Consider the following 72,089-nt stretch of genomic DNA (forward strand, 5'->3'; position numbering starts at 1 on the left):
TTTAGCCACAAATCAGCAAGTGCTACCCAGGTGCTGAACAAAAAATGATCCGGCTCTAACTGTCACCCCCAGTCATTCTCTTGACAAGAAAGGAAGTATCAAGAGACATGTGGTGACTTAGTGTAGTTTTTACCTTCAATCAAGAGTTTGTTATTTTAAACGGTACCAGCGTTGTACTGTTTTTCTCTCAGGCAGAAATTGGAAGAAGAATCTGCCTGGAGGTTAATGATCTTAGCGGTTTGTAACTAAGGTCCATTGCTGTTCTCACACATAACTGAAGAGTATGGAAAGAAAACTTCAGTTGGGGGGACGGTTTGCAGATCACCTGCTTTATAGTATGTTCAGTATATTTTTTTCTAGAGAGATGATAAGGTCTAAAAAATGCTGACAGTGCCTGGTATATTTGAGGTAAGCCTGATACATTGATTTAACAACGACTGGGATCATGCTTACAAGATAAGGGTAATATTCATGTTAACTCTCATATTACTTAGTGTAAAAACATTTGCATAACTTACAGGAAAAACGTTTTTTCTCTGAGGGTGATAAATCTTTCTTTGGGGCCTAGTTTTCCACATGGCTTGTTAGATTACTCCTAGGAGTACTTTTTTAAGGCCCTCTGACATTGAGTGGATGGTGGGAGGGGCCTATTTTCGCGCACTTTATGCGCAGTTGATATTCAGACTGAGACATCCAGCTTCCCTAAAGGAGTCCTCTGGCATCTAGGACCACTATAGAGGGGTTTTTTTCCTGCAAAAAATATGTTTAAGGGCAGGTAGGAACCACAGCAGAGCTGTGGCAGTGTGTTTGACTCTTTTTTAACGGTTTTACAGTTTTTCTAATCCGGTTTGGGGCCTAAGGGGTTAATCATCCATTTGCAAGTGGGTGCAATGCTGCTTTAGTCTCTTATACACACTGTAAAAATTTCGTAGAGTTTACTACTTTTTAACACTGTTTTGCAGTTTATGTGGTAGATTTTTTCTCTTAAAGGCACAGTACCGTTTTTGTTTAATTGCTTTTTCACATTTATTAAAGTGTTTTCCAAGCTTGCTGGTCTCATTACTAGTCTGTTAAACATGTCTGACATAGAGGAAACTCCTTGTTCATTATGTTTAGAAGCCATGGTGGAACCCCCTCTTAGAATGTGTACCAAATGCACTGGCCTTTCTATAAGTTATAAAGACCATATTATGGCTTTTAAAGATTTATCACTAGAGGTTTCTCAGACTGACAAAAGGGAGGTTAAACCACCTAGCTCTCCCAATGTGTCAGAACCTATATCTCCCGCGCAAGTGACGCCAAGTACATCTGACGCGTCCAATGCGTTTACCTTACAAGACATGGCGGCAGTTATGAATCATACCCTCACAGAGGTATTGTTCAAACTGCCAGGGTTACAAGGAAAGCGAGACAGCTCTGGGGCTAGAACAAATACTGAGCTTTCTGACGCTTTAGTAGCTATGTTTGATATACCCTCACAATGTACAGAAGCCGAAGCAGGAGAGCTTCTATCTGTGGGTGACATTTCTGATTCAGGGAAGGCATTACTTCAGTCTGACTCTGAAATGACAGCATTTAAATTTAAGCTTGAACACCTCCGCTTGTTGCTCAGGGAGGTTTTAGCGACTTTGGATGACTGTGACACCATTGTAGTCCCAGAGAAATTGTGTAAAATGGACAAATACTTTGCAGTACCTGTTTACACTGATGTTTTTCCAATCCCTAAGAGGTTTTCAGAAATTATTACGAAGGAATGGGATAAACCAGGTGTACCGTTCTCTCCCCCTCCTGCTTTTAAAAAGATGTTTCCCATAGATGCCGCTACACGGGACTCGTGGCAGACGGTCCCTAAGGTGGAGGGAGCAGTCTCTACCCTAGCTAAGCGTACAACTATCCCCGTCGAGGACAGTTGTGCTTTCCTAGATCCAATGGATAAAAAATTAGAGGGTTTCCTTAAGAAAATCTTTATACAACAAGGTTTTATTCTCCAGCCTCTTGCATGCATTGCCCCAGTCACTGCTGCAGCGGCTTTCTGGTTTGAGTCTCTTGAAGAGGCTCTACAGGTGGAGACCCCATTGGATGATATCCTAGACAGGCTTAAAGCTCTTAAGTTAGCCAGTTCATTTATTTCTGACGCCGTTTTTCATTTAACAAAGCTAACGGCTAAGAATTCAGGTTTTGCCATTCAGGCGCGTAGGGCGCTATGCCTTAAATCCTGGTCAGCTGACGTTACTTCAAAGTCTAAGCTTCTCAACATCCCCTTCAAAGGGCAGACCCTATTCGGGCCTGGACTGAAGGAGATCATTTCTGATATTACTGGAGGAAAAGGCCACGCCCTTCCCCAGGATAGGTCCAACAAATTAAGGACCGAACAGACTAATTTTTGTTCCCTTCGAAACTTCAAGAGTGGCGCAGCTTCAACTTCCTCTTCTGCAAAACAAGAAGGAAATTTTGCCCAGTCCAAGCCAGTCTGGAGACCTAACCAGGCATGGAACAAGGGAAAGCAGGCCAAAAAACCTGCTGCTGCCTCTAAGACAGCATGAAGGAGTAGCCCCCGATCCGGGACCGGATCTAGTTGGGGGCAGACTTTCTCTCTTTGCCCAGGCTTGGGCAAGAGACGTCCAGGATCCCTGGGCTCTGGAGATTGTTTCCCAGGGATTTCAAAGCCTCATCTCCAAAGGGGAGATTTCATCTTTCACAATTATCTGCAAACCAGATAAAGAGAGAGGCATTCTTACGTTGTGTTCAAGACCTTCTGGTTATGGGAGTGATCCACCCAGTTCCAAAGGAGGAACAGGGGCAAGGATTCTATTCAAATCTGTTTATAGTTCCCAAAAAAGAGGGAACTTTCAGACCAATCTTGGATCTCAAGATCCTAAACAAATTTCTCAGGGTCCCATCCTTCAAGATGGAGACTATTCGAACCATCCTACCTATGATCCAGGAGGGTCAATATATGACTACCGTGGACTTAAAGGATGCTTATCTCCACATTCCGATACACAGAGATCATCATCGGTTTCTCAGGTTTGCCTTCCTAGACATGCATACCAGTTTGTGGCTCTTCCCTTCGGGTTAGCCACGGCGCCAAGAATCTTTACAAAGGTTCTAGGGTCCCTACCGGCGGTTCTAAGGCCACGAGGCATAGCGGTGGCTCCTTACCTAGACAACATTCTGATACAGGCGTCGAATTTTCAAATCGCCAAGTCACATACGGACATTGTTCTGGCATTCCTGAGGTCTCATGGGTGGAAGGTGAACGAAGGAAAGAGTTCTCTCTCCCCTCTCACAAGAGTTTCCTTCCTAGGAACTCTGATAGATTCAGTAGAAATGAAGATTTTTCTGAAAGAGGTCAGGTTGTCAAAGCTTCTAACTTCCTGCCGGGCTCTTTATTCCACTTCTCAGCCGTCAGTGGCTCAGTGTATGGAAGTAATCGGCCTAATGGTAGCGGCAATGGACATAGTTCCGTTTGCCCGCCTACATCTCAGACCACTGCAACTTTGCATGCTCAATCAGTGGAATGGGGATTACACACATTTGTCCCCTCTGCTAAATCTGGATCAAGAGACCAGGGATTCTCTTCTCTGGTGGCTATCTCGGGTCCTTCTGTCCAGGGGAATGAGTTTCCGCAGGCCAGAATGGACTATAGTGACGACAGATGCCAGCCTTCTGGGCTGGGGCGCAGTCTGGAACTCCCTGAAGGCTCAGGGTTCGTGGACTCATGAGGATGCCCTCCTTCCGATAAACATTCTGGAACTAAGAGCGATATTCAATGCTCTTCAGGCTTGGCCTCAGCTAGCCTCGGTCAGGTTCATCAGATTTCAGTCAGACAACATCACGATTGTAGCCTATATCAACCATCAGGGGGGTACAAGGAGCCCCCTGGCAATGTTGGAGGTTTCAAAGATAATTCTAGGGCAGAGGTTCACTCTTGCCATCTCTCAGCTATCTATATCCCAGGGGTAGAGAACTGGGAGGCGGATTTCCTAAGTCGACAGACTTATCATCCGGGGGAGTGGGAGCTCCATCCGGAGGTATTTGCCCAGTTGATTCAACTATGGGGCAAACCAGAACTGGATCTCATGGCGTCTCGTCAGAACGCCAAGCTTCCTTGTTACAGGTCCAGGTCCAGGGATCCCAAGGCAGCGATGATAGATGCTCTAGCAGCGCCCTGGTCCTTCAGCCTGGCTTATCTGTTTCCACCGTTTCCTCTGCTCCCTCGTCTGATTGCCAAGATCAAGCAGGAGAGAGATTCGGTGATTTTCATAGCTCCTGCGTGGCCACGCAGGATGTGGTAAGCAGATCTGGTGGACATGTCATCCTTTCTACCATGGACTCTGCCGCTAAGGCAGGAACTTCTACTTCAACGTCCTTTCAAACATCCAAATCTAATTTCTCTGCGTCTGACTGCTTGGAGATTGAACGCTTGATTCTATCAAAGCATGGTTTTTCCGAGTCGGTCATTGATACTTTAATTCAGGCTCGAAAGCCTGTCACCAGGAAAATCTATAATAAGATATGGTGTAAATATCTTCATTGGTGTGAATCCAAGGGTTACTCATGGAGTAAGGTCAGGATTCCCAGAATCTTATCCTTTCTCCAAGAGGGATTGGAGAAAGGATTGTCTGCTAGTTCCTTAAAGGGACAGATTTCTGCTCTGTCTATTCTTTTGCACAAACGTCTGTCTGAGGTTCCAGACGTTCAGGCATTTTGTCAGGCTTTAGTTAGAATCAAGCCTGTGTTTAAACCTGTTGCTCCGCCATGGAGTTTAAATTTAGTTCTTAAAGTTCTTCTTTGAACCTTTGCATTCCATAGACATTAAACTTTTATCTTGGAAAGTTTTGTTCTTAGTAGCTATCTCCTCGGCTCAAAGAGTTTCGGAGTTATCTGCTTTACAGTGTGATTCCCCTTATCTGATTTTCCAAGCAGATAAGGCAGTTTTGCGTACCAAACCTGGGTTTCTTCCTAAGGTAGTATCTAATAAGAACATCAATCAGGAGATTGTTGTTCCTTCATTATGTCCTAATCCTTTCTCAAAGAAGGAACGTCTTTTACACAATCTTGATGTGGTTTGTGCTTTAAAGTTTTATTTAGAAGCTACGAAGGATTTTCGTCAAACATCTGCTTTGTTTGTTGTCTACTCTGGACAGAGGAGAGGCCAAAAGGCTTCGGAAACTTCTCTTTCTTTTTGGCTGAGAAGCATAATCCGCTTAGTTTATGAGACTGCTGGCCAGCAGCCTCCTGAAAGAATTACTGCTCATTCCACTAGAGCGGTGGCTTCCACATGGGCTTTTAAAAATGAGGCCTCTGTTGAACAGATTTGTAAGGCGGCGACTTGGTCTTCGCTTCATACTTTTTCTAAATTCTACAAATTCAATACTTTTGCTTCTTCGTAGGCTATTTTTGGGAGAAAGGTCTTACAATCAGTGGTGCCTTCCGTTTAAGTTCCTGCCTTGTCCCTCCCTTCATCCGTGTCCTAAAGCTTTGGTATTGGTATCCCACAAGTAATGGATGAACCCGTGGACTGGATACACCTTTACAAGAGAAAAAAAAAATTATGCTTACCTGATAAATTTATTTCTCTTGTGGTGTATCCAGTCCACGGCCCGCCCTGTCATTTTAAGGCAGGTGTTTTTTATTTTTAAACTACAGTCACCACTGCACCCTATAGTTTCTCCTTTTTTCTTGCTTGTCTTCGGTCGAATGACGGGGGTGGCAGTTAGGGGAGGAGCTATATAGACAGCTCTGCTGTGGGTGTCCTCTTGCAACTTCCTGTTGGGAAGGAGAATACCCCACAAGTAATGGATGAACCCATGGACTGGATACACCACAAGAGAAATAAATTTATCAGGTAAGCATAAATTTTGTTTTATTATTATCTGTCTAAATCATTTAATATACATTTTACAGACACGGCCAGAGCACTGAGAGATATCAGGTATTGATGTAACTGGAGTGAATAAGGGAACCTTCTTCCTGAGCACAGACATTGGAGCCTGTTATCAGCATGAACTCACATGTGTTAGGTGAGTAAAATAGATATTATGCTGACTTTAACCCCTTAAGGACCACAGCACTTTTCCATTTTCTGATCGTTTGGGACAAGGGCTATTTTTACATTTCTGCAGTGTCTGTATAATTTTCCTCTTACTCATTTACTGTACCCACACATATTATATACCATTTTTCTCGCAATTAAATGGACTTTCGAAAGATACCATTATTTTCATCATATCACATAATTTACACATCTACAACCACCAGAAAACAACCATACTAAATAGTTTCTAAATTTTGTCCTGAGTTTAGAAATACCCAATGTTTATATGTTCTTTGCTTTTTTTGCAAGTTATAGGGCAATAAGTACAAGTAGCAATTCCAACAAAATGGACAGAACTCACTGTATGTGAGTGTGTCTGGCAAGTATGCTTCTATGCACTGTAATTGTCATTATTCGTTCTGATATAGTGTAGGAAAGAAAAATAAAAGATAACTTTTATTCATTTATCTTAAAAGGCAGCAACTATTACTGTTATTATTGCTGCCCACTTTGACATTAAAAACACATCTCCTGTATATAATAATACGATTTGAAACCTATTACTTGAAACAGTGGGTATCTGCAGGATCTATTGTAACTTGGTTCAATATATTTCTATCACTTTTGACTGTGGATCACTTAGCCTTTTTATTGGCTTGTATATACTTATGTCTGGGGCAATACTCTCTTTTCTTTTGAGAGGGAATGCCTCTTTAAATTACAAATACAATCTTGTGCCTAATAGATTCCTTGCTAAGCTATTATCAGCTTTATTTAACTGTTGTCTAATTAATAGCAGGATACATAAATAAAATAGCCAGAGATTTACTTTAAATTTACCCTTCAGTCTTAGCACTAAATCATGCTTCTCACAGTGTTGTACTTTAAATATGCATTAACTTTGCACCTAGAGACGTATATTTATATTTATACACCGCTACTATTACCGAAAAAGCATCTCAACATTTGAATTGTTACCATTAAGTTACTCTGTTACCACCATAATTGATATATTTCCCTTTGCATTTAAATATATGTAGACTTAATAGTCCTATTATCGCTGAGAATATACCACCGGTTGAATTGTATATACGTTACTTAGGTATTACTTGTAACTTAAAAGTTGCCTGTAACCTAATATCTGGTTTGCTATCACTGTTAACAGGATGGGTTAATTATCAATGAGTTCCGTTCACTCGTACATGCTACCCATTCAAATGCTAGGGTAGATTAAGTCAATCTATAAACAAAAGGTTGTAGCTCAATAGTTATTAAATATTAACGTCTGCATTATATTTGTCTTTATCGGTACTTTAGCACTTCTGCTTAGAGGTTGCTATTAGTTCAAAACTACCAGTTATTATATTGTTAAAGTTTAGGTTCAATATATGTTTAAATACATTAAGGAGAGCAAGTTTAAAAACAAAGGAGCCCCTGATGCCGCGTTTCTCTTACGCTTCCTCAGAGGGGATACGCGGGCCGGCAAAATACGTCCTTTTATTGGGTTGCATGTTCACACCTTCTTTGCTGTGATTGGGCTTTTGAGTCTCTTCTGATTGGTTCATTAAGGTGTCAATCCACTACATATTCTGCGTTGTATGACAGGTTAGTTTTCTGTTGACATAACGTAGTATTATACGATCTGAGTTTGATTGTGTCAAAAACAGTTTCACTATAACTTCTTATGGTCTTACAAATGTGGCGGAATGATCAGTCTGTGTGTCACTGAGGGGCAAAATCCCCTTAGGTTCAGAAAACATATAGTCAAGACAAGGACCTATTTACTACATATTACTCAACACTTATTTACTACATATTACTCAACACTTTACATATGCTTTATTTTCTCTATGACTTTATTATCACTGTTTTTTCATATACCATAACGTCTCTATTAATTACGTATAGGAAGTGATTACATTGTGGTTGCTTGTTTGCTATGATCTCCGTGTATTAGGGAGTGTATGGTTAGTGGTGTACATTATTATTTTCTCTTGTTAAGTGTAGTCAGTCCACGGGTCATCCATTACTTATGGGATTATATCTCTTCCCCAACAGGAAGTTGCAAGAGGATCACCCAAGCAGAGCTGCTATATAGCTCCTCCCCTCACATGTCATACCCAGTCATTCTCTTGCAACCTAACTAAAGATAGGTCGTTGTGAGAGGTCTGTGGTGTTTTTAAATAATCATCCATTTGCTGGTGGGTGCAATCCTTTGCTAACTTAATACATTTACTGTGAAAATTTGGTTGCTATAACTAATTTGGTTCATTGTTATTTCAACTGTGACAGCTTTTTGTGCCTTTTAAAGGCACAGTAGCGTTTTTTATATTGCTTGTAAATTTATTTGAAAAGTATTTTCCAAGCTTGCTAGCCTCATTGCTAGGCTGTTTAAACATGTCTGACACAGATGAATCTGTTTGTTCACTATGTATGAAGGCCAATGTGGAGCCCCATAGAAAGTTATGTACTAAATGCATTGATGTAACTTTAAATAAAACTTATTGGGGCATGATTTTTACCACATGGCTAACTTTTGTTTCTGCATAGAAACAGTTAACTGAGCTTCCCCACTGTTGTAATATGAGTGGGAGGGGCCTATTTTAGCGCTTTTTTGCGCAGTAAAAATTCAGTCACAATCTTTCTACTTCATCCTCCATGATCCAGGACGTCTCTAGAGAGCTCAGGGGTCTTCAAAATTCATTTTGAGGGAGGTAATCAGTCACAGCAGACCTGTGACAGTGTGTTTGACTGTGATAAAAACTATTCAAACCATCCTACCCATGATCCAAGAGGGTCAGTACATGACCACTGTGGACTTAAAGGATGCCTACCTTCACATACCGATTCACAAGGATCATTATCGGTACCTAAGATTTGCCTTCCTAGACAGGCATTACCAGTTTGTAGCTCTTCCCTTCGGGTTAGCTACGGCTCCAAGAATCTTTACAAAGGTTCTGGGCTCACTTCTGGCGGTACTAAGACCGCGGGGCATAGCGGTGGCTCCGTACCTAGACGACATTCTGATACAAGCGTCAAGTTTTCAAACTGCCAAGTCTCATACAGAGATAGTTCTGGCATTTCTGAGGTCGCATGGGTGGAAGGTGAACGTGGAAAAGAGTTCTCTATTACCACTCACAAGGGTTCCCTTCCTAGGGACTCTTATAGATTCTGTAGAGATGAAAATTTACCTGACGGAGGCCAGGTTATCAAAACTTCTAAATGCTTGCCGTGCCCTTCATTCCATTCCACACCCGTCAGTAGCTCAGTGCATGGAAGTAATCGGCTTAATGATAGCGGCAATGGACAAAGTACCATTTGCGCGCCTGCATCTCAGACCGCTGCAATTGTGCATGCTAAGTCAGTGGAATGGGGATTACTCAGATTTGTCCCCTCTACTAAATCTGGATCAAGAGACCAGAGATTCTCTTCTATGGTGGCTTTCTCGGCCCCATCTGTCCAAGGGGATGACCTTTCGCAGGCCAGATTGGACGATTGTAACAACAGACGCCAGCCTTCTAGGTTGGGGCGCAGTCTGGAATTCCCTGAAGGCTCAGGGATCATGGACTCAGGAGGAGAAACTCCTCCCAATAAATATTCTGGAGTTAAGAGCAATATTCAATGCTCTTCTAGCTTGGCCTCAGTTAGCAACTCTGAGGTTTATCAGATTTCAGTCGGACAACATCACGACTGTGGCTTACATCAATCATCAAGGGGGAACCAGGAGTTCCCTAGCGATGTTGGAAGTCTCAAAGATAATTCGCTGGGCAGAGTCGCACTTTTGCCACCTGTCAGCGATCTACATCCCAGGCGTGGAGAACTGAGAGGCGGATTTTCTAAGTCACCAGACTTTTCATCCGGGGGAGTGGGAACTTCATCCGGAGGTCTTCGCTCAACTGATTCATCGTTGGGGCAAACCAGATCTGGATCTCATGGCGTCTCGCCAGAACGCCAAGCTTCCTTGTTACGGATCCAGGTCCAGGGACCCGGGAGCGGTGCTGATAGATGCTCTGACAGCCCCTTGGGTCTTCAACATGGCTTATGTGTTTCCACCATTTCCGATGCTTCCTCGACTGATTGCCAAGATCAAACAGGAGAGAGCATTGGTGATTCTGATAGCGCCTGCGTGGCCACGCAGGACCTGGTATGCAGACCTAGTGGACATGTCGTCCTGTCCACCATGGTCTCTGCCTCTGAGGCAGGACCTTCTAAATCAGGGTCCTTTCAACCATCCAAATCTAATTTCTCTGAGGCTGACTGCATGGAGATTGAACGCTTGATTTTATCAAAGCGTGGCTTCTCGGAGTCGGTTATTGATACCTTAATACAGGCTAGAAAACCTGTTACCAGAAGAATTTACCATAAGATATGGCGTAAATATTTATATTGGTGCGAATCCAAGAGTTACTCATGGAGTAAGGTTAGGATTCCTAGGATATTGTCTTTTCTACAAGAGGGTTTAGAAAAGGGCTTATCCGCTAGTTCGTTAAAGGGACAGATTTCTGCTCTGTCTATTCTTCTACACAAGCGTCTGGCAGAAATTCCAGACGTTCAGGCTTTTTGTCAGGCTTTGGCTAGGATTAAGCCTGTGTTTAAGACTGTTGCTCCGCCGTGGAGCTTAAACTTAGTTCTTAACGTTCTGCAAGGCGTTCCATTTGAACCCCTTCATTCCATTGATATCAAGCTGTTATCTTGGAAAGTTCTGTTTTTGATGGCTATTTCCTCGGCTCGAAGAGTCTCTAAGTTATCTGCCTTACATTGTGATTCTCCTTATCTGATTTTTCATTCAGACAAGGTAGTTCTGCGTACTAAACCTGGGTTCTTACCTAAGGTAGTTTCTAACAGGAATATCAATCAAGAGATTGTTGTTCCATCATTGTGTCCTAACTCTTCTTCAAAGAAGGAACGACTTTTGCATAATCTGGACGTAGTCCGTGCCCTGAAGTTCTATTTGCAGGCAACTAAAGATTTTCGTCAAACTTCTTCCCTGTTTGTCGTTTACTCTGGACAGAGGAGAGGTCAAAAGGCTTCGGCTACCTCTCTCTCCTTTTGGCTTCGTAGCATAATACGTTTAGCCTATGAGACTGCTGGACAGCAGCCTCCTGAAAGAATTACAGCTCATTCTACTAGAGCTGTGGCTTCCACCTGGGCCTTTAAAAATGAGGCTTCTGTTGAACAGATTTGCAAGGCTGCGACTTGGTCTTCACTTCACACTTTTTCAAAATTTTACAAATTTGACACTTTTGCTTCTTCGGAGGCTATTTTTGGGAGAAAGGTACTTCAGGCAGTGGTTCCCTCCGTTTAAAGTTCCTGCCTTGTCCCTCCCTTAATCCGTGTACTTTAGCTTTGGTATTGGTATCCCATAAGTAATGGATGACCCGTGGACTGACTACACTTAACAAGAGAAAACATAATTTATGCTTACCTGATAAATTTATTTCTCTTGTAGTGTAGTCAGTCCACGGCCCGCCCTGTCTTTTAAGGCAGATCTAAATTTTAATTAAACTCCAGTCACCACTGCACCCTATGGTTTCTCCTTTCTCGTCTTGTTTCGGTCGAATGACTGGATATGACATGTGAGGGGAGGAGCTATATAGCAGCTCTGCTTGGGTGATCCTCTTGCAACTTCCTGTTGGGGAAGAGATATAATCCCATAAGTAATGGATGACCCGTGGACTGACTACACTACAAGAGAAATAAATTTATCAGGTAAGCATAAATTATGTTTTTTTGATCAGTGACATTATTGATCCAAGTGGGGATATTAAAAATAAGGTACGTGTTGGAATAAATGTGACTATTGGTGTGACTTAAAATACAAATAAAGAGTGATATCATGTGAAATATTTATTATTTTGGTTATTTGTCTAATTTGAGGATTAAATGTTGTAATTAATTTTGGTTTGTTATTCATTTTTTTCGGTTGTGGTTGTAACAGGGTTTGGCGTTCTATTTTAATATTTTGTGTTATAAAATGGCAATCACACAAGTTATTAAAATAGAACTCCAAACCCTGTTACAACCACGACTGAAAAAAATGGATAACAAACCAAAATTAATTACAACATTTAATCCTCAAATCAGACAAATCACTAAAATACTAAATGATAACTGGCACATATTATCGATCCCCTACCAGCGAGTCAGATTGGAGACAAGGTATCAATAGGATATAGAAGACCAAAAAATGTAAAAGACACCGTGGTGAACAGTCACTATATCCATAAACCAAGATCAAGTCAATCCACAGGCATGTTTCAATGTGGAACATGCAGTACATGCCCAAAAGTATAGAAAATCAAAGAAATCCACAACAAATATGGAAAAAACATCTACTTCTAGCCCATTTTTCCTGTACAACAATAGGAGTAGACTATGCCCTGCAGTGTCCATGCAAATTGTTGACGTCACAACAAGTAAGAACAAGAATCATGGAACACAGCAGAAACATCCTAAATGCCAAGAAAGACTTGGAAAAAAGTAAAACAATAACAAGTGTTGCTAAACATTTCTTCCACAAACATGATAGCAATGACCAACTGCTTAAGTTTACAGTCTTACAACAAGTCAACCTAGGTATCAGAGGAGGCGACATAGAACAAACCCTATTGAGAATGGAATGTAAATGGGTGCATCTATTAAACAGTGTTAGGCCAAATGGTCTAAATGACTATAACAATTACAATGTGTACTTGTAATTTACCCTTAAGAGGAAAGTGTCATTACAACTGGCTATAGCTAGCCTGTATCAGTGGCACTACCATTATGGTGGACCCACTTCTGTAACATGATGATAAAGATATGGGTACAATAAACAGCCCACCACTATAGCTAGCATAAGTCACTCGAGTCATGAGAGTTAGAAAAACCCTCAATCACCCTCAAATCTCTTATAAACCGCATTTGATTGAGACACTAACTCAGAATATAATCCATCCAAGTTCAAATAGCAGGATATGTTGTACAAGATATTCAAGTTGCCATTTCTCCTACATTGGTGTGTCCGGTCCACGGCTTCATCCTTACTTGTGGGATATTCTCATTCCCTACAGGAAATGGCAAAGAGAGCACACAGCAAAGCTGTCCATATAGCCCCCCCTCTGGCTCCGCCCCCCAGTCATTCTCTTTGCCGCTCTGAACAAGTAGCATCTCCACGGGGATGGTAAAGAGTATGTGGTGTTAGTTGTAGTTTTATTTCTTCTATCAAGAGTTTGTTATTTTAAAATAGTGCCGGTTTGTACTATTTACTCTACAACAGAAAGTGATGAAGATTTCTGTTAAAAGAGGAGTATGATTTTAGCACCAGTAACTAAAATCCATTGCTGTTCCCACGCAGGACTGTTGAAACCAGAGAACTTCAGTTGGGGGGAACAGTTTGCAGGCTTATCTGCTTCAGGTATGATCAGTCACTTTTCTAACAAGACACAGTACTGCTAGAAGACTGTCAGTTTTCCCTTAGGGGATAGGTAAGCCATTTTCTTAGACTCAGTTCAGAATTAAGGCTTATATCTTGGGCTCTATGCTGGTTGACACTATTGTGGGCTGAATCGATTGATTTTTATCATATTTATATTGACATTGGAGTGTTTGGTAAACTTTTAAACACTTTTGGGGACGTTTATTTGCGCCTGGCAGTTGGTTAGACGCCTAATCTTGTCAGAAAGGCCCCTTCACTCTGGAATGCAGAGGGAGGAGGCCTCATTTTCGCGCCTCAGTTGCGCAGTTACTTCTCTAAGACAGTGCATGCAGCTTCACGAGAGGAGGTCCAGTGGCTTAGAAAAGGACTCGGAGAGGCTTATTTCTGTTGTTAATAACCCCTAAGGAAGGTAAAAGCCGCAGCAAAGTCTGTGGCAGGGAGTGTAGTGTGTTTTAACCGGTCAATTGGGATTATTAGCTCCGGTTTGGTCATTTAAGGGTTAAGAGACTTGAAATTTGGTGTGCAATACTTTTAAAGCATTAAGACACTGGGGTATAAATTTCATAAAGATCGGATATTTCCTTGTTGTTTTTTCAATCATTCAGAAATAAAGTGTGCCCTTTTTATTATTTAAAGAGACAGTAACGGTTTTTGTTTGAAATTGTTTTTATTGCATAAAAACCTGCCTAAGTCTGTTTAACATGTCTGTACCTTCAGATAGCCTATGTTCTGTGTGTATGGAGGCCAAGGTGGTTCCCCCATTAAATGTATGTGCGAATTGTGCCATGGCGTCCAAACAGAGTAAGGACAGTACTGTCACATTTCATAATGTTGCCCAAGATGATTCTTTAAATGAAGGTAGTGGGGATAGTTCATCATCCTCTCCTTCTGTGTCAACACCAGCTTTGCCCGCGCAGGCGATACCTAGTACATCTAGCGCGCCAATGCTTGTTACTATGCAGCAATTAACAGCAGTAATGGATAATTCTCTAGCAGCTCTTTTATCCAAACTGCCAACATTTCCTAGAAAGCGTGATTGCTCAGTTTTAAATACAGAGGATGAGCAAGTAGGCGCTGACGATAATTTATCTGTTATACCCTCACATCAATCTGAGTTGGCGGTGAGGGAGGGTCTGTCTGAGGGAGAAATTTCTGATTCAGGAAAAGTTTCTCAGCAGGCAGAGCCTGATATCGTGGCATTTAAATTTAAGCTAGAACATCTCCGCGCTCTGCTTTAGGAGGTGCTAGCTACCCTTGATGATTGTGATACTTTGGTAATTCCAGAGAAGTTGTGCAAGATGGACAAATTCTTAGAGGTCCCAGTGCACGCTGACGCTTTTCCGATACCCAAAAGGGTGGCGGACATAGTGACTAAGGAGTGGGAGAAGCCAGGCGTACCTTTTGTTCCCCCTCCTATAGTAACATAGTAGATAAGGTTGAAAAAAGACTGAAGTCCATCGAGTTCAACCTATACAAATCTAAAATACTTACAAAAAGCTCCAGTTAAGCTTAAATAACCCCATTAAAATGTGACCCATTTAATACTAGCAATCATATCCATGAATTTTGTTTATATACAGAAATTTATCCAGACTATTTTTAAATTTATCTATGGTATTGGCATTCACTACCTCCTTTGGTAATGAGTTCCACAATTTTATTGCTCTTACAGTGAAAAAATGTTTCCGTTGCAGGAGATTAAATCTCCTTTCCTCCTACCTTAAATTATGACCTCTTGTCAGAACCAATTTTCTTGGAATAAAAAGAGCTTCTGCCATCTCTGTATATGGGCCTTGAATATATTTATATAAAGTAATCATGTCACCTCTCAAGCGCCTTTTTTCTAAAGAAAACAGACCCAGTTTGGCTAGCCTCTCCTCATAGGTTAATTTCTCCAATCCCCTTATTAGCTTTGTGGCCCATCTCTGAACTTTTTTCTAGTTCTGCAATATCTTTTTTAGCAATCGGTCCCCAGAACTGCACTCCAAACTCAAGGTGAGGTCTTACCAGGGCTTTATATAATGACAGAATTATGCTTTCCTCCCTTGAATCAATGCCTCTTTTAATACATGCTAGTATCTTATTAGCCTTTGAAGCCGCTGCCCTGCATTGTGCACTCATCTTTAGCTTGTTATCTATTACTACTCCCAAATCCCTTTCCTCCTGTGTTTGGCTAAGTCTTGTCCCATTTAAAAAATACATAGCCTGCTTATTTTTACTTCCAAAATGTAGAACCTTACATTTTTCCATATTAAATCTCATTTTCCATTCACTTGCCCATAGTTCTAATTTTAGCAAATCCCTTTGCAAAGAGAGTTCATCCTGCTCTGACCTAATGACCTTACTTAGTATCATCTGCAAAAATAGAGATGTCGCTATTTAATCCTTGCTCCAAGTCATTTATAAAAATATTAAAAAGAACAGGGCCCAGTACTGATCCCTGGGGGACGCCACTGATTACCTTTGTCCAATCTGAGTATGATCCATTTACTGCTACTCGTTGCTCCCTATCTTTTATCCAGTTATTTATCCATGAGCTAACATTTTCAGCTATTCCCAGTCCCTTAATTTTGTGCATTAATCTCTCATGTGGCACTGTATCAAATGCCTTTGCAAAATCTAAGTATATCACATCAACTGATTCCCCTTTATCTATATTTTTACTTACTTCCTCGTAGAATCTAATTAGATTAGTTTGACATGATCTATTTCTCCTAAAGCCATGCTGATTAGAACTCATAATCTTGTTTACACGAATATGCTCATCAATATAATCCCTTATAATCCCTTCAAATATCTTCCCCACTATTGATGTCAGACTAACTGGTCTATAGCTTCCTGGATCATCCCTGCTTCCCTTTTTGAAGAGTGGCACCACATCAGCTTTACGCCAATCCTGGGGTACCATGCCTGAGGATAATGAGTCTTGAAAAATTAAGAGTAAAGGTTTGTCTATAACAGTGCTAAGTTCACTTAACACCCTTGGGTGTATTCCATCTGGGCCTGGAGTTTTATTTACCTTAATATTTTTTAGTTTTTTCCTGATATCCTCTAAACAAAACCCAGTTAGTGGTATGGACTGGCATGTTCTATTCTGTTCCAAAGTATCATTCAATGGTTCCTCTCTTGTGTATACTGAAGAAAAAAACTGGTTTAGTACCTCAGCCTTCTCCCTGTCATTATTTATCATGCTACCCTCCACACATTTTAATGTACCTATATTATCCTTCTTAGATTTTTTGCTATTTATGTACTTAAAGAACCTTTTAGGGTTAGACTTAGAATCCTTGGCAATTAATTTTTCATTTTCAATTTTGGCTAATTTGATTGCTTTTTTTGCATGCTTTGTTACATTCCTTATAAATATTGTATGCTGAGTCTGTACTATTTTCTTTTAATAATTTAAATGCCCTACGTTTTTTCCTAATTTCTTTTAACACATTTTTATTTAGCCATAACGGCTTAGTTTTTTTTATTTTTATAACCATATGGTATGTATTGATATGTATATTTATTTAACACATTTTTAAATATTATCCATTTATCCTCTGTATTTTTATTAGAAAATACATTGTCCCAATTTATATTATTTAATGATTTCCTTAAATCGTTGAATTTTGCTTTCTTGAAATTAAAAGTCTTAGTTAAGCCTTTAAAACACTGCATATGAAAAGAGATTTCAAATGTGACCATGTTATGATCACTGTTACCCAAATGTTCTTTAACTTCTATGTTTGATATTATATCTGTATTGTTTGATAGCACTAAATCCAATATAGCTTTACTCCTAGTTGGCTCCTCTATTAATTGTGACAAGAAGTTATCCCTGAGAACATTTAAAAATCTATCCCCCTTAGCCGAATTACTAGTTTCATTGGCCCAGTTTATATCAGGGTAGTTAAAATCTCCCATAATTACAGCACTGTTATTAGCAGCCTTACCTATTTGGATAAGTAGTTGAGTTTCCTCCGGGTCACTAATGTTGGGAGGCTTGTAGCATGTTCCTAGTAATATTTTTTTTAGGATTTTTCCCCCCACTCTTTATTTCAACCCACAGGGTCTCTACATTGTCACTTGTATCATAAATATCTTCCCTTATTGTAGGTTTAAGGTCAGGTTTAATATACATGCAGATTCCTCCACCCCTTTTATTATTCCTGTCCCTCCTAAATAATATATACCCCTCTAAGTTAACTGCCCAGTCATGTGAATCATCCCACCAAGTTTCAGTTATACTGATAACATCATAGTCCTCTTCTGCAACTAAGAGCGTCAGCTCCCCCATTTTACCTGTCATGCTTCTTGCATTTGTTGTCATACATTTAATTTTCATGTGCTTTCTGCTGCTACTTGGTGTACTTTCCTCTATACTTTCTAATGTGACATTTCTTAAGTCATCCCTTCCTTGAGATATTAAGGGAGTGACATATTCAGACACTGATCTCTCTGTTCTATTTTGTTCTAATTGACCCTCCCCCCCTTTGCCTAGTTTAAAAGGTTCTCTAAACGTGCTACCATCCTTTCCCCCAACACACCTGCACCCATGTCATTCAGGTGCAATCCATCCTTACTGTACAATTTGTACCCTAGTGAAAAATCAGCCCAGTGTTCTAAAAAGTCAAACCCCTCATTTTTACACCATGTTTTTAGCCATGAATTAACAGACCTTAGCTCCTTCTGCCTTACTGAGTTAACACACGGCACTGGTAATATCTCAGAAAATATTACTTTAGAGGTCCTTGCTTTAAGCTTGCTACCTAACTCCCTGAAGTCATTTTTTAGGACTCTCCATCTCCCACTGATTTCTTCATTAGTACCAATATGCACCATGACTGCAGGATCAGACCCGCATCCCTCTAACAATCTATCAATACGCTCCACAATATGCCTAACACGAGCCCCTGGAAGACAGCAAACTGTTCTATGTAAAGGGTCTGGATGACAAATTACCCTATCAACCTTCCTTATAATAGAGTCTCCTACCACCAACATCTGCCTCTGGCCCTGACTTGTATGCCCCTCTTCCATGACTGAAGGACTGCCCACCATAGTATGCTCCTCTTCCACAGCTAAAGGACTGTTCACTATACTAGGCAACACGGCCCTCTCTGACACTGCCACCCCTGAACTGATATCCCCAACATCTTCACTTAATCTTGCAAATCTATTGAGGTGTACCAGCTCAGAACTGGCATGTCTCCTCCGCTTACTTCGCCCTCTAACTGTGACCCAGCTACATCCTGGAGTCTCCTCATCTGAATCCTCCCCATTCCCACTGCTGGAACCATTAACAACCAGCTCAGTCCTATCCATTTCCCTTTCAAGTGTCTGAATTTCATGTAGTGTTGCAATTCGTTCCTCCAGATCCCCAATACGAGTTTCTAAAGAGACAATATGCTCGCACTTGCCACAAACATATAATCCCAGAAGCGGCTGCTCCAGTGATGCAAACATGTGGCAAGCTGTACACTGAATGAGATTCTCACACATTCTTAATAAAAGGTTTAACTTAAAAGTATAAAATAAATATATTTCCCCTTGGTTACCCCAAAACCTTGTTTGCCTAACTACCTTGGTTAGCTAACTATTATACTTAAACAGACAATGTTACTTTAACAGAGAATCAATACAGCAAGCCTAAAAGAGCAAGCTCACAGAGTAAATGTGCTAAATTTATAGGCTTGCAAGGCCCAAACAGGTGAAAATCCCACCCCTAATTACCCACACAGACAGAAAAACAAAACAAAAAAAATTGGAATGCTAGAAATAAAGTTATTTAGTTATTTCCTTTTTTAAAAATAAAAATGCAACCCTTGCAAAGCAAATAATTTAGAAAATAGCTTGGTTAGCTATTATACTTAGACAATGTTACTTTAACAGAGAATCAATACAGCAAGCCTAAAAGAGCAAGCTCACAGAGTAAATGTGCTAAATTTAAAGGCTTGCAAGGCCCAAACAGGTGAAAATCCCACCCCTAATTACCCACACAGACAGAAAAACAAAAAAACAAAAATTGGAATGCTAGAAATAAAGTTATTTAGTTATTTCCTTTTTTAAAAATAAAAATGCAACCCTTGCAAAGCAAATAATTTAGAAAATAGCTTGGTTAGCTATTATACTTAGACAATGTTACTTTAACAGAGAATCAATACAGCAAACCTAAAAGAGCAAGCTCACAGAGTAAATGTGCTAAATTTATAGGCTTGCAAGGCCCAAACAGGTGAAAATCCCACCCCTAATTACCCACTATATTTAAGAAAATGTTCCCCATTGTCGACCCCAGAAGGGATGCATGGCAAACGGTCCCTAAGGTAGAGGGGGCAGTTTCAACGTTAGCTAAGCGCACAACTATTCCTATAGAAGACAGTTGCGCTTTCAAAGATCCTATGGATAAAAAATTGGAAGGATTGCTTAAAAAGATTTTTGTTCAGCAAGGTTTCCTTCTTCAACCAATTTCGTGCATTATTCCTGTCACCACGGCGGCGTCTTTTTGGTTCGATGAACTAGAAAATCCGCTACAAAAGGAGACTCCATATGATGAGGTCATGGACAGAATTCACGCACTAAAGTTGGCTAATTCCTTTATTTTGGATGCCGCTTTTCAATTAGCTAAATTAGCGGCGAAAAATTCAGGTTTTGCTATAGTGGCGCGCAGGGCGCTTTGGCTAAAATCTTGGTCGGCAGATGTGTCGTCCAAAACAAAATTGCTTAATATTCCTTTCAAAGGTAAGACCCTTTTCGGGCCAGAATTGAAGGAGATAATTTCAGACATCACTGGGGGAAAGGGCCATGCCCTCCCACAGGATAGGCCTTTCAAGGCTAAGAATAAGTCTAATTTTCAATCCTTTCGCAATTTCAGGAACGGACCGGCTTCTAACTCTGCAGCCTCTAGACAAGAGGGTAACACTTCCCAGCCTAAACCAGCATGGAAACCATTGCAAGGCTGGAACAAGGGAAAACAGGCCAAGAAGCCTGCTGCTGCTACCAAGACAGCATAAAGGGGTAGCCCCCGATCCGGGACCGGATCTAGTAGGAGGCAGACTTTCTCTCTTTGCTCAGGCTTGGGCAAGAGATGTTCCGGACCCCTGGGCACTAGAAATTGTCTCTCAGGGGTATCTTCTAGCGTTCAAGGAACTTCCTCCAAGGGGAAGGTTCCACATGTCTCGCTTATCTTTAGACCAGATAAAGAGTCAGGCATTCTTAAATTGTGTAGGAGACCTATTAAAGATGGGAGTGCTACACCCAGTTCCAACAGCGGAACAAAGTCTGGGTTTTTACTCAAACCTGTTTGTAGTTCCCAAAAAAGAAGGAACTTTCAGACCAATTCTGGATTTAAAAATTCTAAACAAATTCCTCAGAGTTCCATCATTCAAAATGGAAACCATTCGGACGATTTTACCAACGATCCAGGAGGGTCAATATATGACTACTGTGGACCTAAAGGATGCATACCTGCATATTCCTATCCACAAAGATCATCATCAGTTTCTGAGGTTCGCCTTTCTGGACAAACATTACCAGTTCGTGGCTCTTCCGTTCGGTTTAGCCACTGCTCCCAGAATTTTCACAAAGGTGCTAGGGTCCCTTCTAGCGGTCCTAAGGCCGAGGGGCATTGCAGTAGCACCTTACCTAGACGACATTCTAATTCAAGCGTCGTCCCTTCCCAAAGCAAGGGCTCATACAGACATTGTTTTAGCCTTTCTCAGATCTCACAGGTGGAAGGTGAACATAGAAAAGAGTTCCCTGTTTCCGTCCACAAGGGTTCCCTTTCTGGGAACAATAATAGATTCGGTAGAAATTAAGATTTTTCTGACAGAGGTCAGAAAGTTAAAGCTTCTAAACGCTTGTCGAGTTCTTCAATCTATTCCTCAGCCCTCCATAGCTCAGTGCATGGAGGTAATAGGACTAATGGTTGCGGCAATGGACGTGGTTCCCTTTGCTCAAATTCATTTAAGACCATTGCAACTGTGCATGCTCAAACAGTGGAATGGGGATTATGCAGACTTGTCTCCCCAGATTCAAATGGACCAGAAAACCAGAGTCTCACTCCTCTGGTGGTTGGCTCAGGATCACCTGTCTCAGGGAATGAGTTTCCGCAGACCAGAGTGGATCATTGTCACGACCGACGCCAGTCTCTTAGGCTGGGGCGCGGTCTGGGACTCCCTGAAAGCTCAGGGTTTATGGTCTCGGGAAGAGTCTCTCCTCCCGATAAACATTTTGGAACTGAGAGCAATATTCAATGCGCTCCTGGCTTGGCCTCAACTAGCGAAGGCCAGATTCATAAGATTTCAGTCGGACAACATGACGACTGTAGCGTACATCAATCATCAGGGAGGAACAAAGAGTCCCCTGGCGATGAGAGAGGTAACAAAGATCATCAAATGGGCGGTGGATCACTCCTGCCATCTATCTGCAATTCACATCCCAGGAGTGGACACTGGGAGGCAGATTATTTGAGTCGTCAGACTTTCCATCCAGGGGAGTGGGAACTTCACCCGGAGGTCTTTGCCCAGTTAATTCAACTATGGGGCATTCCAGATATGGATCTGATGGCGTCTCGTCAGAACTCCAAGGTTCCTCGCTACGGGTCCAGATCCAGGGATCCCAAGGCGACACTAGTGGATGCATTAGTGGTGCCTTGGTCGTTCAATCTAGCTTATGTGTTTCCACCTTCCCCCTCCTTCCCAGGCTAGTAGCCAGGATCAAACAGGAGAAGGCTTCAGTGATTCTAATAGCTCCTGCATGGCCACGCAGGACTTGGTATGCAGACCTGGTGAATATGTCATCGGCTCCACCATGGAAGCTACCTTTGAGGCAGGACCTTCTAGTACAAGGTCCATTCAAACATCCAAATCTAGTTTCTCTGCAACTGACTGCTTGGAAATTGAACGCTTGATTCTATCCAAGCGTGGGTTTTCGGAATCTGTTATAGATACTCTGGTTCAGGCCAGAAAACCTGTGACTAGGAAAATTTACCATAAGATATGGCAAAAATATATCTGTTGGTGCGAATCCAAGGGTTACTCATGGTGTAAAATTTGGATTCCTAGGATACTTTCCTTTCTCCAAGAGGGTTTGGATAAAGGTTTGTCAGCTAGTTCTCTAAAAGGACAGATATCTCCTCTGTCTGTCTTGTTGCACAAACGTCTGGCAGCCGTGCCAGATGTACAAGCGTTTGTACAGGCGTTAGTTAGAATCAAGCCTGTATACAGACCTATGACTCCTCCATGGAGTCTAAACTTAGTTCTTTCAGTTCTTCAAGGCGTTCCGTTTGAACCTTTGCATTCCATAGATATTAAGTTACTATCTTGGAAAGTTCTGTTTTTGGTTGCTATTTCTTCTGCTAGAAGAGTTTCTGAATTGTCTGCTTTGCAGTGTACTCCACCCTATCTGGTGTTTCATACGGATAAGGTAGTTTTACGTACCAAGCCTGGTTTTCTTCCAAAGGTGGTTTCCAACAGGAATATTAACCAGGAAATAGTTGTTCCTTCTCTGTGTCCGAATCCAGTTTCGAAGAAGGAACGTTTGTTACATAACATAGATGTAGTTTGTGCTTTAAAATTCTATTTAGAAGCAACAAAGGATTTCAGACAGACATCTTCTTTGTTTGTCGTCTATTCTGGTAAGAGGAGAGGTCACCTCTCTTTCCTTTTGGCTAAAAAGCATCATCCGATTAGCTTATGAGACTGCCGGCCGGCAGCCTCCTCAACGAATTACAGCTCACTCTACTAGAGCTGTGGCTTCCACATGGGCCTTCAAGAATGAGGCTTCTGTTGAACAGATCTGTAAGGCAGCGACTTTGTCTTCACTGCATACTTTTGCCAAATTTTACAAATTCGATACTTATGCTTCTTCGGAGGCTATTTTTGGGAGAAAGGTTTTGCAAGCTGTGGTGCCTTCCGTTTAGGTTACCTGACTTGTTCCCTCCCTTCATCCATGTCCTAAAGCTTTGGTATTGGTTCCCACAAGTAAGGATGAAGCCGTGGACCGGACACACCAATGTAGGAGAAAACAGAATTTATGTTTACCTGATAAATTTCTTTCTCCTACGGTGTGTCCGGTCCACGGCCAGCCCTGGCTTTTAGTCAGGTTTTAAATTTTTATTTTCTGTACACTACAGTCACCACGGCACCTTATAGTTTCTCATTTTTCTCCTAACCGTCGGTCGAATGACTGGGGGGCGGAGCCAGAGGGGGGGCTATATGGACAGTTTTGCTGTGTGCTCTCTTTGCCATTTCCTGTAGGGAATGAGAATATCCCACAAGTAAGGATGAAGCCGTGGACCGGACACACCGTAGGAGAAAGAAATTTATCAGGTAAACATAAATTCTGTTTTTTCACACAGCATGTATTCCCCCATTCCATAAATAAATAGAAAAAAAAATTATTTCTAATGACACAGTGAGTCCACGGATCATCATAATTACTATTGGGAATATCACTCCTGGCCTGCAGGAGGAGGGAAAGTGCACCACAGCCAAAGCTGTTAAATATCATTCCCCTTACCCACAATCCCCAGTCATTCTCTTTGCTTGTAGTGCATGGAGGTGGTAAAGTTAGGTGTCTGATTCTTCAATCAAGAGTTTTTTATTTTTTAAACAGACCAAGTTTGTTTTTGTTTTTTTTCTTGGGAGTTTAGCTGTATTCTACGTCAGTAGAGCTGTGGTGGCTTTTAAGCTTTTGGGAACTTGGGGGTTATAATCCCATCTGCGCCTCCTAGGATGTGATGCTGCCCTTTTTTGGTTTAAGACTATGTAGGTTTACTTAGTCTTCTTTCCTTTGTCTACAGGTCCCTGTTAGGAAGGACTCCTTTCAAGCCTGGTGAACTGCCTTGCTGCCTGGCAGTCTGGAGGTAAGTGCTATTTTATTTTTTCTGCTGTGTGGAAAAAAATATATATCTTGGCACTTATAGGGTTAATCCTGCATGTGTGCAGGTGCTTTTTTGGCAGTTCTTACTATGTGGGGCACTGTGTGAGGATGACTTTGGTGTGTACGTTTTTAGGAGCTTCTTATTGGCTTTTATTTCTCCTGGGGCTATCGCCTATTACACATTTGGGGCCATGTGTTTTTTGTGAATGGGTTCCTTGATTTATCGCTACCGGCATTTTGAGATCTGCTGCGTATTGTGCAGCTTGGTAGCGTGTCTCGTTTGTCTTATTTCTCCCAGCGGCGTTTTCTTTGTTAGTCTCTATGCCGGCCAGGAGGGGGAGGCACCCCCACGATGGGCAGTGTTGTCTTTGGCGCGAGTTTTCGCGCGTCCTTCAGTTTGTTTTGAGCAGCTGTGGGAGTGAAACATTTTTTTTTTTATAAAAGCTTTATTGAATTGCTTAAAGTACACAATAGAAACATAACATAACACAAATCAATTCACTTAAGTGTACAGAGTAGAATCAAGTTTTGTACATATCCAACATATGAATTATTTTTCTTTTCACATAAGAGTCAATTGTATCCAATGAAACAACTTACTTTCTTTTGTACTTCGGGTAAAAGATCCCATAGGAGGTATTTTCATCTCATATGCAAAGCAATATAAATCAATACCATAGCTGAGTATTGCAAGGATGTGTATTACCTATGTTGCAGTTTAAATGTGTGATGTATGGTAATGATACATTACTCCCAGCAGAATCTGTGTAGCCTGCACATCACATGAGAACAGTACAGAAGTGAAAGAACAGAAGGAAAAAGAGAGAAAGAAGAAAAGAGAAGAAAGGGAGAGAGAAAAAAAAGGGGGGGGGAGGGGGGGAAATGGGGTAAGGGGTATAGGTACATCCAAGGGGGAAGGGGAAGGAACCAGTCCATAGACCTTAGTGGTTATTAAGTACCTGCAGGTACCTAAAGAGGTTTAAGGAGCCACATACTCCAGATCATCTAGTATTTGTTCATACGCTCGGTCGCGTTATAGTTGCCCCGTTCCATAGAAGCTAAGTAGTCTATGAGTTGTGTTAACTGAGCCAAATTAGGAGCCTCCATCTTTTTCCATGCCCTAGCAATACAGACTTTCGCAGCAATCAGAATCACAGCTATTAACTTTTGTTGAGAGTTTGGCAAATCTTGTAGACCTATATGTAGAAGAGCCAGAGCAGGAGATCTGGGAAATGAAAAACCTAGGTCTGTGGGTAAGGAAAATGTCTCGTCCCACAGAGGGGCAACTTTCTTTCATTTAATTAGCAAGAGTCCATGAGCTAGTGACGTATGGGATATACATTCCTACCAGGAGGGGCAAAGTTTCCCATACTTTAAAATGCCTATAAATACACCCCTCACCACACCCACAATTCAGTTTTACAAACTTTGCCTCCCATGGAGGTGGTGAAGTAAGTTTGTGCTAGATTCTACATTTATATGCGCTTCGCAGCAGGCTGAAGCCCGGTTTTCCTCTCAGAGTGCAGTGAATGTCAGAGGGATGTGAAGAGAGTATTGCCTATTTGAATACAATGGTCTTCCTCTAGGGGATCTATTTAATAGGTTCTCTGTTATCGGTCGTAGAGATTTCTTCTCCTACCTCCCTTTTCAGATCGACGATATACTCTTATATACCATTACCTCTACTGATTCTCGTTTCAGTACTGGTTTGGCTATCTACTATATGTAGATGAGTGTCCTGGGGTAAGTAAGTCTTATTTTTTGTGACACTCTAAGCTATGGTTGGGCACTTTATATGTAAAGTTCTAAATATATGTCTTTAAACTTATATTTGCCATGATTCAGGATAATCAGTATTCCTTCATTCAGACTGTCAGTTTCATTATTTGGGGTAATGCATATGAATAAATATTTTTTTTCTTACCTTGAAAATTTTCAATTGACTATTTTTTCCTGCGGGCTGTTAGGCTCGCGGGGGCAGAAAATGCTTCATTTTATTGCGTCATTCTTGGCGCAAACTTTTTTGGCGCAAAATTTTGTCAAGTTGTTTTTAGTTAACGTCATTTTTTTGACGCCTGTGTATTCAGACGTTTTTTTGCGCCAAAAAATGTGGGTGTCGGTTTCGGCATCAGAGGATGTGGCGTCATACTTGGCGCCAAAAAATATGGGCGTTGCACTTGGCGCCAATAATGTGGGCGTCATAATTGGCGCCAAAAATGTGGGCGTCTTTTTTGTTCCACTTTTGTCTCACATTATTTAAGTCTCACTTTTCCATTGCTTCTGGTTACTAGAGGCTTGTTATTTTGCATTTTTTCCCATTCCTGAAACTGTCATTTAAGGAATTTGATAATTTTGCTTTATATGTTGTTTTTTCTATTACATATTGCAAGATGTCACATCCTGACCCTGGATCAGAATCTACTACTGGAAAGACGCTGCCTGATGCTGGTTCTACCAAAGTTAACTGCATTTGTTGTAAACTTGTGGTAACTGTTCCTCTGGCTGTAGTTTGTGTTAGTTGCCATGATAAACTTTCCAATGCAGATTGTGTCTCCATTAGTAATAATCCTTTACCTGTTGTTGTTCCTTCAACATCTAATGTTCAGGATGTTCCTGTTAATGTAAAAGAATTTGTTTCTAATTCTATTAGGAAGGCTCTGTCTGTTATTCCTCCTTCCAGTAAACGTAAAAGGTCTTTTAAAACTTCTCATATTTCGGATGAATTTTTAAGTGACCGCCATCATTCTGACTTATCTGTTTCTGATGAGGATCTATCTGGTTCAGAAGATTCTGCCTCAGATATTGATACTGATAAATCTTCATATTTGTTTAAAATGGAGTTTATTCATTCTTTACTTAAAGAAGTGTTGATTGCATTAGATATGGAGGAGTCTAGTCCTCTTGATACTAAATCTGCTAAACGTTTAAATTCGGTTTATAAACCTCATGTGGTTATTCCAGAAGTTTTTCCAGTCACTGATGCTATTTCAGAAGTGATTTCTAGGGAATGGAATAGTCTGGGTACTTCATTTACTCCTTCTCCAAGGTTTAAGAAATTGTACCCTGTGCCATCTGATAGGTTAGAGTTTTGGGACAAAATCCCCATAGTTGATGGGGCTATCTCTACTCTTGCTAAACGTACTACTATTCCTACGGCAGATAGTACTTCCTTTAAGGATCCTTTAGATAGGAAGCTTGAATCCTTTCTAAGGAGAGCTTATTTATGTTCAGGTAATCTTCTTAGACCTGCTATTTCTTTGGCTGATGTTGCTGCAGCTTCAACTTTCTGGTTGGAGGCTTTAGCGCAACAAGTGTCAGACCATAATGCTTATAGCATTGTTAAACTTATTCAACATGCTAATAACTTTGTTTGTGATGCCATTTTTGATATCATTAGAATTGATTTCAGGTATATGTCTTTAGCTATTTTAGCTAGAAGAGCTTTATGGCTTAAAACTTGGAATGCAGATATGACTTCTAAGTCAACCTTGCTTTCTCTCTCTCTCCAAGGTAATAAATTGTTTGGTTCTCAGTTGGATTAAATAATTTCAACTGTTACTGGGGGGAAGGGAGCCTTTTTGCCTCAGGACAAAAAATCTAAAAGTAAATATAGGGCTGCTAATCGTTTTCGTTCCTTTCGTCAGAATAAGGAGCAGAAGCCTGACCCTTCCTCTAAAGGAACGGTTTCCGTTTGGAAACCTTCTCCAGTCTGGAATAAATCCAAGCCTTTTAGAAAGTCAAAACCAGCTCCCAAATCCGCATGAAGGTGTGGCCCTCATTCCAGCACAGCTGGTAAGGGGCAGGTTACGATTTTTCAAAGATGTTTGGATCAATTCGATTCACAATCTTTGGATTCAGAACATTGTTTCACAAGGGTACAGAATAGGTTTCAAGGTAAGGCCGCCTGTAAGAAGATTTTTTCTCTCACGCATTCCAGTAAATCCAGTGAAGGCTCAGGCATTTCTGAAATGTGTTTCAGACCTAGAGTTGGCTGGGGTAATTATGCCAGTTCCAGTTCTGGAACGGGGTCTGGGGTTTTACTCAAATCTATTCATTGTACCAAAGAAGGAGAATTCCTTCAGACCAGTTCTGGATCTAAAAGTATTGAATCGTTATGTAAGGATACCAACATTCAAAATGGTGACTATAAGGACTATTCTGCCTTTTGTTCAGCAAGGGCATTATATGTCTACAATAGACTTACAGGATGCATATCTTCATATTCCGATTCATCCAGATCACTATCAGTTCCTGAGATTCTCTTTTCTAGACAAGCATTACCAGTTTGTTGCTCTTCCATTTGGCCTAGCAACAGCTCCAAGGATCTTTTCAAAGGTCCTCGGTGCCCTTCTCTCTGTAATCAGAGAACAGGGTATTGCGGTATTTCCTTATTTGGACAATATCTTGGTACTTGCTCAGTCTTTACATTCTGCAGAATCTCATACGAATCAACTTGTGTTATTTCTTCAAAGACATGGTTGGAGGATCAATTTACCAAAGAGTTCCTTGATTCCTCAGACAAGGGTAACCTTTTTGGGTTTCCAAATAGATTCAGTGTCCATGACTTTGTCTCTAACAGAAAAGAGACGTCTGAAATTGGTTTCAGCTTGTCGAAACCTTCAGTCTCAATTGTTCCCTTCGGTAGCATTATGCATGGAAATTCTAGGTCTCATGACTGCTGCATCGGACGCGATCCCTTTTGCTCGTTTTCACATGAGACCTCTCCAGCTTTGTATGCTGAACCAGTGGTGCAGGGATTATACAAAGATATCACAATTAATATCCTTAAATCCCAATGTTCGATCTTCTCTAACTTGGTGGTTGAATCACCATCGTTTAATTCAAGGGGCCTCTTTTGCTCGTCCAACCTGGACTGTGATCTCAACTTTCAGGTTGGGGAGCTGTATGGGGATCTCTGACAGTGCAGGGGTTTTTGGGAATCTCAGGAGGCGAGATTACCAATCAACATTTTGGAACTCCATGCGATTTTCAGAGCTCTTCAGTTCTGGCCTCTTCTGAAGAGAGAATCGTTTATTTGTTTTCAGACAGACAATGTCACAACCGTGGCGTATGTCAATCATCAAGGTGGGACTCACAGTCCTCAAGCTATGAAAGAAATATCTCGGATACTTGTATGGGCGGAATCCAGCTCTTGTCTAATTTCTGTGGTTCACATCCCAGGTGTAGACAATTGGGAAGCGGATTATCTCAGTCGCCAGACGTTACATCCGGGCGAATGGTCTCTTCACCCAGAGGTATTTCTTCAGATTGTTCAAATCTGGGGGCTTCCAGAAATAGATCTGATGGCCTCTCATCTAAACAAGAAACTTCCCAGGTATCTGTCCAGATCCAGGGATCCTCAGGCGGAAGCAGTGGATGCGTTGTCGCTTCCTTGGAATTATCATCCTGCCTATATCTTTCCGCCTCTAGTTCTCCTTCCAAAAGTGATTTCCAAGATTCTTATGGAGCGTTCGTTTGTACTGCTGGTGGCTCCAGCATGGCCTCACAGGTTTTGGTATGCGGATCTCATTCGGATGGCCAGCTGCCAACCTTGGACACTTCCGTTAAGATCAGACCTTCTATCTCAAGGCCCATTTTTCCATCAGGATCTCAAATCATTAAATTTGAAGGTATGGAGATTGAACGCTTAATTCTTAGTCATAGAGGTTTCTCTGACTCAGTGATTAATACTATGTTACAGACTCGTAAATCTGTCTCTAGAAAGATTTATTATCGAGTTTGGAAGACTTACATTTCTTGGTGTTCTTCTCATAAATTCTCTTGGCATTATTTTAGAATTCCTAGAATTTTACAATTTCTTCAGGATGGTTTGGATAAGGGTTTGTCTGCAAGTTCTTTGAAAGGACAAATCTCTGCTCTTTCTGTTCTTTTTCACAGAAAGATTGCTAATCTTCCTGATATTCATTGTTTTGTACAGGCTTTGGTTCATATCAAACCTGTCATTAAGTCAATCTCTCCTCCTTGGAGTCTTAATTTGGTTTTGAAAGCTTTACAGGCTCCTCCGTTTGAGCCTATGCATTCTCTGGACATTAAATTACTTTCTTGGAAAGTATTGTTCCTTTTGGCCATCTCTTCTGCTAGAAGAGTTTCTGAGTTATCTGCTCTTTCTTGTGAATCTCCTTTTCTGATTTTCCATCAGGATAAGGCGGTGTTGCGGACTTCATTTCAATTTTTACCTAAGGTTGTGAATTCTAACAACATTAGTAGAGAAATTGTTGTCCCTTCATTGTGTCCTAATCCTAAGAATTCTCTGGAAAGATCTTTACATTCTTTGGATGTAGTAAGAGCTTTGAAATATTATGTTGAAGCTACTAAAGATTTTAGAAAGACTTCTAGTCTATTTGTTATCTTTTCTGGTTCCAGGAAAGGTCAGAAGGCTTCTACCCTTTCTTTGGCGTCTTGGTTAAAGTCTTTGATTCATCTTGCTTATGTGGAGTCTGGTAAGTCCCCGCCTCAAAGGATTACGGCTCATTCTACTAGGTCAGTTTCTACTTCCTGGGCTTTTAGGAATGAAGCTTCTGTTGATCAGATTTGCAAAGCAGCAACTTGGTCTTCTTTGCATACTTTTACTAAATTCTACCATTTTGATGTTTTTTCTTCTTCTGAAGCAGTTTTTGGTAGAAAAGTACTTCAGGCAGCTGTTTCAGTTTGATTCTTCTGCTTATGATTTCAGTTTTTTTCATTATAAGATTAAAACATTTTGATTTGGGTTGTGGATTATTTTTTCAGCGGAATTGGCTGTCTTTATTTTATCCCTCCCTCTCTAGTGACTCTTGCGCGGAAGTTCCACATCTTGGCTATCTGCTATCCCATATGTCACTAGCTCATGGACTCTTGCTAATTACATGAAAGAAAACATAATTTATGTAAGAACTTACCTGATAAATTCATGTCTTTCATATTAGCAAGAGTCCATGAGGCCCACCCTTTTTTGTGGTGGTTATGATTTTTTTGTATAAAGCACAATTATTCCAATTCCTTATTTTTTGATGCTTTCGCTCCTTTCTTATCACCCCACTTCTTGGCTATTCGTTAAACTGAATTGTGGGTGTTGTGAGGGGTGTATTTATAGGCATTTTAAGGTTTGGGAAACTTTGCCCCTCCTGGTAGGAATGTATATCCCATACGTCACTAGCTCATGGACTCTTGCTAATATGAAAGAAATGAATTTATCAGGTAAGTTCTTACATAAATTATGTTTTTTCACAGGACCACCATATATGAATATCAGAGCCCTGTTGACCGCATTCCCTCCAGCACTGCTGAGAAGCAGAGGGATAGATCTTAGATAGTTTAAGGGGAGTTAGATACCATTTTAGGAAGACTAAAGTAGGTCTCTAAGTGTGATACACAATGTATGGCCGATTTAGTAATTGTTGTCGCATGGTCTATGTCTTCTAGGGTAATCTGGACATTCATCTCATGACCCCAGGCCTTTATCTGCCATGGTATTGTCTCACTGAAATCATTTAGAAGGATTATGTGGTGATTCGTAAGAGGTCTTATAAGCTTGGTCCCTTGTGTCCATCTTTCTTCCCAGTTAGTGTTTTCCCTAAGATTTGTCTTGGGGAATCCCCAAGCCTGGCAATATCCCAATATTCTGTGGCTTTCAAACATAAGCCACCTGGGAGCCTCATCCACTCGGTCCACTATTTGCCTAGATGTCCGCATCCTCTTTTGGTGATAGAAGTCTCCTGTACAAGTAATGTTCCATGAGGACCAGTCCTGTACATGAATATTTGGAAGGCCTGTCAAAAGACCCTGAAGACTGTGGATAGGTGAGGGGTGTGGAGCTATTCCCTTATAGTGTCTAAGTCTATGCCAGGTCTGGCAATTGTCAAGGATTATGCTGTTCGTGATTAACAGATCAGGGAGTCTATGTTTGGGAACCCAAATTAGATCTTTTAGGTGAAGATACTTAGGAAGTTTCTTGAGAGATACGAAACAGCTACTCCTGGGAATGGAGTCGGTTTGGGACAATAGCTTCAGCTGGTTAACTGTAGATGTCATTTCGTTGTATTCTTCGATCAAACATGATAAGGGCTTAGAAGCCCTTAGCTTTTTCTTAAAAAGACATCAGAGTTTCAGTGACGATTTGACGGAGTTCCTGCTAACCCACAATTTTTTTGCCTTTGAGAGTGACTTTTACCTCCAGAGGTGTGGGACAGCTATGGGGGCAAAGTTTGCCCCCTCCTATGCCAACCTATTTATGGGTTGGTGGGATTTGTCCCACATCTTTGGAGGTACCTGCCTGGATACCAAACATATAATTTATTATACAAGATACATACATGATCTGCTTTTTTGTTTGGCAGGGGTCCCTGTCGGAGGCGGAGAAATTTGTGGGTGATCTCAATGATAATGAGGCAGGAATCAAATTTACATTTGAACTGGGCACTGAGTGCATTAATTATTTGGATGTAACATTGAGAGGTAATTGCTCTGGGCATGTGACTATGGAGGTATTTTGTAAGCCTATTTCAGGCAATACTGTGTTGCATGCCCAGAGTAATCATCCAAGGAGAGTGTTCAGGTCAGTGATGAGGGGGCAATTTATTGGTCTAAAAAGAAATTGTACTGATGCCATCAGCTATGCAAAGCATGCCTCAGATCTTACAGAAAGGTTGTTAGAGAGAGGCTATAGATGGAAGGATATTGATGAAATTAGGTTGGATGTAGACACAAGAGATTGGTCAGAATTTCTTGAGTATAACGATAGGAGTCAGCAGAAAGATGAAACTGGGGGTGTCACTTTTGTGACACAATACAGTAATCAGTATGAACAGATCTGTAATATTGTCAGAAAGAATTTATCTATGCTTAGGGCGGATGATGGTCTAGAGGACTTTACCCCAAAAAAATGTAGATTTGCCTTTAGGAAGGGCTATCTATAGGTAATATAATAGCTCCTACCCAGCTAAGACAAGAAAATCCAAGAGTAAGTTTTTGGTTACAACATAAAGGTGTTTTCAAATGCAGCAATTTTCAATGTAAAGCCTGTGAGAAGCTAGACAATAGAACTGGCTTTAGGAGCTGTGCAATGGGAGAAATATTTGAACACAATAGTTGTACTAATTGTAGGGCTACATACTCGGTTTACCTCCTAACCTGTACAGAATGTGAAGTATAGTATGTAGGTCTTACTACAAGGTTCAGAATTTGTGAGCATTTGTCCAATATTAAATTGGGCAAATTAACAACACCATTAGTTTTGCACTTTAAAAACTTTCACAATCAAAGTAGCCATTCACTGAGATGGACCATAGTGGAGAATGTCAAAACCAACAGAAGGGGTGGTGACAGAGAGTCCATCCTAGGCAAAAGAGAGGTGTTTTGGATAGACAGGTTAAGGATGAGACTACCCTATGGCCTAAACTCAGAGTTTGATCTGATTCATTTTTGGCAGTAGTTTATAGGGCCCTTGGACTGTGTATCCAAAAATAGAGTCAGAGGTAACAATAATTAGTATAATATATGTAAATATTTTTTGTTTAAATATCCAAGATAGGTGTATGAATTAATTGTAAGTATGAACTAATTGTAAGTTATATTGGAGGAGAGGTCACTAAAATCTGATAGTATGGGCTTAAGATATTAATGAATTATCCATCACTATCATTAACACATTTTGTTTTGACTAGTTTAATCTATTCATTTATCTATTTGTATATTTATCTATTTATAACTTGAGGATAAGTAAAGCAGTGCATTCATTAATTATTAATTAAAAAAATGTAATGTTCATATCGATATTGATTATATCTGTATTATATCATGAACAGTAAGAAATGTATTGATAAGTATATGTAGCAGTTCCAAAAGTTGCACTGAACATAATATTGATTGCTGAAGAGACTGCTTTTGTGAATGGGAGTGTGAAATATATTTAAGAGAAAGTGTCACCGTTCCGTTTATACACTCTATATCGCATATTCTTATTAAAGCTTTAAGTCTGATTATAAATAGGATCTTAGATAAGAAATTGAATATGCATTAAATGTAAATTCATGTTTCCCTATAAATGTATATATGTATTTAACTTTACTCCATATTCAGGTATCAAGAATGAACACTGTATTTAAGAGGTTTATTAAGGTGTTAGTATAATGGAATATTTGCAAACAGAGAAGGGGAGGATAGGGGTTAAATCCCAGAAATTTTGGTTTTAACCAATTGGATGATTTTTTACAATTTAAAAGGGGCTGGATTAGGCCATTTGACCACACTACGATTACGGCTTAACTGCCGAAACGCGTCAGTGGGTCACTGGGATTTGACCATTATCCCCTGACCTTTGCTATGTTGTGGCGTTTGTGGAAGTTTTAACAAACTTGGAATAAAGATTATCATTTAAACTATACCCGTGGAGGTGCTCTGGGTGTTTGTCTTTTTACATTTAATATAGTGGCGATGACGTTGGGGGCGGCAGATTAGTGGTTAATAAATGTAGATAGGTGGCGGTGATGTTGGGGACGGCAGATTAGGGGTTAATCATATTTAACTAGTGTTTGCGAGGCGGGAGTACGACGGTTTAGGGGTTAATATGTTTATTATAGTGGTGGCGAGGTACGGAGCGGAAGATTAGGGGTTAATATGTTTATAGTGGTTGCGAGGTACGGAGCGGAAGATTAGGGGTTAATATTTTTATTATAGTGGCGGCGATGCGGGAGGGCCTCGGTTTAGGGATTAATAGGTAGTTTATGGGTGTTCGTGTACTTTTTAGCACTTTAGTTAGGAGTTTTATGCTACACCTTTGTAACATAAAACTCTTAACTACTGACTTTAAAATGCGGTAGGAATCTTGCGGGTGAGGGTCTACCGCTCACTTTTTGGCCTCCCAGGACAGACTTGGAATACCGGCGTTATGCAAGTCCCATAGAAAAAAGACTATACGCAATTGGCGTAAGTGTATTCGCGGTATTGCCAAGTCTGGCCAAAAAAGTGAGCGGTACACCTGTACCTGCAAGACTCGTGATACCTGCGGGCATGAAAAAGCAGCGTTAGGACCTGCTGACGCTGCTTTTTCACTCTAACGCAAAACTCGTAATCTAGCCCTTTATGTGCAATATAAATTGTTCATCCATTGTTATAATATTTCACATGAGATCACTCTTTATTTGTATTTTAAGTCACACCAATAGTCACATTTATTCCAACACATACCTTATTTTTAATATCCCAACTTGGATCAATAATGTCACTAAGAAACAAAATAATAATGTACCCCACTAACCATACACTCCCTAATACACGGAGATCATAGCGAACAAGCGACCACAATGTTATCACTTTCTATACAAAATTAATACAGCCTTTACGGTATATGAAAAAACAGTGATAATAAAGTCATAGAGAAAATAAAGCATATGTGCTATAATACAAACATAAAGAGATGAGTAATATGTAGTAAATAGGTTCAGAAAACATATCAACAAGACAAGGACCTAAGGGGGTTTTCCCCTCAGTGACACACAGACTGATCATTCCGCCACATTTGTAAGACCATAAGCAGTTATAGTGAAACTGTTTTTGACACAATCAAACTCAGATAGTATAATACTATGTTATGTCAACAGAAGACTAACCTGTCATACAACGCATAATATGTAGTGGATTGACACCTTAATGAACCAATCAGAAGAGATCCAAAAGCCCAATCACAACAAAGAAGGTGTGAACATGCAACCCAATAAAAGGACGTATGTTGCCGGCCCGCGTATCCCCTCTGAGGAAGCGTAAGAGAAGCGCGGCGTCATGGGCTCCTTTGTTTTTAAACTCCTTAATGTATTTCAACATATATTGAACCTAAACTTTAACAATGGTAACTGGTAGTTTTGAACTAATAGCAACCTCTAAGCAGCAGTGCTAGAGTACCGATAAAGACAAATATAATGCAGAAGTTAATATTTAATAACTATTGAGCTACTACCTTTTGTTTAAAGATTGACTTAATCTACCCTAGCATTTGAACGGGTAGCATGTACGAGTGAACAGAGCTCATTGATAATTAACCCATCCTGTTAACAGTGATAGCAAACCAGATATTAGGTTACAGACAACTTTTAAGTTACAAGTAATACCTAAGTAATGTATATACAATACAACCGGTGGTATATTCTCAGCGATAATATGACTATTAAGTCTACATATATTTAAATGCAAGGGGAAATATATCAATTATGGTGGTAACAGAGTAACTTAATGGTAACAACTCAAATGTTGAGACGCTTTTTCGGTAATAGTAGCGGTGTAACCGTAACAAAACTGGTATGCTAGCATACAGCACAGCACCCTAAATATACGTCTCTAGGTGCAAAGTAAATGCATATTTAAAGTACAACACTGTGAGAAGCATGATTTAGTGCTAAGACTGAAGGGTAAATTTAAAGCCAATCTCTGGATATTGTATTTATGTATCCTGCTATTAATTAGACAACAGTTAAATAAAGCTGATAATAGCTTAGCAAGGAATCTATTAGGTACAAGATCGTATTTGTAATTTAAAGAGGTATTCCCTCTCAAAAGAAAAGAGAGTATTGCCCCGGACATATGTATATACAAGCCAAAAAAAATGCTAAGTGATCCACAGTCAAAAGTGATAGAAATATATTGAACCAAGTTACAATAGATCCTGCAGATACCCACTGTTTCAAGTAATAGGTTTCAAATCGTAATATTACAAACGGGAGATGTGTTTTTAATGTCAAAGTGGGCAGCAATATTACCAGTAATAGTTGCTGTCTTTTAAGATAAATGAATAAACATTATCTTTTATTTTTCTTTCCTACACTATATCAGAACAAATAAAGACAATTACAGTGCATAGAAGCATACTTGCCAGACACACTCACATACAGGGAGTTCTGTCCACTTTGTTGGAATTAATAATTATGGCTAAGCACTGCTCTGTAAAGTGACCCAAAGCACATATACATTTATATTCACCTAAACAAGGTCCTTACAGAGAGGGATATATCTACACAAAAAAAATCTTTTTTTTTTTAAATATTTATTTTATTTGTATACCAGCAGGGTAGAATATTACAATATAAATGCAAATAAGCGAAAACACAGACATATTCTTTGTTTGTGTGCCACGCAGGGCATCAAATCATACGAAAATTCAACAATAAATGACCTGCAAATAGGCACCCTTAATAGTATCTCAGCAGATTAAACTATATTCTCCCTGTTGGAATTTTTATCTTTGACTTACATTACTAACACCTTACAACATTCATATTTTTGGACCCTTAATTAATGATTCAAACATAAAAAAAGGAAAGAGCTTATAATGCTATAAGAAAATATTCAATTTTTCCGTTTCAAATTTAAATTATATATTTCTGATCAATATGTGTTATTTACGGAGAAAAAGAGAGAAAAAAAAAAAATAAATAAAAAAAAAATAATAATAAATAAATATATATATTTCCTCTCTCTTCTTCCCTCCACCCGACTCCACGTGCCCCATCTCAACCCCCATTATTCCACAGTACTCTCATCTGACCAATATCTAGGGAAATGCCCAGTATAGATATTAGTTTGTACATAAGCCGATTTCAATAGTGGCTTTACTAATATTTTCTGTGCAGAGATTTGCAAAGAACGTATAAATACTTCCCATTTCTTAAAAAAAGCTGCTATTTGTACATCCGTGAATAAATCTAACCTAATTTGCTCTATCATACATTGTGTAAGTAAATTGTTTTTAAGCTGGGACAAATTAGGGGCGATTTTATCCTTCCAAGTTTTAAGTATCAGTGTGCGACCTATTAGTATTATTGTATTGATAAGTTTAAAATTCTTCTGCACCCCCAGATATTTTGTCAGAAAAAAAACCTCAATAGGTTTAATTGGATGGTCAAGAAGTAGCTTCGCATTCATCCAAAATATAACTTTATGCCAAAACTGAGTAACTTTAGGACATCCCCAAAAACAGTGGAATAAATCAGCATGTGGTAAATTACATCTAGTACAGTGTACTACAGTTTTGTACCATTTAGATATGATTGCAGGCGTAAGGTAACTCTGAAGGCTGATCTTGATTTGAGACTCACGCCAGTAAGTAGAGACCCAGGACTGTTCTATAATTTTAAAGCTATCTATTATAGTTTGTTCTTGAATCTCTGAAAATTTGTTAGACCATTTCGTCGTCATATCCTTAATCTGCATATCTGAAATCTTTTGGATGTATAATGTGTATAGAGGTGAAATTTTATAAAGCCCTGCGCAGTAACTATTAATTCTATTACTGAGCTCACCTAGAGACCAATTCAAACCGTATTTTTGAATCAATTCATTAATAAAATGTCTTACTTGTAGGTAAGCAAAAAATTCTCGTGCAGGTAGGTCGAATTTTGAGGCTAAATTTGCATAAAGCATAGGTAATCCGCCTGTATCTACTAGTTGACTCAGAAACTTTAAATCTTTAGTCGCCCAATGTTGAAAGACCTTATTCGAAAGCCCGGGAATAAAAATTGGGTTCCCTATAATGGGTAGAAATTGGGAAACATGGGCCGGCAGATCTAGGTCATTACATAATTTCTGCCACGCAACAATAATATTCCTGAAAGTACTTAAGAAAAAAATACTAGAGGGCAGGGCAGTTAAAGGAAAATGTATGAGGGCTATAAGGTTAAATGGGGAAATCAGAGCCGATTCCCAATCATATGATGAAATTTGTTCTTGCTTGGTAATCCAGTCTATCGCGAATCTTGCCAGTATCACTATATTATAAACTTTTATGTTAGGGAACACTAAACCAGCAGCTGATTTTAAATTCATAAGACGTTGAATCGCTATACAAGGTTTAGATTTTTGCCATAAAAACTTCGAGCAGGCTGTATTAAACCTCCTAATGTCGGCCTTTTGAATTAGGAATGGAATGTTTTGCATAATATACAAAAATTTGGGAAACAATAACGTCTTGATCAGTGCTACCCGAGCTGATAGAGAAATAGGCAAAAAAGCCCAATCTTCCCATCTTTTTTTAATCTTCTCTAACATAGGTGTAAAATTTAAATTATACCAATCATCGGGATTGGTCGTCAATTTAAGACCTAAATAAGTAATTTGGGAAACTACAGTAAATGGATGGGAAATTCTATTTTGCGGCTTATTATCTATCCAGAGAAGTTCCGATTTCAGCATATTAACCCTATAGCCCGAAAACGACCCAAATATAAGGAAGATTTCCTGTAATATCGGTAATGATTTTTGCAGATCAGATAGAAATAATATAAGATCATCCGCATACAATAGAAGAATTATTTTCTGATCAGCTATTGTAATACCCTCCAACTCTTGCCGCAACATTATTGCCAAGGGTTCCAGTGAAATATTAAATAACAGGGGTGAGAGTGGGCATCCCTGTCGGGTCCCTCTCCGTAACACAAATCGATTAGAGACCATATTATTAATAATAATTGAAGATAAAGGTGAGTTATAGATTAAACGGATAAACTTATTAAAATGCCCTATCACCCCGAATTTATCCAGGGAAAAGAACAAATGATCCCAAGCCACCCGGCCAAAGGCCTTTTCCGCATCAACCGTAAGAATAGCTTTGTCTATTCCTGAAACATATCTGGTAAACCTGCCTTTGTTCCAGAGTGTATCCAGGAGAAGCAACACTTTCCTAGTATTTTTCACAGGGTTCCGACCAGGCATAAATCCTGATTGATTTTCGTTAATTACCTCACCGATATGCGGTTTAAGGCGGTTTGCTAGTATAGCTGTCAATAACTTGTAATCGTTGTTTAATACGGAAATAGGTCTGTATGAACCGGGCAGCTCAGGATCCTTGCCCTTCTTTAAGATTAATGAAATATTAGCAGCAGCAAAATATGGCGAACATGTAGTACAATCAGAATAATAAAAATTAAATGACTTATTTAATAGGGGTACAATCTGGGACTGTAGAATTTTATAAAATTCCGCAGGTAGGGCGTCTGGTCCTGCTGCCTTATTCAATTTGGCATTTTTAATAGCCGTCATGATCTCATACTCTGTAATCGGGGCGTTAATTTCTTTCATTATGGCCTGCGAGAATCGAGGCGTCTGAATCTTATTCCAGAAATCCTCCTTATTACTAGAATTCAGCTTTTCGTATTTATATAGATTAGTAAAGTGCTCAAAAAATATTTTCTCAATGTCACTTTGATTAGTATATCTGTCAGCACCCTGTCTAATTGCCGGTATAGCATTTTTAGAGACAACTTTGGTAATTCTAGATAGAATTTTTGCGGATCTGCCCGTGTATCCTCCATATATAGCCTTGATTCTAAAATCTTCTTGAATAGTATCCTGTTTTAATTGTGTATCTTGCGGTGTTTTGGCCTTAATATATAAACTCCAGCGAAAATTATTTGGGTTTGCTATATACCCTCTAAAAGCATTTTTAACCTGATTGGCTAGTTGAATTTTAATACGATAATTTTTTTTCTTTAGGTAACACATATGTGACTTGATCTCTCCACACATAACGGATTTAGCCGACTCCCAGTATACCTCTATTTTATCACTGTAGTCTCTATTATTATTGCAAAATTCTGTAAATGTGTTGTTTAACCATTTTTGGAAATTGACATTATTAATAAGATGCTTAGGAAAATAGATATAGTTGTTCCGTGTTCTTGTCAAATTAGAGTTACATTTTAAGGATATGACGGCGTGGTCTGATATAACTATATCATCTATCCCTGATTCCCAGGATAGATTAAGTAGTGATTCAGCTATAAGAAAGTAATCTATTCTGGCCAATGACCGATGTGATTTGGACATACAGGTATTCAATCGCGTATCTGGATTATGAACTCTCCAGATGTCCACTAAACCCAATTGGGAAATAAACTTTTGTAATATCCGTACTTTCCTATCTCGTATACATATTGATGTTTTATTGGATCTATCTAATGTAGAATCTACAATTAGATTAAGGTCACCTGCTACAATTAGATTTTTACCTATATAGCCATGTAATTTAATCGTTAATTTCCGCCAGAATTCCTGATCCACCTCATTAGGTCCATATATATTACATAAGACATATTGAATTCTATTAATAGTTATTTCTAAAATTAAAAATCGCCCTTCTGGATCTAATATTGTTTTATCAATACAGTAATCCAACCTTTTATTAAAAAGAACAGCAACTCCTCTCCTTCTTGCCTCATAGGTGGTGGCAATAACCTCCCCGACCCATTTGGTTTTAAGTTTTGGAATCTCAATCGATTTCAGGTGGGTTTCCTGAAGAAACCCAATATCAGGTTTAAATGAGCTTAAATGCTTAATTATTGCTTTCCTTTTGATCGGGGAGGTTATTCCCCCCACGTTCCAGGAGACTAAATTAATAGCCGGTACAGACATTTAAACTATCTTTGCAGAAGAAGTTAGGGGCGGCCAAAAGGGGGGCGAGGTGGGTGAGCGAAGAAAAGAGAGGAAAAAGAGAGAAAGAGGAAAAAAAAATAATCCAATCATACCAACATTCTATGTCACAATTCACTATGTGTTCCATCTTCAAAGTACTGTTTGTGCATTATTAAAGATACAATCCACAGATAAATATTACCAGTCATTCAATATTATGTTCTCTACAGAACAGTTCCGCTTCTTGTGTGTTATTTAAAGTGTGGGAGGTCCCATTTTTTAGAGCTATTAATTTAGCGGGATAGATCAATTTTACATTAAAATTGGCATTCAATAATCTAGGATAGAAAGGGGACATATCTTTTCTTTAAGCCATCGTTTCTGCTGAAAAATCCTGAAACATTAAAACCTTATGAGAATCAATAAGAAACGGGTTAAACTTCCTATAATATTTAAGAAATAGAAGTTTGTCCTGGAAATTAACAAATTTAAAAATCACTGGTCTAGGTTTAGAATTTATTATATTCTCTCTTACAACCCCTATTCTATGCACACGTTCCACTAAAAATGGGGAGACTGGGGGTGGTATGAGTAAGGCCTGTGGTAGAGTAATTGTTACAAATGTCATTAGATCTGAATATTCTGCAGTTTCAGGTAACCCTATTAATTTCAAATTGTTACGTCTCGAACGGTCTTCGAGATCTTCAATTTTTGATTGTAATGCTGCAATTATCTTTGCCTGTGCCATTGAGACTGGTTCTTGTTGATAACAACGATCTTCCAGATCTGACACTCTGTTTTCCAGTTCATCCATTCTCATGGAGAACTGTCTAACTTCTGTGGTCAAATTTTCTATCTCTTTCTTAATTTCAAATTTTATAGATTCAAATTGGGGTGTTAAAATTTTAGCGACTTCTGAGGCAAATCCTGAGATGTCATTATAGACAGTGTTGCATATACTTTTATCTTGAGATGTATCCAAGCTAACATCAGCATTTTTACTAGGGCTACCTTTTTTTCCCGCTGCTTAGGTGGCATAATGGGGGAAACTGTGTTATCTATTTTAAACATGTTCTAACTAAACTCTATATATATATATATATAATAGTTATAGAAGATCTGAAACGTAATATGTTTATATATCTGGTTGTTCCTATATTCAGCAGCAGTCTAGTCAACTATTACAAAAAGTATGCTTATCTAAGGATCTATACACCCTCTGATATGGCAGGCAATATTATATTTAGACCACAGTTAAACATGAACTATAAATAACATGAAATTTGTATACAACTAGGCATTCATTGATATTGCCCAAACTAGGAATTATAAAAGGTATGGGCCCTTATGTTGCAACACTGTAGCGGATTATTTATAGAAATTTAGCCCAGACCTGGGAACAATATTGAGAAATCAAATTGCACCTCCTACCACAAGGGTCCTGGGAGAAAGACAACTACTGCCAAAATATCATAGATAGATTTCAGTTCGACTGTAGAAACAGAATTTTCTGATTTTTCTTGCCTTTTTTTCAGAATTTACACTCAAATAGTGAAGATCAATTAACATATATTTCTACACAAAGGATTATGTGAATATACAGTGTTGACAAAACAAATATCACCTCCTACCAAACAGGTTATGGGAGAGAAATAAACATGCATATGACCCTAAATTTCAGTTGGCTGAAAAACAAGAACAAGATTATTTCTTTGTTTATCCTTTTTCCGAAATTTACACTACATAAGTGAAGATCATCCAAAAGCTTATGGTAGTAGGCAGTATTGAAGAATCAAAATATCATCTCCTATGATAGAGGTCATAGGCAGAAGACAGAAAATGTCCCAATGTCACAGATAGATTTCAGCTTAGCTGTAGAAATAAACTTTCTCTGATTTCCTTTTTCTTTTTCCAGTGTTTGCACTCAGATAGTGAATATCAATTAACAGTCATTCCTACCCGTGGGGTTATGGGAATAAGAAATATTGCAAAACCAATATCACCTCCTACCACAAGGGTTATGGGAGAAAGACAAAAATCCAAATATCAGAGAAAGAAAAAAAGAAACACAAGAAAACTGTAATTGGGCTGCAAGAAAATTAAGAGCAGGATATTATTTCTTTGTTTGTCCCCTTTTTTTTTTCTTTTGTTTGCACAACAGAAGTGAAGATTATCCAGTGGTAACTCCTACCCGCAGGGTTATGGGAGCAAGTCTCTCCTACCAAAAGGTTATGGGAGATTGTCAGACAAACAGATAGCCCTTATAGATATCCCAGCCTTTATGTGTGTGTATATGAAAGGATTCATGTATGGCTAAATATAAATCATCCGATTTGCATCACCTTTCAATGCAGTGTGATTGACTCTCAGCAGCACCTTGAAATTAACGTAACTGGAACAGTGTCCAAATGAGAAACACACACATCCACAGTTATATTCAAATATTTTCCCACACACAGGGGCAGATATTATAACGGTTTCCCAGCAGCTGAATAATTAGACTTTTGAAATAATATTTTCTTGGGATGCCAAACTCTGAGAGTCTCTCACCATCTGCTCTGACAAAATCGGTAAGTCCTTACACTCCTCACCAACAGTGTAACCAGCCTCCGTTTCCTCAGTAATACTCTTCTGCCAGATAGATATAAGCAAACGTGCCTGTAGCGTATCTTAACCCCACACACTTCGATGCAGGTTCAGACCATAATCTGTTAGACTGCATCCGCTGTGGCAAGCCACACGATCGGCTTCAAAGAATGGTACTGCTCCACCATAGGAGCCATCGTAGTGTAGACTTCGGGGCGCTGCTGCCAAATCTCGATCCAGGCCTAGAGAACGCTATGGCCAAGGATCACTGCGCCCACGCTGTGTGTTAGTGCAGAGGCGCCAAGATGCCGACACAGCACATACTCCCCATACTCCGCCTCTCATCGGAAGTCCACAAAAAATTTTTAAGTCTAAAATTCTAGTGTTCCTTATTAGTATTCCAAGTACAAGTAGCACTTTGCTATTTCCTAACCGGTTTTTTTTTCCAAATTAACGATAGTTACATTGTAACACTGATATCTGTCAGGAATCCCTGAATATCCCTTGACATATATATATATATATATATATATATATATATATATATATATATATATAAAAATATATATATATTTTATAAGACAACCGAAAGTATTGATCTAGGCCCATTTAGGTATATTTCATGCCACCATTCCACCGCCAAATGCGATCAAATAAAATAAAATAGTTCACTTTTTCACAAACTTTAGGTTTCTCACTGACTTTATTTACAAACAGCTATAGTGTAGTGTAGTAGACAACCCAAAGTATTGATTTAGGCCACCATTTTGAAATTTAAAAAAAAATAAAAAAATCACAATTTTAGGTTTCTCACTGAAATTATTTACAAACAGCTTGTGCAATTATTTCACAAATGGTTGTAAAAGCTTCTCTCGGATCCCCTTTGTTCAGAAATAGCAGACATATATGGCTTTGGAGTTGTTTTTTGGTAATTAGAAGGCCGCTAAATGCCACTGGGCACCACACGTGTATTATGCCCAGCAGTGAAGTGGTTAATTAGGGAGCTTGTAGGGTTAATTTAAGCTTTAGTATAGTAGACAACCTAAAGTATTGATATAGGCCACCATTTCCCCGCCAAATGCGAACAAATAAAAGAAAGCATTCAATTTTTCACAATTTTAGGTTTCTCACTGAAATTATTTACAAACACCTTGTGCAATTATGGCACAAATGGTTGTAAAAGCTTCTCTGGGATCCCCTGTGTTCAGAAATAGCAGACATATATGGCTTTGACGTTGCTTTTTGGTAATTAGAAGGCCGCTAAATGCTGCTGCGCACCACACTTGTATTATGCCCAGCAGTAAAGGCGTTAATTAAGTAGCTTGTAGGGAGCTTGCAGGGTTAATTTTAGCTATAGTGTAGAGATTAGGCTCCCACCTGACACATCTCACCCCTGATCCCTCCCAAACATCTCTCTTCCTTCCCCCACCCCACAATTGTCCCCACCATCTTAAGTACTGACAGAAACCCCCCTCCTCTCTCCCACCATATCCTAAAACAATTGTACCATAGTGTAGCATTCCCATCCACCCCCATGCACGCGTGCACCCCCACACATGATCCCGCCCCCTCTGATGCACATTGCCCATCGATGGCCACCCACCTGCCTCCCTGCAATTGTTCCCACACACCAACGATTGTGACCATCGATGGCCGATGCAGAGAGGGTCACAGAGTGGCTCTCTCTGCATCGGATGGCTAAAATTTTTTATTGCAGGATGCCTCAATATTGAGGATCCCTTCCACGGCTTGAAAACACTAACAACATGCAGGGTACGTCGTTGGTCGTTAACTACCATTTTTTTATGACGTACCCTGTATGTCATTGGTCCTTAAGGGGTTAATTACTGGGAAAATAGAATAGATAACTCATTAAACAAATAAACTATTATACTTATATCTGCATCTTTTAAGTACATTTGTGTCAGTGATGGTTAAAAAGATGGAGCAACCTCCATTGGGCTGAGGAGGAGGGTAAAAAAATACTACTCCCCACTCTGTCCTTTTAGACAGATCATGTCCAACAACTGCCTAACCTCACCCCCTGACCTGGTTCATTACTCAGAACACCTGCAACTCCATTTTCCCCTGCCCTGACCTCGCTCATTGAACACCCACAACTCCCCCAGTGTTCCCCAACCCAGAACCACTACTGATTTGTGTGCTTAATTTTACAGTGAGTATTATTAAACTAATAAAGTTTTTGGCTGTTTATATAAATAGAACAACCACAGCCTAAAGCTAAAGATTATCATAAGGTCACTGATTCTTACCCTTTCAAAACATCTCACACGGATTATTAGCGTGTGATGATTAAGACATCATGTTCTCACCCAACTGGTTGAGCATGAGCCTGGCAGTGCTGTATTTGCAGTTACTTGTGCAATGTTAAATGAGGATGGTGGATGCCACCTTTCTTGCCCAGAATACAGATGTACTTGTTCCCTGCCAGAGAACATTATCCACACGCACCTTGTTTAATGGGGCCCTATAACTTGTTTTCATCAGTAATTTAGTTTATTATGATGTAGCAATGTTTGCATTCTATGTCATGCTTTTTAATTTGTGATTTACAGGTAAATAAATTTAAAAATAGAAAACTGAAGACATTTTTGAGTATAAAACATATTTTTTTATTTAGATGGATTATATTATAAATGAATAAACATCTTATTTTTCTTTATTCTATTTCTTTTCATGTAGACAAACACGTCAGTACTTCATATCTATCCTTCACTACAGTCTTAGACACCAATGACTATTCACAAACATTGGGGATATCACAGCAGATATTTAAAGGAGATGGTGAATTGTCAGGAACTGGGCAGCAATCACTATGTACAGAGAGTAATTTAGTCATCAAACAAGAGGACAACATTTATGCCTTATCTAGTGAAATGATAATCCCTAAGGATAAACCACACACATTTACTGAGTTTTCAAAACATATTAAAGAAGGGAAACGTCTACAGTCTAGCCAAATGATTCATACAAAGGAGAAACCTTTTCAATGTACAGAGTGTGAGAAAAGCTTTAGATGGAAGTCTCGTCTACTAGAACACTACAAAATTCACACAGCTGTCAAACCACACAGGTGTACTGAGTGCGGCAAATGTTTTAAACAAACGAGTTATCTGAAAAGTCATGAAAGGATTCACACAGGAGAAAAGCCATTCATATGTACAGAGTGTGGAAAAAGTTTTGCACAAATAAGTACTCTGAAAAGTCATGAAAGGATTCACACAGGAGAAAAGCCATTCACATGTGCAGAGTGTGGAAAAAGTTTTAGAAAAAAGAGTAATCTGAAAAGTCATGAAAGGATTCACACAGGAGAAAAGTCATTCACATGTACAGAGTGTGGAAAAAGTTTTACAAAAAAGAATCATCTGAAAAGTCATGAAAGGATTCACACAGGAGAAAAGTCATTCACATGTACAGAGTGTGGAAAAAGTTTTACACAAATAAGTAGTCTGAAAAGTCATGAAAGGATTCACACAGGAGAAAAGCCATTCACATGTACAGAGTGTGAAAAAAGTTTTTCAAAAAAGAGTCATCTGAAAAGTCATGAAAGGATTCACACAGGAGAAAAGTCATTCACATGTACAGAGTGTGGAAAAAGTTTTACACAAATAAGTAGTCTGAAAAGTCATGAAAGGATTCACACAGGAGAAAAGCCTTTCACATGTACAGAGTGTGGAAAAAGTTTTACAGAAAAGAGTCATCTGAAAACTCATGAAAGGATTCACACAGGAGAAAAGCCTTTCACATGTACAGAGTGTGGAAAAAGTTTTAAACAAAAGAGTGATCTGAAAAAACATGAAAGGATTCACACAGGAGAAAAGCCTTTCACATGCACAGTGTGTGGAAAAAGTTTTACAGATAAGTGTCATCTGAAAACTCATGAAACGATTCACACAGGGGAAAAGCCTTTCACATGTACAGAGTGTGGAAAGAGTTTTACACACATAATTATTCTGAAAACTCATTTAAGGATTCACACAGGAGAAAAGCCTTTCACGTGTAAAGAGTGTGGAATATGTTTTAGACAAATAATTAGTCTGAAAACTCATGAAAGGATTCACACAGGAGAAAAGCCTTTCACATGTACAGAGTGTGGAAAAAGTTTTACACACATAACTAGTCTGAAAAATCATGAAATGATTCACACAGGAGAAAAGCCTTTCACATGTACAGTGTGTGGAGTACAGTTTTCACGAGAGAGTCATCTCTTAACACACAAAAGGATTCACACAGGAGAAAAACTTTTCGTTTGTACAGTATGTGGGAAAATGCTTGCAGACAAGACAAGTTTCCGAAGACACCAACTTATTCACACAGGGGAAAAACCTTTTACATGTGCAGAGTGTGGGAAAAGTTTTATACACATGAGTCATCTGAAATCTCATGAAAGGATTCACACAGGAGAAAAGCCTTTAACTTGTACAGAGTGTGGAAAAAGTTTTACACAAATTAGTACTCTGAAAGCTCATGAAAGGATTCACAAGGGAAGAAACCTTTCATATGTTTAGAAAGTTGAAAAAAGTGTTTTTATTGAAACAAAACACAAAATATTTACACACATATAAACTTTATATACACACTGTGCAAACCTTTTTACAATTATCATAAAGAAGACAAACTCACTAAATAGAAGCATCAAAAGAGATGTTATTGTAAATACTTTCTAAATCCCAGTTATAAAAGCCCCAGATTGGAAGTGTTCTTCTGCTGTCCTTTGTTCCTCTATATATGTGCACCTCAGTTTCTCTCATATCAATGTGATAGAATCCAAACGCCACACTGGAATATACAGATCTGTCCTCATACTGACAGTTTACACAACCAGTCACCCCCACAGCACCCCCAGTGTTGTTTATTAATATGCCAGTGTTAGGAGTTGTACTTTTGATTTACATTGGGGATAAAATAATTACATTCACATAATAAAGGAGTCTTTATATGAATAGAGTGTTAGAGAATTATATAAACAAGAACATCAGTCTCATATGATTGACATCTGGGAGATATATTTAATGTGCACATCATGTGGATAAACCTTTTCTTAGAGCAATAGATGCTTAGCATTGTACATGTTATATACCAGAGGAATTACTGAGAGGAAACTGATTTTATTGCATGAGACACAATATCAGTAACTGGTACATATGTGATCATAATCAGTTTAATTTAAATGGCTACTATAACCTACTGTAAGTAATATGTATGCCATGTTCTGTAACTTGATATTATGTCTGTTAGATGTTTTCATGTTAGTTAGAAGCCACAAGAACTGATAATAGCACATACTGTATATATAAAGGGAACATTATATGTCTGATAAATCCCTTTGTATCAAGAGCACAAGTGTTAGCTATATTTATACCATTGTGTGCATATATCATGTAATGCTGCTTTTTTTCTATATAATGATATGCAATGTTTTTCTTTTTAATGACACGATGAGTCCACGGATCATCTAATTACTATTGGGGAATATCACTCCTGCCCTGCAGGAGGTGGCAAAGAGCACCACAGCAAAGCTGTTAAATATCACCTCCCTTTTCCCACCCCAGTCATTCTCTTTGCCTACGTTAGAGCTAGGAAGTGGTAAAGTTAAGTGTTATTTAAGATTATTCAATCAAGAGTTTATTATTGTTAAAGTGGTGCAAGATTATGCTGCTCTGTCCTAGGGTGTAGCCGTAGTCCATATCAGTCTCTTCAGTAGAGCAGTGGTGGCTTTAGAGCAATGGGAACTTGCGGGACATAATTCTCACTGCGCCTCCCATAGATTTAATGCTGCCCTGATTATGAAAGCCTGAGGAGAAATACTCAGTCCTTTTTGTTTCCACAGGTCTATGTTAGGGAGAGGACCTCTCAAACCTGGTTTGCTGCCCTGCGGTCAGTTAGATTTGTGAGGTGAGTGCTGATTTTAATTATTTCTGGGAAGGCAAGTCACTTCGAAAAAGTTGGCACTTTATTTTCAAACTACAAGGAAAGAAAGGGCCGTTTTAATGCAAAGCACTTTATTTCTCTTGCAAGGTGTATCCAGTCCACGGATTCATCCTTTACTTGTGGGTTATTCTCCTTCCCTACAGGAAGTGGCAAAGAGAGCACCCAGCAGAGCTGTCCATATAGCTCCCCCTCTAGCTCCACCCCCCATTCATTCTCTTTGCCGGCTCTAAGCACTAGGGTCTCTCTCGGGAGGGTAAAGTGAATGTGGTGTTAGAATTGTAGTTTTTATTATCTTCAATAAAAAGTTTGTTATTTTAAATGGTACCGGTTTGTACTATTTACTCTCTAGCAGAAAAGTGATGAAGATTTCTGCTGAGAGGAAAATTATTTTGTACGTGCATGTTGTAACTAAAATCCACTGCTGTTCCCACACAAGACTGAGGAGTACCAGAAAACTTCAGTTGGGGGGAACAGTTTGCAGGGTGAACTGCAATAAGGTAGGTTCAGTCATTTATTTCTAGACAAGACTGAGATAATGCTAGAAGAGACTGACAATATCCCCATGAGGGGAGGGTAAGCTATGTTCACAGACTTAGTAAGGAATTGAATGCTTACATAATAGGGCTAATTATGCTGGTTGACACTTATTCAGGGCAATCGATTGTTTAGCTAAGGAAAAAATCGTTTGCAAGACACTTTGAAAGCCCTTGTGGGTTCTTTCTGGGGTTATTACCCACATGGCTGTTTTTTATTCACTTAGGAGTGATTTATTAGGCCTCACAGCTCCGGAGTAGAGTGGGAGGGGCCTAATTTCGTGCCTCAGATGCGCATTTAGAATTGCAGAGAAGTTCATGCTGCTTCACATGGAGGGTCCTGCTGCTGTTTGAGGGCCTTAAAGAAGCTATATTCCCCCATATCTGATCCCTAAGGGCAGGTAGGGCCACAGCAAGGCTGTGGCAAGGTGCTGTAGTAATTTTAACCGGGTGTTGGCTTTAGGCTGCTCCGGTTTGGGCATTAAGGGGTTAATTGTTTTGCAACTTGTGGTGCAATCTTATTAAGGCTTTAGGTACATGCTGTGAAAATTTCAAAAGGATTGCTGCATTTTTCACTGTTTGGTAAAATTGTGTGCTCTTTTTATCTCTTAAAGGCACAGTAACGTTTTTTCAAATTGTGTTTTTTATTTGATTAAAGTGGTTTCCAAGCCTGTTTGTGTATACTACTAGTCTGTTAAACATGTCTGACACTAAGGAAAACCCTTGTTCAATGTGTTTAGAAGCCATGGTGGAACCCCCTCTCAGAATGTGTCCCACTTGTACTGATATGTCTATACACTTTAAAGATCATATTGTTGCACTTAAGAATGTGGCCCAAGATGATTCTCAGACTGAAGGTAACTGAGGGTAGCCCATCTGCCTCTCCCTAAGTGTCACAACCAGTTACGCCCGCACAAGCGACGCCTAGTACCTCTAGTGCGTCTAACCCTTTTACATTACAAGACTTGGCGGCAGTCATGGATAATTCTCTTACAGCCTTATCTAAACTGCCCGTGTTACCTGCAAAGCGTGATAGCTCCGTTTTAAGAACAGATTATGAGCATTCTGACGCTTTGGTAGCCGTATCCGATATACCCTCACAACGCTCTGAAGTGGGAGTGAGGGATTTGATGTCTGAGGGAGAAGTCTCTGATTCAGGAAGGGTTCCTCCTCAGACAGATTCAGATACATTGGCTTTTAAATTTAAACTAGAACACCTCCGCGTTTTGCTTAGGGAGGTATTAGCTACTCTGGATGACTGCAACCCTTTGGTGATCCCAGAGAAATTGTGTAAAATGGACAAGTACCTAGAGGTCCCTGTTTACACGGATGCGTTTCCGGTCCCTAAGAGGATTGCGGATATCGTTACTAGGGAGTGGGATAGACCAGGTGTTCCCTTTGTTCCCCCTCCTGTTTTTAAGAAAATGTTCCCCATATCTGACCCTGTGCGGGACTTTGTGGCAGACGGTCGCTAAGGTGGAGGGGGCTGTTTCTTCACTTGCTAAACGCACAACCATACCAATTGAAGACAGTTGTGCTTTCAAAGACCCTATGGATAAGAAGTTAGACGGTTTACTTAAGAAAATTTTTGTTCAACAAGGTTTTCTTCTCCAGCCTATTGCCTGCATTATTCCTGTAACTACTGCAGCCGCTTTCTGGTTTGAGGCGCTGGAAGACTCGCTCCAGACGGAGACCTCATATGAGGAAATTATGGATAGAATTAAGGCTCTAAAGCTAGCTAGTTCTTTTTTCACTGACGCCGCTTTCCAAATAGCTAAGTTAGCGGCCAAAAATTCAGGTTTCGCCATTTTGGCGTGCAGGGCGCTATGGCTAAAGTCCTGGTCGGCCGATGTGTCATCTAAATCCAAGCTTTTGAACATCCCTTTCAAAGGAAAAGACCCTCTTCGGGCCTGAATTGAAAGAGATTATTTCAGAAATCACCGGGAAAAAGGCCATGCTCTCCCTCAGGACAAGTCCTTTAAGACAAAGAACAAAGCTAATTTTCGTTCCTTTCGTAATTTCAGGAACGGCCCCGCTTCATCTTCTCCGGCTGCAAAGCAAGAGGGTAACTCTTCACAGCCCAAGGCAACCTGGAAAACTTACCAGGGCTGGAATAAGGGGAAACAGGCCAAAAAGCCTGCAGCTGCCACCAAGACAGCATGAAGGGGTAGCCCCCGATCCGGGACCGGATCTAGTAGGGGGCAGACTCTCTCTCTTCGCTCAGGCCTGGGCAAGAGATGTACACAATCCTTGGGCGTTAAATATTGTATCCCAGGGATATCTTCTAGAATTCAAGGGTTCTCCTCCAAGGGGGAGGTTCCACATTTCTCATCTGTCTACAGATCAGACAAAGAAAGAGGCGTTTTTACACTGTGTAGAAGATCTACATACAATGGGAGTTATCCACCCAGTTCCAATCGTGGAACAAGGGCTGGGTTTTTACTCAAACCTGTTTGTGGTTCCCAAAAAAGAGGGAACTTTCAGACCCATCCTGGATTTAAAAATTCTAAACAGATTCCTCAGAGTCCCATCATTCAAAATGGAGAACATTCGGACAATCTTACCAATGATCCAGGAAGGTCAATATATGACTACCGTGGATCTAAAGTATGCATACCTACACATTCCTATCCACAAAGATCATCACCAGTTTCTCAGGTTCGCCTTTCTGGACAAGCATTACCAGTTTGTGGCTCTTCCTTTCGGCTTAGCCACTGCTCCCAGAATTTTCACAAAGGTGCTAGGGTCCCTTCTGGTGGTTCTAAGACCGCGGGGCATAGCAGTGGCGCCTTACATAGACGACATCTTAATTCAGGCGCCATCTTTCCAAAGAGCCAAGTCTCACACGGAGATTGTATTGGCCTTTCTGAGGTCTCACGGGTGGAAGGTGAACATCAAAAAGAGTTCTCTTTACCCTCTCACAAGGGTTCCTTTCCTAGGGACTCTAATAGACTCGGTAGAAATGAAATATTTCTGACGGAGGTCAGAAAATGAAAACTCTTAACTACTTGCCGAGTTCTTCATTCCATTCCCCGGCCATCTGTGGCTCAGTGCATGGAGACAATTGGATTAATGGTAGCGGCAATGGACATAGTCCCTTTTGCTCGGATACACCTCAGACCACTGCAACTATGAATGCTCAGACAGTGGAATGGGGATTATGCAGATTTGTCTCCTCAAATTCAGTTGGACCAGGAGACTAGAGATTCTCTTCTCTGGTGGTTGTCTCAGGATCACCTGTCTCAGGGAATATGTTTCCGCAGACCAGAGTGGATCATTGTAACGACCGACGCCAGTCTGTTAGGTTGGGGTGCGGTCTGGGACTCCCTGAAAGCTCAGGGATTATGGTCTCGGGAAGAAAAGCTTCTCCCGATAAACATTCTGGAACTGAGGGCGATATTCAACACTCTTCAGGCATGGCCTCAACTAGCTGCGGCCAAATTCATCAGATTGCAGTCGGACAACATCACGACTGTAGCTTACGTCAATCATCAGGGGGGAACAAAGAGTTCCCTAGCGATGACGGAAGTAACCAAAATAATAAGGTGGGCGGAGGATCACTACTGCCAGCTCTCAGCAATTCACATCCCAGGAGTAGACAACTGGGAGGCGGATTTCCTAAGTCGTCAGACTTTTCACCCGGGGGAGTGGGAACTCCACCCGGAGGTGTTTGCCCAGCTGACTCAGCTATGGGGCACTCCAGAGTTGGATCTGATGGCGTCCCATCAGAACACCAAACTTCCTCTCTACGGGTCCAGGTCCCGAGACCCCAAGGCGGTATTGATAGATGCTCTAGCAGCGCCTTGGTCCTTCAATCTGGCTTATGTTTTTCCACCGTTTCCCCTTCTCCCTCGTCTGGTCGCCAGAATCAAGCAGGAGAAGGCTTCAGTGGTTCTGATAGCGCCTGCGTGGCCACGCAGGACTTGGTATGCAGACCTAGTGGACATGTCATCTGTCCCACCATGGACACTGCCAATGAGGCAGGATCTTCTAATGCAGGGTCCGTTCAAGCATCCAAATCTAGTTTCTCTACATCTGACTGCTTGGAGATTGAACGCTTAATTCTATCAAAACGTGGTTTCTCTGAGTCAGTTATAGATACTCTGATTCAGGCTAGAAAGCCTGTCACCAGGAAAATCTACCATAAGATATGGCGGAAATATCTGGGTTGGTGTGAATCCAAGGGTTACTCATGGAGTAAGATTAGGATTCCCAGGATATTGTCTTTCCTCCAAGAAGGATTGGAGAAAGGATTGTCAGCTAGTTCCTTAAAGGGACAGATATCTGCTCTGTCTATCCTTTTACACAAGCATCTGGCAGAGGTACCAGACGTTCAAGCGTTTGCTCAGGCTTTAGTCAGAATCAAGCCTGTCTATAAACCTGTGGCTCCGCCATGGAGTCTAAATCTAGTTCTTTCAGTTCTTCAAGGGGTTCCGTTTGAACCTTTACATTTCATAGACATTAAGTTGTTATCTTGGAAAGTTTTGTTTTTGGTAGCTATCTCTTCTGCTCGAAGAGTTTCAGAATTATCTGCCTTACAGTGTGATTCAACTTACCTGGTGTTCCACGCAGATAAGGTAGTTTTGCATACCAAGCCTGGTTTTCTTCCTAAAGTTGTTTCTAACAAGAATATTAACCAGGAAATAGCTGTTCCTTCTCTGTGTCCTAATCCTTCTTCGAAGAAGGAACGTCTGTTACACAATCTTTATGTAGTTCGTGCTTTAAAGTTCTATTTACAAGCAACTAAGGATTTCAGACAAACATCCTCCTTGTTTGTTATCTATTCTGGTAAGAGAAGAGGTCAGAAAGCGACTGCTACCTCTCTTTCCTTTTGGCTGAAAAGCATCATCCGTTTGACCTATGAGACTGCTGGCCAGCAGCCTCCTGAAACAATTACTGCTCATTCTACTAGAGCAGTGGCTTCCACATGGGCTTTCAAGAATGAGGCTTCTGTTGAACAGATTTGTAAGGCAGCGACTTGGTCTTCACTGCATACTTTTTCCAAATTTTACAAATTCGATACTTTTGCTTCTTCGGAGGCTATTTTTGGGAGAAAGGTTTTGCACGCAGTGGTGCCTTCCGTTTAAGGTACCTGTCTTGTTCCCTCCCTTCATCCGTGTCCTAAAGCTTTGGTATTGGTATCCCACAAGTAAAGGATGAATCCGTGGACTGGATACACCTTACAAGAGAAAACAGAATTTATGCTTACCTGATAAATTACTTTCTCTTGCGGTGTATCCAGTCCACGGCCCGCCCTGGCATTTAAGTCAGGTAAACATTTTTTGTTTAAACTACAGTCACCACTGCACCCTATGGTTTCTCCTTTCTCTTCCTAACCTTTGGTCGAATGACTGGGGGGTGGAGCTAGAGGGGGAGCTATATGGACAGCTCTGCTGTGTGCTCTCTTTGCCACTTCCTGTAGGGAAGGAGAATATCCCACAAGTAAAGGATGAATCCGTGGACTGGATACACTGCAAGAGAAAGTAATTTATCAGAAGGAAGAGGAACGGGGTAGTTAAAGATACTAACACTCTCAGTCTCTAAAATGCTAACCCACAGGTTGGAATATCTCCTGAAACCAACCACAAATTAGAGGAGAAAAATTAGTATTTGGGTAGCGCTATACACAGCTTAGAGAAGGGACAATAATATTTTGTAATACCAAGAGTACTCGATATAAATGCTTTAATGCACCTCACCTACTATAACTGAAGTTCCCACTTAGAGTGTATAAATACGCAAATCTACGCGTTTCAGCCCTGTAGGCCTTTATCAAGAACTCAATAAAGGCCTACCGGGCTGAAACGCGTAGATATGCTCATTAATACACTCTAAGTGGGAACTTCGTTTATAGTAGGTGAGGTGCATTAAAGCCGTTTACGAATTTCAAGCGGTGTATACATATGCGTAATTCCTCACCCAGGATCTATATGCTGAGTTCTCACCAACCTATATCATTGTTTTCTAAACCAAACGGACTCTCAACTTGTGACCCCCTACACCGGAACAGGTAATACGACCTGGAGGTACAGCCCGCAAGAAAAGTTTTTGGCTGCCAGCAAATACCTCGGCCCCAGGACTTACCTGCAACTGTGTGAAAGCACTATAAATGACATTCAGACGCAACAGTATTTGATAACTTTTTAGCTTCAATATATATACAGCATTGCCTGCTACCTACACCGTATAGGACATCTTTACCACAGTGGATATCATTACTTTAAAGCTGCACATCACATTCCCAGACGGGACTTACAATAGCTGAGGACGGTAATCCCACACACTCAGTTACGGTAAACATTACCAATCTAAGTGGAAGTGAACTGTTTTTTTCTCCCTATGTGGCCCAATTGATACGATCACAGATCAATTTTTATGTTCTGTTACATTGCATGTAATACATGTTTTTAAATTGTTGCCCTTGTTAATTTGGTGCCAACACCCCATGAGTTGTATTAACAGATTTTTTTATTTGCACAAATTATTAAATTTTTAATGTAATACCGTGTATCCATTTATCCAGTTTAATCTTTGAGGTCATACTAGTTCGTACACGCTGAACACATATCCATTTCAATAATTTTCTCTATCAGTTCTAAAGTTGTTTTACACACATAATTATCCCAGACATTTCATTTTTGTCTTCAGAATTATTTGGTGAGTTCACCTAAAAAATTGGCACTTAACCTTTTTTTGATACCTTATATTTTTATATTGAGTACCCTTGGTATTACAAAATATTATTGTCCCTTCTCTAAGCTGTGTATAGCGCTACCCAAATACTACTTTTTTCTCCTCAAAGTAATTTATCAGGTAAGCATAAATTCTGTTTTTCACAAGGGACATTTTAACTCTCCTTACTGGAGAGGACTCTTAGACAGCATTGTTACGCAGGCACTGGGGCTGAGATAGCTGCTTATTGTGTAAAACTATGGCAGTTCCACTTCTCCCGGCGGTTAAACTTAAAAAATACCAACCGTTAGATTGTTATTTAGAGACGCCCATGAGGGGCGGAGCCAAGTGAGGCGGTAATCTCAGCGTTACGCGCCATTTTTATTGCATCTGTGAGCGGAGGTGACTGAGTTTCAGGCTGACTAGAAACGCACGATTCCTGGAAGCAAGCAATTCTAGGAGCGGAACTCGACTAGGATCGTCTCCTGCTGGAGTCTGGATCATTTAGGCTGCTAAAGGGACTAATCTCCAGTGTTGCAGGGCAGGTAGGCACCTCAGCATAGAGCTGAGGTGTAGAGGTGTTTTTATTTTCTATTATTTAACTGTATACCGCATTCTGCAGTTTAGAGTAAAAAAGTTGCAGTTTAAATTTTAAAGAGACAGTAACGTTTTTTGTCAGTTTTTCTTTTTATTAGAAATTGAACTTATTATTGCTAATTTGATCCATTGTGAGTCAGAATGGACCAAGAGGCTTTGCAAATTGTCACTTGCTCTTTGTGTTTTGATGCCAATGTGGAACAACCAATCCCTTTTTGTTCTTCTTGTATTGAGAGGACTTTAAGTTATAGGGATAGACTTTTTTCTGAGCCAACATGTTCCAAGGGGGATGTTGTTCAGGAGTCTATTGACAATGTTCAATTTATGCCGCAGCTCTCTCCTCAAGCATCCCAAAGTTTACCGCCCGCTGGGATTACGTTGCAAGACATTGCTTCTCTCATGTCTTCTACAGTTTCTGATTTGTTGTCTGCTTTTCCCATGTTACAGGGAAAGCGTAAGAGGAAAAACAGACATTCAGTAAGCAAGGTTTCTGACGCAGTTGTTGCTATTTCGAATGCCCCCTCCCAGAAGCCTGAGGAGGAGGATTCCTTAGTAGCATCTGAAGGTGAAATTTCAGATTCTGACAGTGTAATTCCTCTTGCTTATACTGAAGTTGTGTCTTTCAGATTTAAGCTAGAACACCTCCATCTGTTACTCAAGGAGGTTTTAGCTACATTGAATGACTGCAACACCACGGTCGTAGTTAATCCTAAGAAATCCAGTAAGCTAAACAAATATTTTGATGTACCTTCCTTGGTGGAGGTTTTTCCTGTACCAGATCGAGCTACTGTGATCATCGCTAAGGAATGGGAGAGACCGGGTATCCCTTTTTCTCCTCCAATATTTAAAAAGATGTTTCCCATAGCAGACTCCATCAAGGAGTCTTGGCAAACCGTAACCAAGGTGGAAGAAGCAGTTTCCACTCTGGCCAAAAGAACTACTATACCCATAGAGGATAATTGGGCCTTTAAGGATCCGATGGATAAAAAATTAGAGGGGTTACTCAAGAATATGTACGTACACCAGGGGTTACAATGGCAACCTACAGTGTGCATTGCTACCATCACTAGCGCGGCGGCATACTGGTTTGATGCATTGTCTGATGCTATTAGAACAGACACTCCCCTTGATGAAATTCAGGATAGGATAAAAGCCCTTAAGTTGGCTAATTCCTTTATTACTGATGCTTCCCTACAGGTTATCAAGCTGGGAGCAAAGATTTCAGGTTTTGCTGCCTTAGCTTGCAGAGCCTTATGGTTAAAGCCTTGGTCTGCGGATGTGTCATCTAAGTCTAAACTTTTAACGATTCCTTACAAGGGGAAGACCTTGTTTGGACCGGGCTTGACAGAAATAATCTCCGATATCATGGGAGGAAAGGGTCATCTTCTTCCACAGGATAAGAGAAACAAGCAAAAGGGACGTCGGAGTAATTTTCGTTCCTTTCAAAATTTCAAAGGAAATTCTTCCGCCTCCAAGCAGGAGCAGTCCAAACCCTCCTGGAGGTCCAATCAGTCTTGGAATAAAGGAAAACAATCCAAGAAGCCTGCTATTGAATCAAAGACAACATGAAGGGACCAGATCTTGTAGGGGGCAGACTTTCCTTTTTCGCATAGGTTTGGGCTTGAGATGTTTAGGATCCCTGGGCAGTAGAAATAGTGTCCCAGGGATGCAAACTAGAATTCAAAAGTTTTCCTCCCAGAGGCAGGTTTCTGCTTTTAAGATTATCTGTAGACCAGACAAAAAGAGAGGCTTCTTACAATGTGTACGGGACCTCTCTATCCTTGGAGTGATAGTTCCTGTTCTGATGCAGGAACAGAGTCTGGGATTTTATTTTAACCTGTTCGTGGTTCCCAAAAAAGAGGGAATCTTCAGACCAATTTTAGATCTGAAGAGTCTAAACAAATTCCTCAGAGTACCATCCTTCAAGATGGAAACTATTCGTTCCATTCTTCCTTTGGTCCAAGAGGGTCAATTTATGACAACTGTGGATTTAAAGGACACATACCTGCATGTTCCCATTCACAGGGATCATCACAAGTTTCTAAGGTTTGCCTTCCTAGACAAACACTTCCAATTCGTGGTCTTGCCACAGCTCCCAGGATTTTCTTAAAGATTCTGGGATCTCTGTTGGTGGTGCTTTAATTATCGGGTATTGCAGTTGCACCCTGTCTCGACGACATCCTGGTCCAGGTGCCATCCCTTCAACAAGCAAGGTCCCACACGGAAATGTTGTTATCCTTCCTGCGATCTAACGGATGGAAGGTAAATTTGGAAAAGAGCTCCTTAGTTCCAAGTACAAGGGTAACCTTCTTGGGAACCAAAATAGATTCCTTTTCAATGAAGATTTTTCTGACAGAAGTCAGGATATCAAATATTTTCGATTCTTGCTTAGGCTTCAGTCTACTCCTCGGCCATCAGTGGCTCAGTGCATGGAGGTAGTCAGGCTGATGGTAGCTGCAATGGACATCATCCCATTCACTCGTTTCCATCTCAGACCACTGCAGCTAAACATGCTCGGTCAATGGAATGGAGATTATGCAGATTTGTCTCCTTGATTACTACTGAAGCAGGAGACAAGGGATTCTCAACAATGGTGGTTGTCTCAGGATCATATTTCCCAGGGAACCTGCTTTCGCAGACCCTCTTGGGTAACTGTGACAACAGACGCCAGTCTTCTGGGATGGGCAGCAGTCTGGGGTCCTAAAGACTCAGGGGCTCCTAAAGACTCAGGGAGTTTGGACTCAGTCAGAGTCTGTTCTACCAATCAATATTCTGGAACTAAGAGCGATCTTCAATGCTCTTCTGGCCTGGCCCCAGTTAGCCTCGGCCCAGTTTATCAGGTTCCAGTCGGACAACATATCTTCAGTGGCTTACATCAATCATCAGGGAGGAACGCAGAGTTCCTTAGCATTGAAAGAGGTAGCCAAATTTCTTTGGTGGGTGGAAACCCACTCTTGTTGTCTGTCAGTGATCCACATCCCAGGGGTGGACAACTGGGAGGCAGACTTCCTGAGCAGGCAGACCCTTCACCTGGGGGAGTGGGAACTCCTTCCGGAAGTGTTTTCCAGCCCAATTCTCAGATGGGGTCAGCCAGCATTGGATCTCATGGCATCTCGTCAGAATGCCAAGCTTCTAAGGTATGGATCGAGGTCCAGGGACCCTCAGGCTGTACTGATAGACGCCCTGGCGGTACCTTGGACCTTCAGACTAGCATACCTATTTCCTCCATTCGCTCTCCTTCCTTGAGTCATTGCTCGAATCAAGCAGGAGAGGGCGTCTGTGATCCTCATTGCACAGGCTTGGCCTCGTAGGATTTGGTATGCAGATCTGGTGGACATGTCATCTCGTCCACCTTGGAGACTTCCGTTGAGGAAGGACATTCTACTTCAAGGGCCCTTCCTTTATCCGAATCTAGTTTCTCTGAAGCTGACTGGAGATTGAACGCTTAATTTTATCCAAGCGTGGCTTTTCAGAATCGGTCATAGAGACCATGATTCAGGCTCATAAACCTGTAACTAGGAAAATTTACTACAAGATATGTAATAAATATCTCTATTGTTGTGAATCCAAGGGCTACTCTTGGAGTAGAGTTAGGATCCCTAGAATTTTGTCTTTTCTCCAAGAGGGTTTGGAGAAAGGATTATCAGCTAGTTCCCTAAAGGGTCAAATATCTGCCTTGTCTATTTTGTTACACCAGACGTGCAATTTTTTTTGCCAAGCCTGTGTTCAAACAATTTACTCCTCCCTGGAGTCTTAATTTACTTCTTTTTTTTTTTTTTTTTTTTTTTAAATAATTTTTATTGAGGGAAAAATGTCGATAAACAAGCCAAACAATTGAGCATTGTACAATCACCTACACAGAGTTACAATAATAAAGTATCATATACAGTATACATTATAGGCTGCGTAAACGGGGGTTAATAAGATCAATTGTACTATTGAAAGACAAAGCAGGTAAATACCTATGGTAATCGAAGCCTTCTCTGCAAATATAGGAGGTCTCACTTAGACCTCAAACCATGAAAAGGAAAAATAAGCATTTGAAGAAGGCTGCCTAAAATAGGAGAGAAGAGATCACTTATGGATCCCTTAACATTCACCTCAGGTTTTATATTTTCATGATGGTATGGTTAATAACTAATAATACAGTAAAACAGTTTTAACTTGGTAAATGAGGCTAGACATGTTACATAATAATACAATAAGACCAATTTCTACGATGTATAAATAGGATTAATTTTAAATTACTAGGCTTATGACTTTTAGCTCAATTTGTAAGTGAGGCTGAACATGTTACATAATAAGAAGTTGTTAGATTTAAGTCAACACTATGGGGAAATGAATAGCTCCTAGTAAAAAAGTAGTGAAGGTTGCGGTATTAGGTTGTAGTTAGTATGCTATTATAGTGAAACTATAGTGTGGTGGACTTGATTTGTCTACCCCAGATAGAACACAGCAAAGCCCTCTTGGGTCTGGTATACAGAAATATTATATGGACAGGGGCTGCTGTTCAACATAGGTATAGGGTGCGGCATAGACAAGAGAAGCAGCGTAGATAGCCATCCTAATCTAGAAGGTACATTAACATATGGGGGGAGGGGGGGGAGGTGGTTAGTTAAGCCGTAAATATATAACTTGAAACAAACAGGCTTTAGTGTGGCCAGGCAACATTGCTATATGAGAAATTCCAAGAGCGCATTAGGTGTTATTAAGAACACACACAAAAAGAAACTAATTCTTGTTGGGCGAGTATTATCTGATATGATAGAGTCTAAGAAGCTAATAACCTTAATGCACAGTATGGTAGAGAAGATTGTAACCACTAGGAGCAGAGCAGGTCCAGCCTGCACTGATAACACTGTGGGGACCTAACCATACATTTTCTGAGTTGTTTTGCAATTTAGAAGCAATAAAACAAGAAAAAAAAAGAAAGTATATAAAATTGCCCTCCTCATATAAGACAGTAGTATGAGGGATTTAAACATGTAATGTAATGCATACAGTATATATTGAATCAATAGCAGTATTATGCTTTATAGCTACAGACACCAACTTGAGGCAATCCAATAATTAACTTCTGGGTGCAATGTGAATGCTCTGTCTCTCAATATGGCCTGGGAAGGGATTAAAACCTTTACTTTCAAGTACACGTGGCTATTTAGAGATAGAAATAACTCCAAACCATAAGGAATAGCTATTAATCTGGCATTATATTAAAAGTGAGAGGCAAAAGTGAAACCAGGGGGTAAGGCTGTTCCACATACCCATAAATTTAAGCTCTGCCATTCAGACACGGGCCCTATGTCTAAACCGCAGGCGAAGTCATGGGTATAGCTTCAATTCTCAGCATCAGCTTTCTCTGGTGTGTCTAATTCTACAATCTTCTCATGCTATATGAATTATAGGGTAGGGAGACACACCAGCAATCTGTAAAGCAGCCTGTAAAAGTGTAATTATTATAAAAACTCATACGTGACTTGACATACAGACTTAATGTTAACTGTAAACAGATATTGTGGAACAGCACATTGATAAGCAGATGACGCTATATAATTATTTAGAAGTTATTTTCAATATTATTAAGAATAGTATACTGCATCGTGCATGGGGTCCTGTAGACAGAGTAGAGGGGAAACAATGAGGATAACAACTATAGTATTTTAACAGTGATTCAGCTCCAGCGATTATGAGCAGACAGTCCGTATTTAGCTATGTCTATCCCACTCCAACTTTAGATAGGTGTGAAAAGCCTCCCCAGTTCTTCTGACACCGGAGCAGCCAATTTCTACAGCCACCCGCAGTAGATGTCGGGGGTGAGTTCCAGAGCTGCTTGGGTAATTGGTGAGTAAGTGGCCCAAAATCCGGATCCAAGATTCCAGACCACATTATCGCTGCTGTGACTTCAGCTCTGGGTGCCACTCTTCTGTGAAGCGCCAGCACTCCTGCTTTACCCTGTATAGCTGTGTGCGCCTCTGTTGAGCTATATCTGAGAGCCGGCTGAGTCGCTGTGGCAGTAATCTCCATGGAGCGCAATGGATTCTTTCTCAGCAGGGCTCCGTCTACCGCAGCAACTTCTGCATCCGCTGCAACCCGCTCCTGAAAACAGCTCCTGGTCCCCTCCAAATGCAGAATCAGGCTGTGTGTCTGATCTAGGGATATAGGTGTCCCCTTGCCGAGAGTTTCTGTACAGCGTATCTTCAAGTGCGGCGTGGTGATCTCTCAGTATACCGCGCAGCGCTTCCAGAAACTGAGTAGTTGTTAACATGTTGCTTCTAGGCAGGCATAAAAGAAGTGATGTGATGTAGGTTATGGGTTTCAGCATTTACTCCGCTTCTCACGGGAACCAACAGGGCAAATCCCCAAGTGTCAGGCACTTAGAAGCTCCGCCGGCTTTGAGAGTGCAATGAAAATGTTATAGTGGCGCCATGCTGCGTGTTGTGGCCCTCTCCGACATAGGCGTGAGATTATGTGATTCACTCTGGGCGACAGATTTACTGTTTATGTCTCTTAATGCGTATCCGACCTCCATACAACTATTACCTTCCTCTGTATATGTATCTTGTGCATGTTTCAGGCTTTAAGAAGGTATATTAGATGGCTTGCCTCACAGAGCTCCCGTGTGATGCGACCATCTTGGTCTCTAGCTGGCTCCGCACCCCCCCCCTTAATTTACTTCTTAAGGTTCTTCAATGGGCTCCATTTGAGCCTATGCATTCATTAGATATTAAGTTGTTATCTTGGAAAGTTTTGTTTCTTGTTGCTATTTCTTCTGCGCGTAGAAGGTCAGTGCAGTGCAGTATGAGTCTCCTTACCTTATTTTTCATTTAGATAAGGTAGTTTTTTCGTACAAAGTTAGGATTTTTACCTAAGGTAGTTTCTGACAGGAACATTAATCAGGAGATTGTACTTACTTTCTTATTTCCTAATCCTTCTTCTCAGAAGGAACGGCTTCTGCACAATTTAGACATGGTACGTGCCTTAAAATTTTACTTACAGACGACTAAGGACTTTCGTCAGTCTTCTGCTTTGTTTGTGGTTTTCTCAAGAAAACATAAGGGACAGAAAGCTACGGCTACTTCTCTTTCCTTTTGGCTGAAGAGTATTATTCATTTTGCCTATGAAACTGCTGGACAGCGTCTTCCAGAGAGTGTTACCGCTCATTCCACGAGGGTTGTTGCTTCCTCAAGGGAATTCAAGAATGAAGCTTCTGTGGAACAGATTTGCAAGGCTGCAACTTGGTCCTCTCTTTACACTTTTTCAAAATTCTACAAATTTGACACTTTTGCCTCGGCTGATGTCGCTTTTGGTAGAAAGGTTCTTCAAGCAGTGGTGCCTTCTGTTTAGGTTCCCTGTCTTGTCCCTCCGGTATCATCTGTGTACTCTAGCTTGGGTATTGATTCCCAATAGTAATTAGATGATCCGTAGACTCATTGTGTCATTAAAAAGAAAAGAAAATGTATGCTTACCTGATAAATGTATTTCTTTTTTTACACGATGAGTCCACGGCCCGTCCTGTTCTTTAGACAGGTTGTTGGTTTGTTATAAACTTCAGACAACTCTGCACCTTGTTGCTTCCTTTCTCTCCTTTACTTCGGTTGAATGACTGGGGTGGGAAGGAAGGGAGGTGATATTTAACAGCTTTGCTGTGGTGCTCTTTGCCGCCTCCTGCAGGGCAGGAGTGATATTCCCCAATAGTAATTAGATGATCCGTGGACTCATCGTGTCAAAAAAGAAATAAATTTATCAGGTAAGCATAAATTTTCTTTTTCATGCAAATAAAAAATGATTGTAATCCAGACCAGTATTTTGTGTTTTTTGTATAATTAAAAACCCAATATCACAGAATAATTAGGAAAACATCATCAAAAACAGAAGCCAAATCTGACAGTGAAAGTTAAACGCTGATAATTCAGATAGAGCAGCAATTTTACCCAACTTTCCAATTAACTTCTGTTATCTAATTTGCTTTGTTCTTTTGGTATCTTTTGTTATAGAGTAAACCTAGGAAGCTGATATTATATGAGCTTAGGGGCGTGCACGTGTATTTGAAGTTGTTTGAAATGCCATGTTCTATCCAATCCATTTAAGTTTAATTTTGACGTTTCTGTCCCTTTAACAGTACATAAAACAATATCAAATTAACCCCAGATTTACACCAATCTAGATTATTAATCACCAGCAAGACTTAATACACAGACATTTTAAACACATAGAAATAACTTCACTGACTCACTATTTAATGTCTAATAGTATTGTTATATCAGCTGTGTGCCAGGATATTATCTGTGTGTCACAAACGTACAGTGACTAATAATGCAATAAACACATAGAAATAACTTCGATCACTCACTATCTAATGTCTAATAGTATTGTTATATCAGCTGTGTGCCGGGATATTATCTGTGTGTCACAGACGTACAGTGACTAATAATGCAATAAACACATAGAAATAACTTCGATCACTATTTAATGTCTAATAGTATTGTTATATCGGCTGTGTGCAGGGATATTATCTGTGTGTCACAGACGTAAAGTGACTAATAATGCAATAAACACATAGAAATAACGTCACTGACTCACTATTTATTGTCTAATAGTATTGTTATATCAGCTGTGTACTGGGATATTATCTGTGTCACAAACGTACAGTGACTAATAATGCAATAAACACATAGAAATAACTTCACTGACTCACTATTTAATGTCTAATAGTATTGTTATATCAGCTGTGTGCCGGGATATTATCTGTGTGTCACAGACGTACAGTGACTAATAATGCAATAAACACATAGAAATAAATTCACTCACTCACTATTTAATGTCTAATAGTATTGTTATATCAGCTGTGTGCCGGGATATTATCTGTGTGTCACAGACGTACAGTGACTAATAATGCAATAAACACATAGAGGTAACTTCACTGACTCACTATTTAATGTCTAATAGTATTGTTATATCAGCTGTGTGCCGGGATATTATCTGTGTGTCACAGACGTACAGTGACTAATAATGCAATAAACATATAGAAATAACTTCACTGACTCACTATTTAATGTCTAATAGTATTGTTATATCAGCTGTGTGCCGGGATATTATCTGTATCTCACAGACGTACAGTGACTAATAATGCAATAAACATATAGAAATAACTTCACTGACTCACTATTTAATGTCTAATAGTATTGTTATATCAGCTGTGTGCCGGGATATTATCTGTGTGTCACAGACGTACAGTGACTAATAATGCAATAAACACATAGAAATAACTTCACTGACTCACTATTTAATGTCTAATAGTATTGTTATATCAGCTGTGTGCCGGGATATTATCTGTGTGTCACAGACGTACAGTGACTAATAATGCAATAAACACATAGAAATAACTTCACTGACTCACTATTTAATGTCTAATAGTATTGTTATATAAGCTGTGTGCCGGGATATTATCTGTGTGTCACAGACGTACAGTGACTAATAATGCAATAAACACATAGAAATAACGTCGCTGACTCACTATTTAATGTCTAATAGTATTGTTATATCAGCTGTGTGCTGGGATATTATCTGTGTGTCACAGACGTACAGTGACTAATAATGCAATAAACACATAGAAATAACTTCACTCACTCACTATTTAATGTCTAATAGTATTGTTATATCAGCTGTGTGCCGGGATATTATCTGTGTGTCACAGACGTACAGTGACTAATAATGCAATAAACACATAGAAATAACTTCACTCACTCACTATTTAATGTCTAATAGTATTGTTATATCAGCTGTGTGCCGGGATATTATCTGTGTGTCACAAACGTACAGTGACTAATAATGCAATAAACACATAGAAATAACTTCACTGACTCACTATTTAATGTCTAATAGTAATGTTATATCAGCTGTGTGCCGGGATATTATCTGTGTGTCACAGACGTACAGTGACTAATAATGCAATAAACACATAGAAATAACTTCACTGACTCACTATTTAATGTCTAATAGTATTGTTATATCAGCTGTGTGCTGTGATATTATCTGTGTGTCACAAACGTACAGTGACTAATAATGCAATAAACACATAGAAATAACTTCACTCACTCACTATTTAAAGGGACAGTAAACCCAAATATTGTTTTTCATGATTCAGATAGAGCTGCAATTTTAAGCAACTTTCTAATTTACTCCTATTATCAAATTTTCTTCATTTTCTTGGCATCTATTTGAAAAAGCAGGAATGAAAGCTTCGGAGCCGGCACATTGTTAGTTTAGTACCCTGGATAGGGCTTGCTGATTGGTGACTACATTTAGCCATCCAATCAGCAAGCACAACCCAGGTTCTCAACCACGGCCGCCATCAGGAGGTGACAGGGGTAACTCCTGTCAGGGGCCCAATGGGCCAGGGGGGCCCCATGAGGCAAGAACTACAAAAAAATATTTTTTTTAAATTTTTTGGCAGCCACCAGTGGATACTATCCAAGACAGGATCAGGTACACATCCTGTGACTCAGCAACATCCAGCCCTGGGTGCTAAATAGCACTCCAAAAAAGCTGTGATGTCACTAGAGCCACAGGCAGTTAACTCCAGTCCGGAATGGGTGCAAGAAACAAGGGGGATTACAAATAAAAAGTAATACAACACATAGAAACACCCAGCACTCACCAGCTAGCTCACAGCTAAGATAAAATCACAACTGGAAAGGTTAGTTACCGCATCTGGCCAAATGGGAAAGCTCAGGCACCACGTCAAGGTCCTTTCCATTGCCTGAGTCCCTAACACAGCCACACCATCATGCGAGCTCACAAAGCCAAACAGACTGAGAACAAAGAAGGGGTGCACAGGTGGATATAATCACCCATAGAAAATACAAAACATGGAAGGGAACTGCACTCCAAGACCGGATCAGGTACACATCTGTAAACATATTTTGTTTTCTAAATCTCCTTTTTTTTACAAAACTGTAGTATGCCTCATTACTTGTCAGGTCAATGTAATCAAGTGCTGAGTGTCTGTTTGGGTGTCTGTGTCTTAGTGTGTTTGTGTGTTTCTTTGCGTGCAGTGGAGGCTCCTCCATATGTGCACAACTGCACGTGCCCCCTTGGAGAAAACGTGCCCCCCTGGAGAAAAAAGAAAGAAAATTAATTTTTTTGCTGAATAAATATAATTTTTCCAATAGCCCCCCTATTGGAAAAAATTATATTTATTTAGCCAAAAAATGTTCCTGTCTACTGCACAGTTTAATAAAATTTAAAAAAAAATCCCTTTTATATATCTCTATACCTCTCTACCGCACGTGCGGTAAGAGAAGTATAGCCTGCCTTAGCCCATAACTGAGCCTATACCTTTCCTAATCGCACAATCTTCAGTGTGCGATTTGGCTCATTGCTATGGGCGGGCAGCAGGGGGAGCACTTTTTTTAATGCTTCCTTTTTTTTAGCTGCCTGTGTTAGCTGCAACGCCCTGAGGCAGTATTCTACAGGAGGGGGGTGTGTTAGAGCTACCCCTTTCTCATTGGACTTCCACTTGTTCACTCTCACGCTGCTGCCAGGGAGGGCTGAGTGAGTAGGAGCTTATATTTTAATTTAATAATGTGAGTTTGTCTTTATTGCCTGTCAGTGTCAGTGAGTATGTAATTTAAAGCCCCTCCTTCTCCCTCTTGCTGGAGAGAGCAGGCAGTTTGCAAACGGCACACACAGGGGAGAGACATCCAGACATTGATAGTCAAATCTGCAGCTGTGGGGGAAACACCAGGAAGGCAGCATCATTATATTGTATGGCTGTGAAAAAAGGAGATGGAGAGATAAAATCGGTATTGTTTCCAGACTATTATGAACCATCCGTGAATCCTTTGCTTGAGCAGCTAACAGTGAAAGCAGTCAGAAGTTGTCATATGCATTAACTCCTGAACTAAATGATCCTAACAAGAACTGCAAATCCCTGCTGCTATGGGTATAATTATGCAGCAGGAATTAGCAGCCAGTAGTGTAAGAGTTAACAGAGTAGGACTTGCACTGCCCCTCCTCCTCACCAGCCCTCTCACTGAGCTGTAGTGACATCATCATGATGCTATCGGGAAGTGCTGAGAAGTGTTAGGAGAGAATAACGTGCCTGTGAAAGGGAAGGCAGACGGTAAGAGAGTGAAAGCAATGTGTGTGTGTGTGAGATTATTGTGTTATGCAGCTGCTGTATATTCTGCTTATAACCAGTCATCAGAAAGCTACACTATACATGAAGCCCTGCATGTCACACAAAACTATTGTGCAGTTATGGAAAGTAATGGTTTGATTCAAATCAAATACACTCTGCAAGTTTAAATGTGGGACAATGGTGAGGTTGCCTTAGGTTCAATAAAAGCATTTGCACTGTCAATATTGCAAGAGCTGGACCTCAAACCTGTTTACTTTCATGATTCAGAACATTGCAGTATTATGTCTCCTATCTGTCCCCAAGTTTATGATTATTTATTTATATATATATATACTGTGTGTGTGTGTATATAGAGGCAGGGTCTTGTGCACCCCCATCCTAAAAATTCACCAGCCGCCACTGTTTGCCTGTCTGCTAGAGTGTCTATATGTGAATCCTTATGTGTGAGTGTGTGTGTGTGTTTCAGTGTATGTTACTACCTTTACAACATTTCCAAGTTTAAATAGACACTTAAGAATAAAGTGCAAATACGTTTTAGTCACTTGGTCAAAAATTGCACATATCAAAGAGGGGGGGGGGACCTGATCAATGGTTAAGTCAGGGGCCCCAAAATTTCTAGTGGCGGCCCTGTTCTCAACATAAAATGGGTGTCTCCAAAGCTTTTATTCCTGCTTTTTCAAATAAAGATGCCCAGAGAATGAAGAACAATTGATAATAGATGATTTAGAGAGTTGATTAAATTGCACGCTCTATCCTAATCATGAAAGAAAAAAAAAGTGTTTATTTTCCCTTTAATGTTGAAGCCATTTAATGTTTCCCCGCCCCCTGCTAGTCATCTGCTTGCTTGCGGTATGTCTGGGCGTCACTCCCTTTTAGTTTCTGGTTGAATTATCCGTATGCAGAAAGAGCGTCCCACTCGCTTGCGCTACTAGTCCCTTCCGGTCATGGCGAGTTTCCTGTGTTGCTTTAGGTTTCCTCCGGCAGCTGCACGCCAACACTTCAGTGGTACAAAAGGTCCCCACTGTTATAGTGATTCCTCTATTCACTACATATAAACAAACAGCAGGGAACAGCCCTATGTATTAAGGCGGCTTTATTAGAAAGATGCAGCATTATCGTGACCTCTTATTGTGACTTCATCAGAGACGTCTGACAAAGCACTCTATGAGCGAAACTAAGTCATTGTAAAACAAACCCTCTGAGGATGGACATTATGGTGCCGAATATCTAAAGGTCTCTGGGATGGCGAGATTATTTAAAGGGATTGTAAAAAACAAATTAAACTTTCATGATTCAGATAGGGCAGGTAGTTTTAAACAACTTTCTAATTTACTTTTATCAACAAATGTGCTCTGTTCTCTTGGTATTCTTCGTTGAAAGGTAAAACTAGTTAGGCTCATATTTAGGCTCATAGTTAGGCTTTTCTCTCAAATCCCAACATATTTATCTAAACATTTCCGCCCTTCAGTTCGCATTGTTTTTATCAGAAATAAAAAGGCGGCGAGGTTGTGACAAAATACTGAAAATACTTAATACACTAATAGAAAGACACCTGAATATGAAAATATAGGTGATTGTAAAATGCGCATCTTTTTTTTTTTTTTAAATTGTTTATTTTCAATATCAACAAAAAAGATAGATAATATACAGATATAAGTAAGATAATCACATTAAATAAATTCATTTGCGAGGCAGCGTGGATAAATCAAATTAACATCATATTAACATGCGGGTAGATTACGAGTTTTTGTCAGTAAGGCTGTGCGGTGCTAACGCTCCTTTTTTTCTCACCGCTCACTTAAGACTACGCTGGTATTATGAGTTTTCTGCAACCCGGCGTTTGCCTCAGAAAAGTGAGCGTTGAGCAAAATTTAGCTCCACATCTCACCT

General features: G+C 40.1%; 1 protein-coding gene across 1 annotated transcript; it reads left to right on the plus strand.

The window, feature by feature from the left end:
- Nucleotides 1-5,909: 5,909 nt before the first annotated feature.
- On the plus strand, nucleotides 5,910-49,661 carry LOC128659915 (gastrula zinc finger protein XlCGF26.1-like). Its single transcript, XM_053713503.1, has 2 exons — nucleotides 5,910-6,026; nucleotides 47,007-49,661. Exons 1-2 carry the CDS (start codon nucleotides 6,008-6,010, stop codon nucleotides 48,830-48,832), a joined length of 1,845 nt encoding a protein of 614 aa, XP_053569478.1. The 5' UTR covers nucleotides 5,910-6,007; the 3' UTR covers nucleotides 48,833-49,661.
- The last annotated feature ends 22,428 nt before the right edge of the window (nucleotides 49,662-72,089 follow it).

The sequence above is a fragment of the Bombina bombina genome, chromosome 5, assembly GCF_027579735.1.
Source record: "Bombina bombina isolate aBomBom1 chromosome 5, aBomBom1.pri, whole genome shotgun sequence".
NCBI classification, from domain to species: domain Eukaryota; kingdom Metazoa; phylum Chordata; class Amphibia; order Anura; family Bombinatoridae; genus Bombina; species Bombina bombina.